This window comes from Elephas maximus, chromosome 2 (assembly GCF_024166365.1).
Source record: "Elephas maximus indicus isolate mEleMax1 chromosome 2, mEleMax1 primary haplotype, whole genome shotgun sequence".
Classification (NCBI taxonomy): domain Eukaryota; kingdom Metazoa; phylum Chordata; class Mammalia; order Proboscidea; family Elephantidae; genus Elephas; species Elephas maximus.
Window position 1 is genome coordinate 184,527,892 of NC_064820.1, and position 72,089 is coordinate 184,599,980.

A 72,089-nucleotide genomic window follows, 5' to 3' on the forward strand; every position below is an offset into this window, starting at 1 on the left:
AGAATTATGCATAGGAAAACCTATGCATTGCCTATTTTACAGCTCCATAAGATGTAGATAACTAGTAGCAATGCAAAATAATTCTTATCTGTAGACATATTCCTTCCCCTGTGGAAAAAAAAACAGTTTGACTTCCATTTGCACCTTCATTTCAACATTCTTGATTTACAAATATTTCTGTTATTTGGATTCTATTTAGAGGTTCTAACATCTCCCCAGTTTCTTATAAATGAGTTAAATAAAAGCTTTACCCCGTGTTCATATTTATATCTGTATGATAATCATTTTACCTATTTTTGAAAATAATCTTTTAACAGAAATTAGTTTTATTTTTAAATATGAATATTCACGATATCCTGAGAGTTATATCCTTTGAAACAAGTTAAACTTATGATAAAATGTTTTAGATTATCAGCTTATAAATATGCATGATCAACATTTTTCAAAATTTTTATGGTGTGCATACGTAAAAAAAAAAAGGTTTAAAGACCATTTGTGGAGGACCAAGAGGTTTTATCATTCACAAATGTATTTTCTCTCTGAAGAAAATGCTTTGATTTTATTCTAGGAATTACCTCCTTACCCAAGGTAAAAAAAAAAAAAAAAAATTGCCACGGACTCCAACTCATGGCGAACCCTTCTGTGTCAGAGTAAAACTATGCTTCACAGCATTGTCAATGGCTGATCTCTTGGAAGTAGATCACTAGGCCTTTCTTCTGAGGTGCCTCTGGGTGACCTGGAACCTCTAACCTTTAGGTTAACAGCAGAGCATGTTAACCGTTTGCACCAACCAGGGATTCCTCCCTAGGATGCAAAATATTATCGTCCACCAAGAGGGATGAGCAGCATAGCATATGCCCTATGCTGGGGCCAGTAGACTTTATCTCTGGGAACTTTTATCATGAATGGAATAATACAAGGCCTGAAAATATTTGGAGCCAGCACACTGTAACCAGGATATTTCTGCTTTTCATAGTTCTTGCTCTTTCTGAGGACCCGTTTTTGCTTTTCTCATCCTTAGATTACAACCAAGAACCCTCAACTGATTCAGCTGAGGCAAAGGAGAAAGACAAGTTGACTCCATGGCAGTCAGATCTCAGTGCGATTTTGTCAGTCCTCTGACACCACTTGCCCCATATATCCATATTGTTCTATGGTTTAGCAGCACAACAATAATAATTATATGTAAGAATTTCACTTGTCCTATCAGTGTGTTAGGAAACCCTGGTGGCATAGTGGTTAAGTGCTATGGCTGCTAACCAAAAAGGTGGGCAGTTCGAATCCACTAGATGCTCCTTGGGGACTATGGGGCAGTTCTACTCCGTCTTATAGGGTTGCTATGAGTCAGAATAGACTCGATGGCAATGGTTTAATGGGTATCAGTGTGTTAAAAGAGAAAATGATATCTTGAAAGGAAAGACCTAATAAAGCAAAATCAAATAAAAAAGCGTGAGATTTCTCCTTAAAAAAAGTGGATTAGAGTACTAACTGTATAAAATGGATAATTTTCCCACAACCTGTTGGAAGGGTGAAAAATTCTACAGAAGATTTTTCTCTCAATTTTTTATCATAAAAATTTTAAAACATACTGAGAAGTTGAAAGGATAATACAATGAAAATGCATATCTACTCTATAAAAAAAATAACATTTTACCTTGCTTTATCTTTATCTGATGTACTGATGCTTTTGCGCTGAATCATTTGAAAGTGAGTGGCTGACACCACAGCACTTCTAAAAATTTCAACATGTATCTCTGAAGAATTATAGTATCCTTCTTTGTAACTACAATAGTATTATCACAATGAAGAAATCTAATAATATTGCCTAATACTATGTAATACGTAGCTGTAGTAGCACTGTGGTTAAGTGCTCGGCTGTAAAATGAAAGGTTGGCGGTTTGAACCCACCAGCTGCTCTACAGAACAAAGATGTGGCAGTCTGCTTCGTTAAAGATTTCAGCCTTGGAAACCCTATAGGGTAGTTCTACTCTGTCCTGTAGGGTTGCTATGAGCTGGAATTGACTTGATGGCAATGGGTTTGGTTTTAATATTATGTAATATTTAATTCACATACAGATTTCTTTATTTGACCCTTCCCAATGACTTCTATGGACTTTCTGAGTAATGCAAATGGTTAACATGGTTAAAGGTGCTAGTTCACCCAGAGACACCTCAGAAGAAAGGCCTGGCAATCTACTTCCAAAAATCAGCCATTAGAAATCCTATGGAGTACGATTTTACTGTGACACAGATGGGGGTCACCATGAGTCGGAATCAGCCGGATAGCAACTGGTACTGGTACTAGTAATGTCTTCTATACTCTCCCCCCAACAATTAGCCAACGAGGATTTACACATCACATTTGTTTTTTTTTTATTTGAGACACCGGTGGTGCAGTAGTTCAAGCACTCAGCTGCTAACCAAAAAGTTGCCAGTTCCAACCCACCAGCCACTCTGGGGGAGAAAGATGTGACAGCCTGCTTCTGTAAAGATTTACAATCTTGGAAAACCTATGGGGCAGTTCTACCCTGTCTTACAGGATTGCTATGAGTTGCCACCACTCAATGGCAGTGGGTTTTAGTTTTATTTGGTTGTTTTGGTTTACTGCTCTTTTAAAAATCTATGATGGTTTCTTTTTTTTTTTTTTTTTTTGGTTCGGTTTTGTTTTTTCCTCATGTATTAACTCTTTGGAGGGATCTGATCGCTTATCTCATAAAATGTACCAATTTCTAGATTTTTTGACCGTCCCCTTAAGGGGTCATTAAACTTTCCCAGTTTCCTTTGCATTGTCCATTAACTCTGAGTAAGATCTAAAAAGCTTGTGTATATTTAGTTTAGCATTTAGGTAAGAATGCCAAGTAGATGATGACATCTTCAAAACATCACATCAGAAAGCACAAAATGTCAAGTTGTCATTCCCAATTAGGGATGCTAAATTGGATCATTTGGTAAAGGTTCCAGTTGATGTAAACTCCAATTCATAGCGGCCCCGTGTGCGTCAGAATAAAATTGTGATCCATACAGTTTTCAATGGCTGATTTTTTGGAAGTAGATCAATGAGCCTTTCTTCAGAGGTGCTTTTAGTAGACTAGAACTCCAACCTTTTGTATAGCAGCCAACCATGTTCACCATTTGCACCGCCCAGGGATTCCTGGGTAAAAGTAGGGACCACCATACACAGCCACTGCTAAGATGTGAATTTGTGTTCATGCACACATGTGTGGTTTCTCCTTAAGATCAGCAAATAATTTGTGGGACAATATATTGGCATCATGCATAAAGGATTACTAAAGACACAGATTTTTATTTATTCACATTTTATATTCAATTACAGTAATTTTTCTTTTAATGTACAAATTGTTTTGAATTTGATTCCTATGTTTTTTTGTTTCTGTTTTTTCTCTTAAGTTCCCATTAGTTTGTGAGTGCTTCTGGCCTGTGTTCACCTTTTCCTTATCCTGCTCTAGACCTGAAATCAGTCTTCCCAAGAAACTTTGTTTGCCTTTAATGTTGAAGGCTTTTTAGGAAGCAATCCTAGCTGTGCTCATTGCTACCAGGCAGTCATTGTTTCTAGACTGTTTCATTCAATCAAGTTGGCAATAGAGATAAAAATAAATATAGAGGTATAGATATATAAATGTATTTAGGGCAAATAGAAATAGATATACGTAGAACAGAGCCAAAGACAAACATATATTTATGATTGCCTATGATTTTTTTTATGATATTCCTAATGCAAATTGAATATTTTAGAGTTCCTTAACTTGTTTAATTTTATATTTGGTTCTTTTTTCTCTTATACTGAAACCCTTAGTTTCTAAAGCACTACCACACATACCTGCTTGGTTTATCCTACATTTTATAATTATATCAACAATGTTACTAAAAATAGAATTACTAAGGCAAATTTAAGGCATTTTTATAGTTCTTTTCGTCCTTAGAATATGTACTATCAGGGAGGGATATGTAGTCAGAACCATGTACTTACTATATCCAAGTTCTGTTTTATGATGATAACAAATTCAGTGTATAGTTTTGTTCATTTGTTTCACTCTGTTTTCAGTTTTAGGGTAATTTCATAATTTATTTATGCTTAGAATAAATCACTTATGTAGATTAAAAGATAAAAATATTTTTATAAGTTCTTCTTGGGGAAATTTTAGGTTCATTCCATTTCCTATCCCATTTAGTGGTAAACATTTTTTATCATTGCTTGTTTCCTTTCCAGTGCTACTTCTTTTTTTTTTTTTAGTAAAAATCATTAAATGCATGCATATATATGTTCTTATTTCCACTTCCTTAAACATCTTATGTAATATATCCTGGAGACAGTTGTGACCAGTACAGAAATACAGCTCTTCGTACTTTTTTACAGCTGTGTAATACATTCTTCTGGTGGAAGTGCTTCATTAAATCACTCTGCTAATGCTGAACATTTGAATTGTTTCCCACTTTTCCTTTCAAATAATGCTGCTATGAATAACCATTTACCTGGTGTCTTAGTCATCTAGTGCTGTTAACAGCAGAAATACTCCCAGTGGATGGCTTTAACAAAGAGAAATTTATTTTCTCATAGTCTAGGAGGCTGGAAGTCCAAAACCATGGTGCCAGCTCCAGGGGAATGCTTTATGTCTCTGTTGGCTCTAGAGAAAGATCCTTGTCATCAATCTTCCCCTAGTCAAGGAGCCCCTCAGCACAGGGACCCTGGGTCCAAAGGATGCATACTCCTGGCTCTTCTTGCTTGGTGGTAATGAGGTCCCCCTGTCTCTCTTCTCGCTTCTATATCTTGGCAGAGATTGACTCAAGATACAATCTATTCTTGTAGATTGAGTTCTGTCTCATTAATGTAACTGTCTCTAATCCTGCCTCATTAACATCATAAAGGCAGGGTTTATAACACATAGGAAAATCACATCAGATGACAAGATGGTAGACAATCACAAAATACTGGGAATCATGGCCTAGCCAAGTTGACACACATTTTGGGGGGACACAATTCAATCTATAACACCTGGGTTATTTCATAGCTGGGTCAGTTTTCTTTTTCTCCTATATGCAATCTTTGTCGTGGGGTTGCTGAATCAGAGCATTAATGCATGTGCAGTTTTGTTTGATATTGCCAAATTCCCCTCTATAGGAGTTATGCCATTTTGCAATCACTTCAGCAATGTGGTAGAGGGCCAGTTTCTCCATTGCATTGTCAATAAAGCATGTGTTAACACTTTTGGCTCTCTGTCTAGCTGATAGGTGAGAAAATGAATTTCTTAATAGTTTAATTTGTATGTCTCTGATTATGAGTAAGCCTGATCATTTTTTCATATGCTTAAGTATCATTTACTTATATTTTTCTGGAACTCTCTCCACATTTTTTGTCCAGTTTTATACTCCAGTTTTTAACCATTTTATTCTTAATTTTTAAGAGCTTTTTATATGTTAGAAAGATAAACCAGTTACCTGTAATATAATTTGCAAAATACGTATTTTTTTTAGTTTGAAATGTACTTTTTTTTTTTAAGATTTAAAATATCAATCTTGACTTTTGTTGCTTCTGGATATGAATAGCAAACACTGTATCTCTATTCCTTGATTATAATGTAATCCATCCATGCTTTCATCTAGTACTTGTTTCATTTCTTTTTCTTTTTTTTTTTTTTAACTCATATCGATTTGGAATTAGTCTAGTATAGCAGAAAGTGAGGATCTAGGTCTAGTTTTATCATTTTGTAAATGATTAATCGATTCTCCCAATAACATTGATTAAAAAGTCTTTTTCCTCACAGTGAATATTTCTTTATATACTTGGGTCAGTTCTGGAATTTTATATTTTAGACCATTGCTTTCTGACTATTCATGTACCAAAACCTAACCTTTAAAAAAAAAAAAAAGTATAGAGGAATTTTCATACATTTAAATTTCTTATAGGCCTCTCCTGTTCCCCACTGATCATCTTTTTTAAAATTTTAAATTTTTAAAATTAGACTTTTTGGGTGCAATTTTGAATAAAGATGCTACAAACATTCATGTTCCAATTTTTACACAGACATAAGTTTTTTTTTTTATTAACTTTTATTGAGCTTCAGTGAACGTTTACAAATCAAGTCAAACTGTCACATATAAGTTTATATACACCTTACTCCGTACTCCCACTTGCTCTCCCCCTAATGAGTGAGTCCTTCCAGTCTCTCGTGACAATTTTGCCAGCTTCCAACTCTCTCTATCCTCCCATCCCCCCTCCAGACAGGAGATGCCAACACAGTCTCAAGTGTCCACCTGATACAAGTAGCTCACTCTTCATCAGCATCTCTCTCCTACCCACAGTCCAGTCCCTTTCATGTCTGACGAGTTGTCTTCGGGAAAGGTTCCTGTCCTGGGCCAACAGAAGGTTTCGGGATCATGACCTCCGGGATTCCTCTAGTCTCAGTCAGACCATTAAGTATGGTCTTTTTGTGAGAATTTGGGGTCTACATCCCACTGATCTCCTGCTCCCTCAGGGGTTCTCTGTTGTGCTCCCTGTCAGGGCAGTCATCGGTTGTGGATGGGCACCATCTAGTTCTTCTGGTTTCAGGATGATGTAAGTCTCTGGTTCATGTGGCCCTTTCTGCCTCTTGGGCTCTTAGTTATCGTGTGACCTTGGTGTTCTTCATTCTCCTTTGCTCCAGGTGGGTTGAGACCAATTGCTGCATCTTAGATGGCCGCTTGTTAGCATTTAAGACCCAGATGCCACATTTCAAAGTGGGATACAGAATGTTTTCATAATAGAATTATTTTGCCAATTGACATAGAAGTCCCCTTAAACCAAGGTCCCCAAGCCCCCAACCTTGCTCCGCTGACCTTTGAAGCATTCAGTTTATCCCGGAAATTTCTTTGCTTTTGGTCCAGTCCAGTTGAGCTGACCTTCCATGTATTGAGTATTGTCTTTCCTTTCACCTAAAGCAGTTCTTACCTACTAACTAATCAGTAAAAAACCGTCTCCCACCCTCCCTCCCTCCCCTCCCCGTAACCACAAAAGTATGTGTTCTTCTCAGTTTATACTGTTTCTCAAGATCTTATAATAGTGGTCTTATACAATATTTGTCCTTTTGCCTCTGACTAATTTCGCTTAGCATAATGCCTTCCAGGTTCCTCCATGTTATGAAATGTTTCACAGATTCGTCACTGTTCTTTATCGATGCGTAGTATTCCATTGTGTGAATATACCACAATTTATTTAACCATTCATCTGTTGATGGACACCTTGGTTGCTTCCAGCTTTTTGCTATTGTAAACAGAGCTGCAATAAACATGGGTGTGCATATATCTGTTTGTGTGAAGGCTCTTGTTTCTCTAGGGTATATTGCGAGGAGTGGGATTTCTGGGTTGTATGTAGTTCTATTTCTGTTTAAGATAACGCCAGATAGATTTCCAAAGTGGTTGTACCATTTTACATTCCCACCAGCAGTGTATGAGAGTTCCAATCTCTCCCCAGCCTCTCCAACATTTATTATTTTGTGTTTTTTGGATTAATGCCAGCCTTGTGGGAGTGAGATGGAATCTCATCGTAGTTTTAATTTGCATTTCTCTAATGGCTAATGATCGGGAGCATTTTCTCATGTATCTGTTAGCTGCCTGAATATCTTCTTTAGTGAAGTGTGTGTTCATATCCTTTGCCCACTTCTTGATTGGGTTGTTTGTCTTTTTGTGGTTGAGTTTTGACAGAATCATATAGATTTTAGAGATCAGGCTCTGGTTGGAGATGTCACAGCTGAAAATTCTTTCCCAGTCTATAGGTGGTCTTTTTACTCTTTTGGTGAAGTCTTTAGATGAGCATAGGTGTTTTATTTTTAGGGGCTCCCAGTTATCTGGTTTCTCTTTGTCATTTTTGGTAATGTTTTGTATACTGTTTATGCCTTGTATTAGGGCTCCTAAGGTTGTCCCTATTTTTTCTTCCATGATCTTTATCGTTTTAGTCTTTATGTTTAGGGCTTTGATCCACTTGGAGTTAGTTTTTGTGCATGGTGTGAGGTACGGGTCCTGTTTCATTTTTTTGCAAATGGATATCCAGTTATGCCAGCACCATTTGTTAAAAAGACTCTTTTCCCCAATTAACTGACACTGGGCCTTTGTCAAATATCAGCTGCTCATACATGGATGGATTTATATCTGGGTTCTCAATTCTGTTCCATTGGTCTATGTATCTGTTGTTGTACCAGTACCAGGCTGTTTTGACTACTGTGGCTGTATAATAGCTTCTGAAATCAGGTAGAGTGAGGCCTCCCACTTTCTTCTTCTTTTTCAGTAATGCTTTGCTTATCCGAGGCTTCTTTCCCTTCCATATGAAGTTGGTGATTTGTTTCTCCATCACATTAAAAAATGACATTGGAATTTGGACCGGAAGTGCATTGTATGCATAGATGGCTTTTGGTAGAATAGACATTTTTACTATGTTAAGTGTCTTCCTATCCATGAGCAAGGTATGTTTTTCCACTTAAGTAGGTCCTTTTTAGTTTCTTGCAGTAGTACTTTGTAGTTTTCTTTGTATAGGTCTTTTACATCTTTGGTAAGATTTATTCCCAAGTATTTTATCTTCTTGGTGGCTACTGTGAATGGTATTGATTTGGTGATTTCCTCTTTGATGTTCTTTTTGTTGATGCAGAGGAATCCAAGTGATTTTTGTATGTTTATTTTTTAACCTGAGACTCTGCCAAACTCTTCTATTAGTTTCAGTAGTTTTCTGGAGGATTCCTTAGGGTTTTCTGTGTATAAGATCATGTCATCTGCAAGTACAGATAACTTTACTTCCTCCTTGCCAATCTGGATGCCCTTTATTTCTTTGTCTAGCCCAATTGCTCTGGCTAGGACCTCTAGCACAATGTTGAATAAGAGTGGTGATAAAGGGCATCCTTTGTCTGGTTCCCGTTCTCAAGGGAAATGCTTTAAGGCTCTCTCCATTTACAGTGATGTTGGCTGTTGGCTTTGTATAGATGCCCTTTATTATGTTGAGGAATTTTCCTTCAATTCCTATTTTGGTGAGAGTTTTTATCATGAATGGGTGTTGGACTTTGTCAAATGCCTTTTCTGCATCAATTGATAAGATCACATGGTTTTTGTCTTTTGTTCTATTTATATGGTGGATTACTTTAATGGTTTTTCTAATATTAAACCAGCCTTGCATAAAAAAAAAATTTTTTTGCATACCTGGTATAAATCCCACTTGGTCATGGTGGATTAATTTTTTGATATGTTGTTGAATTCTATTGGCTAGAATTTTGTTGAGGATTTTTGCATCTATGTTCTTGAGGGATATAGGTCTGTAGTTTTCTTTTTTTGTGATGTCTTTACCTGGTTTTGGTGTCAGGGAAATGGTGGTTTCATAGAATGTGTTAGGTAGTATTCCGTCATTTTCTATGCTTTGAAATACCTTTATTAGTAGTGATGTTAACTCTTCTCTGAAAGTTTGGTAGAACTCTGCAGTAAATCCATCCGGGCCAGGGCTTTTTTTTGTTGGGAGTTTTTTGACTACCGTTTCAATCTCTTTTTTTGTTATAGGTCTATTTAGTTGTTCTACTTCTGATTGTGTTAGTTTAGGTAGGTAGTGTTTTTCCAGGAATTCATCCATTTTTTCTAGGTTTGCAGATTTGTTAGAGTACAATTTTTCACAATAATATGATATGATTCTTTTAATTTCAGTTGGGTCTGTTGTGATGTGGTCCATCTTGTTTCTTATTCGGGTTATTTGTTTCCTTTCCTGTATTTCTTTAGTCAGTCTGGCCAATAGTTTATCAATTTTGTTAATTTTTTCGAAGAACCAGCTTTTGGCTTTGTTAATTCTTTCAATTGTTTTTCTGTTCTCTAATTCATTTAGTTCAGCCTAATTTTTATTTTTTGTTTTCTTCTGGTGCCTGATGGATTCTTTTGTTGCTCACTTTCTATTTGTTCAAGTTGTCGGGACAGTTCTCTGATTTTGGCTCTTCCTTCTTTTTGTATGTGTGCATTTATTGATATAAATTTGCCTCTGAGCACTGCTTTTGCTGTGTCCCAGAGGTTTTGATAGGAAGTATTTTCATTCTCGTTGCATTCTACGAATTTCCTTAGTCCCTCCTTAATGTCTTCTCTAACCCAGTCTTTTTTCAGGAGGGTATTGTTCAGTTTCCAAGTATTTGATTTCTTTTCCCTAGTTTTTCTGTTATTGATTTCTACTTTTATGGCCTTGTGGTCTGAGAAGATGCTTTGTAATATTTCGATGTTTAGGATTCTGCAAAGGTTTGTTTTATGACCTAATATGTGGTCTATTCTAGAGAATGTTCCATGTGCACTAGAAAAAAAAGTATACTTTTTTTTGCAGCAGTTGGGTGGAGAGTTCTGTATAAGTCAATGAGGTCAAGTTGGTTGATTGTTGTAATTAGGTCTTCCGTGTCTCTATTGAGCTTCTTACTGGATGTCCTGTCCTTCTCTGAAAGTGGTGTATTGAAGTCTCCTACTATAATTGTAGAGGTGTCTATCTCACTTTTCAGTTCTGCTAAAATTTGATTTATGTATCTTGCAGCCCTGTCATTGGGTGCATAAATATTTAATATGGTTATATCTTCCTGGTCTATCATCCCTTTAATCATTATGTAGTGTTGTTCTTTATCCTTTGTGATGGATTTAAGTTTAAAGTTGATTTTGTCAGAAATTAATATTGCTACTCCTGCTTTTTTTTGCTTATTGTTTGCTTGATATATTTTTTTCCATCCTTTGAGTTTTAGTTTGTTTGTGTCTCTAAGTCTAAGGTGTGTCTTTTGTAGGCAGCATATAGACGGATCGTATTTCTTTATCCAGCCTGAGACTCTCTGTCTCTTTATTGGTACATTTAGTCCATTTACATTCAGCATAATAATTATAGATAAGTTTGTGTTTAGTGTTGTCATTTTGATGCCTTTTTATGTGTGTTGCTGACAATTTCAATTTTTCACTTACTTTTTTGTGCTGAGACATTTTTCTTTGTAAATTGTGTGTTCCTGATTTTCATAGTATTTGACTTTATGTTTGCTGAGTCGTTACATTTTTCTTGGTTTTTATTTTGAATTATGGAGTTGTTATACCTCTTTGTGGTTACCTTAATATTTACCCCTATTTTTCTAAGTAAAAACCTATCTTGTATTGTCCTATATCGCCTTGTATCCCTCTCCATATGGCAGTTCCTTGCCACCTGTATTTAGTTCCTCTTTTTGATTATTGTGATCTTTTACATATTGACTTCACTGATTCCCTGTTTTGAGCATTTTTTTTTTAATTAATCTTAACTTGTTTTTGTGATTTCCCTATTTGAGTTGATAACAGGATGTTCTGTTCTGTGACCTTGTGTTGTGCTGACATCTGATATTATTGGTTTTCTGACCAATTTCCTTTAGTATTTCTTGTAACTTTGGTTTGGCTTTTGCAAATTCTCTAAGCTTGTGTTTATCTGTAAATATCTTAATTTCACCTTCATATTTCAGAGAGAGTTTTGCTGGATATATGATCCTTGGCTGGCAGTTTTTCTCCTTCAGTGCTCTGTATATGTCATCCCATTGCCTTCTTGCCTGCATAGTTTCTGCTGAGTAGTCTGAACTTATTGATTCTCCCTTGTAGGAGACCTTTCTTTTATCCTTGGCTGCTTGTAAAATTTTCTTTTTATCTTTGGTTTTGGCAAGTTTGATGATAATATGTCTTGGTGTTTTTCTTTTTGGATCAATCTTATATGGGGTTCGATGAGCATCTTGGATAGATATCCTTTCATACAGGCATAAGTTTTTAACTCATTTGGGTAAATACCTAGGAGCAGTTGCTGGATCGTGTGGTAAATCTATGATTAACTTTTTAAGAAATTCTCAGACTGCCTTCCAAAGTAGCAATACCATTTGGTATTCCCACCAGCAATGGCTGAGAGTTCCTGTTGATTCATATCCTTGCCAACATTTTCTGTTGTCAGTGCTTTGAATTTTAGGCATTCTAATGTGTAGTGGTATCTCATTGTTTTATTTTTAATTTTATTGTGGTAAAATATATATAACGCAAAAATTTCCATCGTAACCATATTTAACTTCTTCTTTTTTTTTTTTGCTGAAGTTTCTATTCAGATCTTGTGCCCATTTTGTAACTGAGTTGTTTGTTTTCTTACAGTTGAGTTTCAAGAGTTCTTTGTATGTTGTGGGTAAGAGTCCGTTATCAGATATATGTTTTGCAAATATTTTCTCCCAGTCTGTGGCTTATCTCTTCATTCTCTTGCCAGTGTCTTATGCAGAGTAGATGATTTAATTTTAATGAGGTCCAATTTACCATTTTTTTTTTCTCATGCTTTTAGTGTTGTATCTAAAATGTCATCACCAAACCCAAGGTCACATAGATTTTCTCCTATGTTATCTTCTAGAAGTTTTATAGTTTGCATCTTACAGTAGGTCCATGACTCATTTTGAGTTAGTTTTTGTGAAAAATATTAGCTCTGTGACTAGATTATTTTTTCTGTTTATTCGTTTGTAGAAATCTAGTTGTTCCAGTACCATGTGTTGGAAAGAGTATCTTTTTTTGCATTGTGTTCATCTTCTTCAAAATTTTCTCTATTCGTTTTTATTTGATATATTTTTTAACATAGACATTATAACCAACTTGTCTAACAACAGTTAATATAATTGTTATTTTTATTGTGATTATCTTAAGGTCACAAAATTGGAGAAAGTAACTGACATTTTTTATGATATTGAGAATATGTCGTGGCTTTCCATTTGTCCAGTTCCACTTTTGATCATTCATTAAATTTAAAAATGTTCTTTATACAGCTTTTGCTCATTTTTATCGAATTTATTTCTAGCCATATAATCTTTAAATCTGCACTTGAAGTTTTTTTTTTTTTCTTTTCCCTCTTGCATTAGCTCTTCTATCTGGTTATTGTTTGGAGATGTATAAAATGTGTTTATATTTTACGTTAATTACACCCACTTCTTACCGACAGGGTTAGGTTCCAAACACCAGTTCGTTATGCAAAAATCATTGTTAATTGAGAGTCGTGAGGCCCACACTCTGTCTTCAGTTCTCTTACTGCCCATCTGGCGCCCCCGGCACGTCTGTCTCTGTATGCACGTGGCATAATGGACACCCCTTCCCGCCAGCCTTTCCTGCCACTGCAGAGCCAGCAGGGGCTAGGGGCGTAGTGGTGGTGGTGGCTGAGAGCTGCTCACCACTTCCAGAGCAGCAAGGGTCCACCATCACCTGGAAGTACTCCAGTCCTCTGTGGACCCCTGCACCTCTCCTCTTCGCCTTCTCGCTCTGCTGGCCTGGAGATGGACTTTGGTGGTGGGCAGCTCCCGGGCCTGTGGGCAGGTGAAGCCCAGCCACCTGGGTCTGGAGGAGGCTGTGGAGGTGGCAGAGAGGTCTCTTTGGAGGAAGAGGCTTCCAAGCGCCCACCCCCATCCAATTCCTGTGGGCCTGACTTCTGCCCCCACCTCAGGGCCCACACAACCCTGCCTCCTGCGTGCCACCCATCTAGTTATCCATACAGATAGATAAATAATTGATTGTCATATTGAATAGATATAAATCAGTATACATAAATATGTTTTATTAATGAAGCATCCATAATTCCCTATTTTATTGAGTAAATTTGAGCATCTGTCTTTTCCCAGTATATGGAAATTACACAGGGTTTTTCTCCTCAGATACACTAACATATATATCTATATTTTAGATAATTTTCCCCCACTTACATGCTATCCGAATTGATTTGCTATATTCGTGGGCTCTGAGGGATTTCATTTATTCTCCTTGTTCATTCTTATGTTTTTTTTGAGGATTTGTGGAGAGTTAGAATTTACGCAGTCAACATTTTATTGTAGTTACTGGAATAATTAATAGATTAATATATTTCTTTTTGTTAAGTGTTGTATTTGTAATTTTTTTCCCAAGATATTTATTTTTTAATGGAAGAACTCTTTTAGTTCATTCTCTAGGGGTTAAACTAACAAAGAGATAAATCAGACAGGTCAGCTTATAAGAGTATTGTGATGTTATCTTAGGGGAAATTCTGAAATCATAGTCTTCTTCCCATGGTGAGTCTCAACTTACATTTGCCTTAGAGAAATCTCCTGCCTTGCAGTATCTTTCTAAAGGGTTTTCAACTCAAAGTCCCAGTAGGAGCAGGTTATCACCTCCAAGAAAAAGATTCTCTAAGTTTCCTTAGTGACTATCCCTTGAGTACTTACAGTATCTTAGTGCTTTTTTATGTATTTATTTTTAGTTCTAGTAGATAAATATCCTCTTGAAAAAAATGTATTGAAAACTTTAAAAAAGTCAGTCATAAGATTAATTTATTTTTTACCCAGTCTGTGTTTTAAAGCCTGCAATGTTCAAATACTTCTATATGTAATTATTAAACATACTTTTTTTTTTTAAATAAGAATGCTAAATCTGTCCTCATTTAAAGTGTTTTACAAACAAGCTTTTTGGTTAAATATACAAATAAAAGTTTCAAGAAATTCACGTACTTTATGCAAAGAATCATTGAAAATTACACAAGCATCTCTCTACTAAAATGATTGGTGCTTCAATCAATTATTACATAATTTTAAGCCAAAATAGTCCCATTTTCCCATAAAAAATCAAAATTTGGTTATACAGATAGTTCGAAAGTGTATTTAAATTTTAGAACCACTGAATTACACTCCTTATAAAAAAATGCATCACTGATGAGTGTTGAAAAATTGCTAGAGAACTATTCACTATTACTGGAATATTGCTTTATTTTCACTGACAGTCAGATATTTTTCTCTGTAAAAGGCAATGTATTTTTCATTTCTTGAAGAAGTTAACCTCTTGTGACCCAGCTTGCAAATAGCCATTGGAAAAATAAGAGTAGCTAATTCCCATCTTTCAGAAGAAACAAAACAGCTTAGAACAGATTTGAAAAAGATTTTGAAGTTTATGGGGTTTTTTTGTTTGTTTGCTTTTCCTTCATAATTTGACTCCAAAAAAATCTTCCAAGAATAAATCCTATTTTCAAGGACTAATAGAGGTCATCTGTGGGGGAAAAAAGGAAAGGCAGGAGTGAGGAGGAAAACATTTGTAGACCTGAACCCAGCCATAAACATCACATGCCATATTTACTATGCTATCAGGTGGATGTAGGGGGAAGAAAAGGAACTAAAATTTATTAGTCACCTATTACGGATCCCATTGAATAGTCAGTTAATTGAATCCTCGTAAGTGCACTTTGAGAAAGGCATTTCATCTTTTAGGACTAAGAAACTAAGGGGGGGCCACAGAAATTTAAGTACCTTTGTTCAAGGTGATCCAGCTGGGGAGTTATCTCACTCCAAAGTCTGAAAATGTTATATGTTTGTTTCCTGCTTTTAATGAGTTTCATGATTTTTGCAGACAATACTTTCCAGAATCTGGCCATCCAAATAATACCTTCGCATATTTTGCCATTGCTGTGTATCATCTTGTCTGTAACATTATTTAGTTTTTTTTTTTCTTTTTTTCATTTAAATTGACATCAAGTCTATTCTGTTAACTTTAACTGTTAACTTGTTAACGACTTTACTAACTAGTTATTGTCATAAGAAGTGATATCCATATAAACACAGGTGGAAAAAGTTTTGTTGCTATATAAAAATAGCAAGTTAATATTAATATAGCATGTCAATCACATTAGTATTGATATATCATATTAATATAGAGTATGTTATATATTAAATATTATAATAAACATGTACCTAAATTTTGGTTATGTTCACTCATGCATACCCTAAACTTTTCTCACTGATTGTATGCACACCACCTTTTAAGAAACGCCAAGCAGAAAATAATGTACTGTCACTAAGATGGATTTCTTCTTAGCCTGTTTTCAGGGGACCAATCTCTCTTTGGCACTGGGACACCAGTCTCGCTGGAATTCTTCTTTCTCAAAATAAACTATTAAGCAGGATAAAGCAAAAGCAGGAATATCAGTAATTTAGTATAGTTGCAAAGGTGAAATTTAAGAAGATAGCATAAAACAAGCCTAAGGCTGCAGCTAACTCAACTGGGGACAATTCTTGAGGTCTTGACAGGAGAAGAACTGACCTATGGCTCCCGTGAAGCAAGAGGAAATACACAGACCATGCACTTTTCTCTGTAATTTAAGTAAGCAAGATGGCGGAGAGAATTCAAGGCTTGATCTGGGTGTCCTTTCAAACCAGGGTTAGCATGATGTTGCGCATTCCACAGATTTTCGTGATCACATCTTCAAAGGAATAAAAATGTGCAAACATTTTTTCAAGTTTAGATGGGTTTAACTCTCTTCAAGCCAGTTTTGGCATTGGCCTATGCAGTCCTAGGAAATCAATTCAAGTAGTCCTTTAAATCAGTGATTTTTAGATATTTTTTAAGATTCTCATGAAAAAAATTCAGAAAAAGAAAATATTTGTTACTATTATGCTTCCCCATTCTGAGAATATTAACCACATCCTCACAATGCACTCTTGTATTTTTTGCTTTCAGATGCCAAGGAAGAAGCCTGGAGGGTTGGGACGGGGGCAGTGCTTAAGAGACGGTTGATTCAGAAACCAGAGCTCCCTCCAAGACTAGTGTCTAGGAAGAGAGATTGCTGGCTTTAAAAGAAAAGGGAATCTCTCTGAATGTTTGGGGATTGAGTGGCATGGCAAAAGGCCAAGGGCAGAGAAACCCTTACAGGGTTTAAGAGGAGGTAATTTCTGGGGTTACTATCAGTTTATGTGCAAATTTGATGTCTAAGGCAGTAGGGGGTGGGATATGGCTCAATGGTAAAGAACATGAGCTCTGGATTCAAACTGTCTGGTTTTGTATCTTGGATCCTTCACTCACTAGGTTTGTGACCTTGAAGAGTTTAGTTAATCTTCTTGCCCTCAATCTTCTCATCCTCAAAATGGGGAGAATTAGAGTCCTTCATTCATAAAGTTCTTTCCATCAAATGAGGCAATGTAGTCTTTGGTCGCCATGTTAGCTCTTTACAATCTATAAATTTCAGTTGAACCCATTGCCGTCAAGTCGATTCTAACTCATAGCAACCCTATAGGATGGAGTAGAGCTGCCCCATAGAGTTTCCAAGGAGTGGCTGGTAGATATGAACTGCTGACCTTTTGGTTAGCAGCTGTAGCACTTAACCACTACGCCAGCAGAATTTCCAAATTCAATTAGATAATGTAATTAACATGAAAATATTCTTACTACCATATTTGGAATGCAGAATCAAAAAGTGATGAATAGAAAATTGCCTGGAAGGAATAGATATTTATAACACATCATAAATGCTAGAAGACTACCAAATTTGTCTAGGGATATGTCGAGTTTATGGCTATTATAAATGGCAATAATTAATGGGAACTGAAGAAGAAAACAAATTGTTTAAAATGGTTTAAGTTCTCTGGAAGGGTTGCCAGTGTTTATGAAGACAACTTCATTCACCGATCAGTAGCAGAATATTGTTGGATTAATTTTTCACTTAGTGGTGAAATGATTCCTGGTGATCTCTCTTCGCACAGAGCTTAAGCGCTCAACTGCTAACACTGAAAGGTGGGTGGTTTAAACCAGCCAGCTGCTCTGAGGGAAAAAGATGTGGCAGTTGGCTTCTGTAAAGATCACAGCGTAGGAAATCCTGTGAGGCAGTTCTGCTCTGACCTACAGGGCCACTATGAATCAGAATCAACTTGAAGGCAATGGATTTTGGTTTTGGTGATGGGTGGGGATTTATTCATCTCCCACTATTTCCAAGGGCAGGCATTGTGTCTATGATGGGGTTTATGGTAGTATAAAAAAGACTGAAACCAGTTTGGGTCCTCCCAATAGCCTACTCTCTAACTACCTGGATCAGCTAAACCCAGATGTTGTAATAATAAAACCTCCTTGTTCATAGACAAACTCTCAGGTTACCACAGGACAAATGATACATTTTATATTTTTCTATCCTACATAAAGGCTTATGAAGAAGCAAAACACACTATTGCTCATTTGGCCAGATTTAATTAGTAAGGCAATTGTCATGCATTGAATTGTGCCCCCAAAAATGTGTGTATCAATTTGGCTGGGGCATGATTCCCAGTATTGTGTAATTGACCACCATTTTGTCATCCAACGTGATTTTCCTATGTGTTGTAAATCCTGCCTCTATGATGTTAATGAGGCGAAATGGGTGGCAGTTGTGTTGATGAGGTAGGACTCAATCTACAAGACTGGACTGTGTCTTGAGCCAATTGCTTTTGAGATATAAAAGAGAGAAGCAAGCAGAGAGATGAAGGACCTCATACTACCAAGAAACCAGTGCCAGAAGCAGAGTACGTCCTTTGGACCCAGGGTTCTTGCACGGAGAAGCTCCTAGTTCAGGGGAAGATTGGTGAGAAGGACCTTCCTTCAGAGCCCATAGACAGAGAAAGCCTTCCTTTGGAGCTGACACTCTGAATTTGGACTTTTAGCCAATTTTACTGTGAGGAAATAAATTTCTCTTTTTTAAAGCCATACACTTGTGGTGTTTCTGTTATAGCAGCACTAGATGACTAAGACAGTGGTAAAAGAATAAGGTGGCTTATTTTGTGATGACACTATTAGAAACTATTGTGGGCTAAATAAAAACCCATTGCCGTTCAGTCGATTCCGACTCATAGTGACCCTATAGGGCAGAGTAGAACTGCCCCACAGGGTTTCCAAGGAGCAGCTGGTAGATTCAAACTGCTGACCTTTTGATTAGCAGCTGAACACTTAACCACTGGCCCACCAGGACTCCAGTGGGCTAAATAATGTCCTCAAAAAATTCATGTCTGCCTGGAACCTCAGAATGTTACCATATTTGGAATTAGGGTCTTCGTAGATGTAATTAGTTAAGAAGAGATCATACTGGATTAGAATGAGCCCTAAGTCCAAAGTCTGGTGTCCTTATTAAAAGAGGGACAGAGACACAGAGAGAGATACAGACACAGAGGAGACAGAGATACAGAGAAGAAGATGTGAAGATGCATGCAGAGATAGGAGTGATGCGTCTTAAAACAAGGAATGCCCAGGATTGCCGGAAGCTATCAGGAGCTAGAAGGGGTCAAGGAGGGTCTCTTCCCTAGAGCCTTCAGAGAGGCAGTGGTCATGTCAACACCTTGATTTCAGACTTCTGGCCTCCAGAACTGAGAGAATAAATTTCTGTAGTTAGTGGTAATTTGTTATGGTAGTCCTAGATAATTAATATATAAACATTTTTCTTCCTTCCCACATTTTACAGCCAAGGAATTAAGAGTACAGAAAAGTAAAGTGACTTATCAACTAATAGTTCAAATAAGTTCAAAATATTTGTTGCAATCCAAGTCTCATGACTCCCTTTGTGACTTGCTGATTCACAGATATCTATTAAATGCACTTAACTCCCTTGAGAAATGCCGACGTTCCATTATTTTTTTAACATGTTTTCTTTCATTGTATTGAAATGTTTCTTGTATCCAAATTATTGCTCTAATTGCTGTGCACCTATTATGATTTTAAAACAATTTCTGTTCATTTTCCTTTATGCATATGCCATTAGAGTTGGTGAAAGGAAAACTTCAAAATGTTTGTTAACATTGAAATCTCGTCTGTTTCCCCCCGCTATCCTCTGTCAACCCTAATACTCTGCTATCTTGTCATTGTGCATCTTTCACAAGGGCAACTTCAGAAGATAAGGAATAGTCTGAAAAGAGAAGTGCTTCAATCTTAAAACACGACTCTGCTTAAAAATTCTGTTTGATGACAAAGAGATTCTTAGAACATTATCCTTAGTCATCTCATTTTTAAGGGACCAAGGTTGTTTGTTCCTGCCTTTGCAAATTAGGAATAAATTGTTTTTTGATTTGCTCCACAGTTTTATTTAAGGGACAGAACAATAAATCTTTAAGTAGTAAAAGATAAATGTAAGAAGTGCTGTCAGCGTAATTGAGTTATGCTGAACCATAAGTATGCATTTTGACAGTAATTTAGTGGTATCCTTTCAGAGAGGCCCCAGGAATGGAAGTTCCAGGAAACAGTAACATATGTTATTTGGGTGGTAGGAACTTGCCTTAGGTGAGTTACCAGACACTTTTTTTTTTTATGGTGACACTAATCAGGAAAATACAAAGGCAGGCTGATTTCATGTGTAAATGTACATTGTCTTTGGGGGACATGAATTGCATTCCATAATCAGAGTAAGCAATGGTGCTAACATAACCAAGGGAGAATGTTTGTAACTCAAAGTGTTTTCTGGTGTATATGAAATGCAGTGCTATCTTTACACTTGTATCATGCTGCCCAGAGATTCTCTAAGGGGCCCTGTTCAATGTGCGATAGTTCAATGCTAGGCAGCAAACAGAAAGGTTGGTGGTTGGAACCCATCCAGTGGCTCTGTGAGAGGAAGACCTGGTGATCTGGTTCTGTAAAGATTGCAGCCTAGGAAGCCCTATGAGGCAGTTCTGCTGTGTCACATAAGGTCTCTGTGAGTTGAGCATCAACAAGATGGCACCTATCAACAACAACAGAGACTCTCTGAAGGTTCTTCCAATATAACTCCCATGAATTTTCTGAAATCTTCCACTTCATCATGTTGTCTGAAATGTGGCCCTCAAAGGATAACTCTTTTGGTTTCCAAGCAATCTTTCTAGTCTATCTTGGCACAGGAAGAGAAGGAACTAATGAGTAAAACATATGAAATATAAGGGAGGAGAGAAAATTCATTTAGGTTTAACTACTTAATAGCCAGTGTCTTCTGACAGCAATTAATCTGTTTCTCCCAAGCTCACAGAGGTCCCCAGAAATTTTAAATTAATATTAAAATATCTCCTATATTTGAGTTCCCAGGTGGTACAAATGGTTAATGTGCTCAACTGCTAACCCAAAGGTTGGAGGTTCAAGTTCACCCACAGGTGCCTCGGAAGAAAGGTCTGGTAATCTACTTCCAAAAAATTAGTCACTGATAACCCTATGGAGCACACGTCTACTCTGATACAATTGGGGTCACCATAGGTTGGAATTGACTTGTTGGCAACTAGTTTTTTATCCCCTGGTAGCACAGTGGTTAAGTGCTATAGTTACTAACCAAAAATTCAAAAATTCAGCAGTTCAAGTCCACCAGGTGCTCCTCGAAAACTCTATGGGGCGTTCTACTGTGTCGTATAGGGTCACTATGAGTCGAAGTGGACTCGACGGCAACTGGTTTGGTTTGGGTTTTTTATTGTAAGGCAGAGCCCTGGTGGCACAGTGGTTAAGAGGTCAGCTGTTAACCAAAATGTTGGCAGTTTGAATCCACCAGCTGCTTCTTGAAAACTCTGTACGTCAGTTCTACTCTGTCCTTGAGGGTTGCAATGAGTTAGAATCGACTCGACGGCACCAGATTATATTGCAAGGCAGTCATGTTCATCTCTGGCCAGAGTTATAAGCATCACCTATTTATTCTAGGCTTCCACACAACTTAACTAACTTGGGCTGATGAACTCTGTAGTGTACAGTATTCACTAGGATACAACAGAGCAAATGAACTTTAAGATACATTGTTTAATTTAGGATATTCTAATACCCAAACCAGAATGCATACCTTTGTATGTATTTTATATTATATCTCCATCTCTTTATCTGTTGAGTATCTACGGTGCAACAAGACAAGCAGGCTCAAGAGTTGTTGACGTAGTGTCTAACCTTCAGAGGGCATCTGGGCACCCAGCTGAAAGTTTATCCTCCTCCTGCCTAAACAGAAACCTCTGGTTCTCTAATATTTCCTCCTATTTGGCTTGCATTTCAGGGTTGAAGAAGGAACCTCAGCTCTCCACTCTGCTAGTCATTAAAAATAAATGGCTGTGGTAAAGAATATTAATTATTATAAACTTTTTTTTTTATTTAATAAAACTCAAGCTTTCACAATGAGACTTTGAGTGAAACTGGAGAGCAGGGGTGAAGGACATCTCAGGCAGGCAGCCTGTGCCTCTGATGCTTCACTGCAAGCAGATGGCATTCCGAATCAGTCCACTTATGATCACTCCATAATAAAGATTAAAGTTGCATGTCCCCTTCCAGAGGTGTGCTCGGCAGGCTGCCAATATTCTAAACAAGTTCTTGGCCTGCCTTGTTCCATGTTAGATTTTTTTTCCCTCCATTCATCTAAATCATTTCCTAATTCTACTAATAAATCTGTCCATTAAAATCTTAAGATTTTTTTTGAAACCCACTAGTTTTATGTCATCATTATTTTCCTGTTATAAAAGCCCATTAACAGTGATGGGATTTTTTTTATTATTGTTCCAGGTCTTAATCTTACAATAATGTTTTGAATCATACACATGTTTGAGCCATAGTCTGTTTCCAAGGTATGTGAAGTTGATAATTAGACAATGAATACAAGGCTTTTTTTTTTTTTTTTCCTCTGAATCTGGCCTTGCGAGTGAAGAAATGTGGGTGTTATAACAAGGTAGCAGCTGTAACTGAAATTCTAACGCACAGCAGGGAGTTTGATACTAGGCTATTTCATTCTTGTCATGAGTTGGCTGGAAGCCATTATTTCCAGAGAATAAAGTGGTGCATTGTTCCAATCCATGACCACTTGTGAGTTCCCATGGACAGCCCCCACAAGACCGTGGAATTATTATACACACACAAAAAGTAACCAGTAGACAATTTTTTTTTTGGTGCCGTTTGTGTAAGTATAAACCCCTGAAAGCACACAGGTGACCACATAGAGTGTATTTGTGGGGCATCACCTAAAACCAGGGATGCAGTCAGCCCTAATGGAGTCTTACTTGTTTCTCTGTGCTAGCATGTATATTGTTACATGCAGTTAGATGTAAGGATGGGCTTCTCTGAGAGGTTCGTGTGCATTTGCTCCGCAACCACGCCATGTCCTCGTGACTATTTCTTCTCATTTTCATTGAGTACTACTTTTAAAACTTTTAAAATTGAAATATATAAAGACAGAAAAGTGAACTGCATAAGTATATCATAAGGAGACAGCTATCTAAATTTTCTTAAATCGATCGCAGTTGTTGAGCGCACATAACGCTACCAGAATCCCACAATTCTTTCTCACGTCTCTTTCTAGTTAGTCATTGTATTCCCAAACGACAACAACTATGCTGATTTCTAGCATTATAAAGTTGTGTCCACTTTATATGACAAGGATCACACCATAAGTCCCTGGATTCTTCCATTCGGTATGATGTGTATGTTTATCTATACCTTCCTGTGGAATTACAATTTGTTTATTCTCATTGATACACAGTATTCCATTGTTACCAAATACTACATTTTATTTAACCCTCTATGAATGATAGATTTTGGATAGTTTCTATTTGGAGGCTAATACGATTAGAGTTTTCGAGAACATTCTAGCACATGTGTTCGGATTAATACATGTACACATTTCTGTTGGGAGTGTATAACTAAGAATGGAATTTCAGGAGTGGAAGGAAGGAATGCTCAGTTCAAACTTTGTAGAAACTAGCTCTCATTTTAATATGGCTTTTCTCTCCTGCCTGTATGTCTACGAACATACAATTTTTAGTTCTTGTTCATTTTTGTACTTCCTTGATGATGGTGCCACAGTGGGACTTACAAATATCATTCACATGGATGACTACCTCAAGAGTTATTGTATAGATAAATTTTGATCTTTTATTGGATATGGATTATTACAGTTATGATTACTAGTTTTACCTCCTTAATTTCTCTCAAATCCATTCTTTCTCTATTATCCGTGGCCACATTTTTTAGTTCGGGTTCATCTCTTAGCTGTCCTATACATTAGCCAAGGACACCCACAACAAGCCCTATGGGCTTGATGGTTAACCTTGAATAATTTTCCTGCTTCTGTAAGAGTTAACAAACCCATTGCAGCTGAGTTGATTCCAACTCATAGCGACCCTATAGGACAGAGTAGAACTGTGCCATAGGGTTTCCAGGGAGCGGCTGGTGGATTTGAACTGCTGACATTTTGGTTAGCAGCCGAACTCTTAACCACTGCACCACCTGGGCTCCATATAAGAGTTAGGCTTATTAACATTGTATCACAATTTTATTGTTTCAGAGTATTTCATTTAAGATCACGTATACAACTTTCTTTCCCCACCAAGCTCCTGCCTTCATATGTAGTCCTATATCTATTGATCTGTCCTTGTCTCAACAGTCATACTTTCTAGGTTCCAGCTTACTCCTTCATACATTTTTGTCTTTAACTTTGTTTCTTCTTCCATAGGTTGGGTATAAGAGATTTTAATCATTCTGGTCTCTATGATGCATTTTTAGGTTTATGCATTTTTATGTTACTATTTATGATACGATATGTCTTAGGTAACTAGGGCTGCTGTAACAGAAATGCCACAAGTGGATGTCTTTAAAAAACAGAAATTTATTCACTCACAGTCTAGCAGGCTAGAAGTCCAAATTCAGGGCACCAGCTCCTGAGGAATGCTTTCTCTCTCTATCCTGGTCTCAGAACTTCTCATTGCGGGGACCTCGTGTCTAAAGGATGTACTCTGCTCCCGCCACTCCTTTCTTGGTGGTATGAGGTCTGTCTCCTCTCTGCTCACTTCTCTATTTTATATCTCAAAAGAGATTGATTCAAGCTACAGCCTCGTCCTGTAGACTGAGTCCTGCCTGATTGACATAACTGTCTCTAATCCTGTCTCATTAATATTATAGAGGGTAGGATTTACAACACGTAGGATAATTGCATCAGATTACAAAATGGTGGACAACCATACAATAGTGGGAATCATGGCCTAGCCAAGTTGACACATATTTTGGGGAGACACAATTGAATCTATAACACCATAAAATTATTATTTTTTTCCTATTAGAATAAAAAAATACATTGAAGTAGGAACTATCTCCGTTTTGGATGGCAAGAGTCTTGCAGTCTCTGACACATGGTACATATCCCTGAGAGAGCTGAAAAACTATATTGAGTAAAGCTTTTTATATATATACAGCTATTTCCAAACATTTGAAGATAGGAGTTTTTTCTTTTTAAATTTTCACTATTATAAATATCACGTACACTCAACTCTGCAGATAATGTCCAAAATATAATTCTTAACCGGGATTAATTGGCAATGATTTCTCTTGCTATCTGGCATTAAGTCTGGTGTGCTTTTGCACTTAAAACCAACTAAGCTGCAGACACTGTCCTCACCAGGAGAAAAAGGAGTTAGCCAGTTTTTTTGGAGTCCATACAGTTATGTTTACATAATATCCAGATTCTCAAAATGTCAGAATTTAGTCAAGGTAGGAATCACCAGTTCTACACTACTGATCAAAATCTTTATTAAAATGCAAGGTCTCCCTTCTACAAGCTGGTCAGCAACCTCGCCTCCCTCCAAGCTGATTGCCAATGCAGGGCACTCTGCTGAGTCTGCAGAGAGGCCTCTAGAAAGCTTGTGTAACTGCAAGATAAATTATGTTTCCACTCTAGCTGTGCATTTTCAAAATACTTAGCATTGAGTCATATGCCATGTTCATTTCCTTCAGCTTTCTTTTTACTTTCCAAAAACTGAACAGCGCATGTATCAAATGTGTTAAATTGATGATTTCACTTGCAGTTATAAAGTACCTGTGGTGCGTAGCCCATCAAGCCCCGGGGCCTGAATTTACTTCAGAGGCTTGTAAGCGCTAGAGGTTTAACTGGTGCACGTGCAAAGTGTTTGTCTGCGACTTGAAAAATCCTGAACTCCTGTTCTTTTCTGTAGCTATCAATCCTAAATTACAACTTCAGTTTTATGACACTGAAAAGAGGCCGTTGTAAACTACAATTGTTGTACAGGTTTTATTCTTTCAACAATGAAAAGAAAAAAAAAATGTGTGCTCTCACCTTCAATAAACATTTAGAAGATTATATTGAAGGCTCTCCAGGATCTGGTAGAAATCTGTCAGAAGTATTGTTGAGTCCACAACCTACAGGAGAGAACGAATATGACTGCGGTACTTTTGTCTCTTAGATTCTAAAACCAGGTAAAGTTTGCTTGCAAAAGACAAACACACTGCGGCAAATATAAAGAAGGCCCAAAGAGATTTCTGGCTCACGGTGCAACGATGCCAAAAGTAAAATGAGAGTTGTTATCTCCACACTATGATTCAGAAAAGATATATCATCGCTCCTCACGTGTTTCAAATCCAGGCTTCGTGAAGGGCATTTGACTCTAGTCTAGGATGCTATGAGATATGTGCTGGCCAAGACTGTGACTCATATTTACTTTGAGGATCACAGATGAAAATGTTTTGTCATTCACTTGAAAGTCTTAATCTCTTTCTTAGGATTGTATAAAGAACTTCCACCCACAAATAAAAAAGGAATATGATTCAGTGAGAATTGACAGACTATTGATTGTGAGTACGAATCCCACAAAATCTTATTGGTGGGCTTAGAAACATAAACAAACTTTGCCATGCCCAGGTGGGTCCTCTATGTTACTGAACCATCATCCTTAAAGCATAGGTGGTTGTTAGCTGCCATGGAATTGGCTAAAACTTATGGCAACCTTATGCCTAACAAAACCAAACATTACCCAGTCCTGCAACATCCTCACATTTGCCAGCATATTCAAGTCCATTATTGTGACTATTGTGCCAATCCATCTCACTGAGGGTCTCCTAAACCTCCTTGACCCCCCACTTCACCAAACATGATGTCCTCCTCCAGCAATTAATCCCTCCTGATGATGAGTCCAAAGCAAGCTAGCCACACAGTGTTCTGATGTAATCAGCAAGATTTTCATTGGCTGATTTTGGGAATGAAGTTTCCAGGCCTTTCTTCCTAGTCTGTCTTGGTCTGGAAGCTCTGCTGGAACCTGTCCATCATGGGTGACCCTATATATAAAATATCAGTGACATGACTTATAGGATTTCAGCAATGTGCAAGACACCTCAGCACAACAAACTGACAGACCAGTGATGATAAAACTTTGGGCAGTTTTTATTTGCTAACTTTGGTCCATGAGGGTTGTCTGCCAAACATCTCTAAAATTCTGACCAAAGTAATAAATAAGCGTTTGTTGTTATTGTTTTGCGTGCCGTAGAACCAATTCCAGCTCATAGTGACCATATGTGACAGAGTAGAACTGCCCCATAGAGTTTCCCAAGCTGCAGTCTTTACAGGAGCAGATTGCTAGGTCTTTTTTCCTGCAGAGCTGCCGGTAGGTTCAAACTGCCAACCTTTTGGTTAGCATCCAAGTGCTTAACCGTTCATTCGGCTAACAAGGCTCTTTAAAGGAGTGGTGGGTTTAGAGGTGTAAAATGGAGGAAGCTGGAAAAAATGCAAATGCTTGAGGCCATTAAAGAAGACTTTTGAAAATAATTAAAGAAAAAAAAATGGTTTCTTTTAAAATGATTTTCAAGCATTCAATTTCAGAGAAACAAAGTACAATTGACCGTGGTTGAAGAAGGGCAAGAAAAAAGTACAGCAACTAATACCACTAAAAAAAAAAAAGAAAGTGTCAGAAGGAAAGAAAGTTCTAAAGTGCAAACAGGGGCCATTTTCTCTAGGCATAAAGATTGTATTATTAAAGTGCCAGTTAAATACTGTTTCTTTTTTCTTTGATATATTGAAAATATATTTTCAATTGTCATACTATAATAAAAAATGATTTATATCCCAAAATAGGAACAGTTAATTTCATATACCTTTTAACATTTTATCATACTTGTGATTGTTACAAGTGTTTTTCTCCCTCTGGTAATTTTAATCACCATGCCCCTCTCTATTGACAAGCTGCTTATGTTTGTGGCCATATAAACCTAATATTCAGAATTACCATTCCAACCCAAAGTGGGACTGGGTGAATATATTTCTTTCGGCTCTATGCTTTGCAAAAGGAATGTAGAGAAGTAAGAATAAAAATGTTCATAATTGCAAATCTCTGGAGATTTTAGATGATATAAGATACGGTTTGGAAAACCAGAGGATTATTTCACATGAATTTCTTATTTATGAAGAGTCATTTTGTCTTTTTTTTTTCTCTTCTAAAACTAGTCCCTTCAGGCCCATATGGAGCACAATGTATGTTGTAGAGTTTTGGAAAAGGTAGAAGTAACTCATTGCTTGAAGCAGCTGTTCTGAAGTACCTTTGCCTTACTATAGGGCCACCATGAGTCCAAGTTGACTCAAGGGCAACAGGTCTGGTTTTTGGTTTTGGTTTACTATGTCGAATGGGAGCTCTAGTAATATATATGCACTTAGTGTTACCCTTTTCATTTTTAAATGTTCCCACTGATATTTCATGCACATGATTATCTCACTTAGTCCTCCTTACCAGATTGTAAATTAACTAATTTGCTTACTGTTTAACAGATATATAAAAAAAAAAAAACAGAATCCAGAAAGTTCAAGTGACTTGCTTAGGGCTATTTAGCTAATCCTTCGCATATCTGAAATTAGAAGTTAGCTGAACTAATTCTTGGTCCAATGTCTGCGTACAAGTCCTGAAGAACCAGTCTTTTTCTATTTTTCTACATCAGATTGTGTGTAAGTAGGCTGGACTTGCATGCCATACTTCTTGGATAGTAACTATCCATTTTAGGACTATCAAAAACTCCTTTACAATTACCATATTTTCTTACATGGTAGTTCTAAAAAGTAGCCTCCTCAATTGTTCTGGTCAGCACCCCTATTTCTGATAATTTTCAGGAAAGAAGCGTATTTTTTAAAAAAATGATCTTATCTTCTGTTTCCGATTTTTATTTTGTTCTTTATTTCCACAAAAGATCAATAACAATACCCTTTATATCGGGCAGTATTTTTACATATCTAAAAATATTTTTATATTTAGCCTCACATCTACTTTTGGACACTTTCATTATTATATGAAATAAGTGAAGTGGTCATCATTTTCTCCGTTTTATAGATAAGGGCTTTGAAACTAAGGTAGGGCCAAGAAAAAACGAGAGAAGCAGATATATAGTCTCGATGTCTTGAGTCTTGGACCTGAGTTTATCCCCTTCCTTCTGAAGAACAACATTTATCAAAGTGGGAGAGGAAGGCAGGCATTTTCCCTCCTCAGGGGATAGCTGGTAGTGACTGGAGACGTATGTGGTTGTCCAAACTAGGGACAGGGTGCCACTGGCGTCTAGATAGTAGAGGCCAGGGATGCAGCCAAACATCCTACAACACACAGGACAGCCCCCACAGCAATGATAATCCAGTCCAAAAAGTCAGAAGTGCTGAAGTTGAGAAATCCTGCCTTAGAAAACAACAAAGTGACATTCCCTTTCTTTCCTGTTTTTCTACACATACTAAAGACTAAATGCTAATTTATGGACCACCCATTGAATATTGAAACTCAATAATCTACAAACAGAAATTTACCAGACAGGAAAATGAAAAGTACCCAGACTTTGGAGGTTGATTAAACTGCTTTGGAACTCTGGTTTTTCTACTTAATAATAAGTTTCCTTTGGATAAACCGCTTAACCTTTCTGTGCCTTAATTTCCTCTAGTGTGAAATCAGAATAATAATCCCCACTTGGCAGGATTTTTAACAGAATTAGACATACAGTAGATTATTAGCACAGAGAAACTATTATTTTTTATTTTTCTCTCCCCCCTTTTCAAGTGGCCATCTCACCTTTTGTGCCCATAGGGTGTTTTCTGTATGCCCAAGGTTCCTCAGTTTGGTGGCCCACGGATTAGGCTTACTCTGGGAACATTGGGAGCACCTGTCTAGTAAATCACCTTTATAGTAAGTACGCATACTAGTAGCCTATCTCTTGGAGACAGTGCCTGGTTTTCAGAGCTGTACAAGGATCGCCTTGGATAAGCAGCATAATTGACAGAAATTATGATTTATTGATTCACTTCACCCTGTTTTGTCTCCCTCAGAATTAGAATGAGCTCAGGGTGTGGTATACAGTCTCCACTAAAGTCCCAAAAGGAGGGAACAAGACTATACAAGGAAGAGAATAGATATTGCAGTGAGCTAAACTTGGGTTCGGTCTTATGGGCATCTCTTATAGCTGCTTATTTTTAAGCAAATCCCTTAGTGTTTCTATGTCTCAGTTATCTTTTCCATAAAATAGGACTTTCCTAGGAATAAACTAGATGATACTTGTAACACAGTCCTAGGTACATGCTTAACGAATAGCAACAAATATATATAGGACATTTGGGAATCTGAGTACAAGGGTGATTTAAATAAAAATATGGTTCCTGTAAATGTAAAGTTTAAAATCTAGTGAGGAAGTCATAAAAAACAAGTAACGCATGAAATAAATTATAAATGGATGCCTTGTAAAACTCTATGGAACAGTTTACTGTATAAGACATGGGGTCACAATGAGTCAAAATCGATTCAATTGCAACTAACAACAACAAAACTGGTATGAAGAAAACAGTGTAACAGGAACAAACTTTACATAAACAGGTCAGGGGAAGGCCTACAGAGGAGGTAACAATTATACTGGGACTTAATTTTGTGTGTGTGTGATTGTGTGCGTGTGTACATGTGTGTGTATGTTAGAGTGGTATGTGAGAAAAAAAGGGGAAGAGTATTTCAAATTGAGTGAAAGCATCAGAAAAGGGCAAGCTCCCTCCAAAACAGTACTTACTACACGTCCTTTTGAAGTTGCCTTAGGAGTTAATAGGATAACTTGAGAAGTACACTACTGTTTCATTATGTAACACATTGATGGTTCCATTAATGTACCTAACAAAGTCCTGTCTTCTAATGTTATCACCTGATACAAGGATTCATGGGTAAATTGTAGACCCTTTTAACAAACTGGCGGGTAGCATAGCTTGGACCAAGTTCATTATTTAAATAATACTTCTCAGTTTCTTTCAAATAACTGTCCAGAGACAGCTGCCAACTGTGTTTACAAGAGTCTAAATATCTGGTGTATTTATTATTGTACGTTATGGAATAACAACTTGTTTTAAAAGTCAGATGTAAATATGTGTCCTTTATTTGACATATCATCCTCTACTTAAGCAGTTGCCATCAGGTCAGTTTTGACTCATGGTGACCGCACACGTGTCAGAGTAGAACTGCACTCCTCAGGGTTTTCAATGGCTGATGTTTTGGAAGTAGATCACCAGGCCTGTCTTCCAAGGTGCGACTGGGTGAACTCAAACCTCCAACCTTTTGGTTAACAACTGAGTGTGTTAACTGCACCATACAGGGACTTTGTCCTTTGCTTAAAGAAGAATAAAGAGACATCTTTGGAATCTTCCTTGATCTTGCCAGGGACAGTTATGTTCTTCATCCACCTCAACCTCTATTTCTACCCCTCTACCCACTCCTTTGGAAACCCTGGTGGCATAGTGGTTAAGAGCTACAGCTGCTAACGAAAAGGTCGGCAGTTTGAATCCACCAGGCACTCCTTTGAAACCCTATGGGGCAGTTCTGCTCTGTCTTATGGGGTCTCTATGAGTTGGAATCGATTCGATGGCAACGGGTTTGGTTTTTGGTTTTTACCCATTCCTACTTAGTTACACCCTGTCCCATGCACACACACTCTGTACATGTTTCTTGTAAAAGGGCTTGATAATCACAGTGCTATTTGTTTGTGTGTTCACCTCCACATTGTGAGCTGCTTACAGCAGTTGCTGTGGCAACTATGTATCTCCAAAATCCAGTACGGTGTCTGCTTTAGAATGGGGACTCAGTAAATGTTTGCTTAATAAATGAATACATCAGTAAATGAGTGAAAGTTGAACTAGTAGACTTCAGCAGTGAATATCTATATTCACCAAAAAAACATAACGTATATAAATAGAAGAACTTAAACATTCGCCTTACTTTGCTAACAAAAAATAGTTTAGTCAGAAACTTTCAAACTTGAAAGCATTGCCCTATAACTACACTCTCACTTATTCTAAAATAAAGATTATTTCTCTCTTTCCTTTTCTGTTTCTTCTCTGTGATCTTGCATCCAACGATGGAAAAAAATCCTCTTGTTTTTTCATCTGAAAATGGACAATGGAAGGAAGTAAGACTTGGTTTAGGAGTACTCATCAATCTATTTCTTGAAATGCCCCTATAGGCTGTGAGGAATGGGTGAAGGAAGGAAAGACGGAGTGGCCGAGGGTGGGCAAAGAGAGAGAGAGATGACCTGCCACAAGTCCACAATTTATTTTGGAGTCTCCTTTTTCATGCATGGAAATGCTTGTATACTCCACAGTGCACCAATGTTTCTTTTAATAAAAATAATTTTCCCATATCTTCAAGTATAACTAAGAATATGTGACATTTTTTATTCCTTGGCTTCACATGCTCTCTGGCACCCAACTGATCATACCTCCTACCTACTGTGCTGAATAACATGTGTATAAGCATACAGGCACATGTGTACATTTTCGCTAGAGGGAGGGTCTATCAGAACTTCAAGGGGGTCTGTTCCCCCAATTTTTTTTTTTTTTTTTTAGGATTTATATAGCAAGGGTATGAACCAGTAAGAGTGTAAATATGGGGACCTGCGATGCTGGAAATAGCCATATTGTGTTTTGTAAGCTTTCTTTTCTGTCCAGAAGCTTCCAGATATTTCCAGGTATTTGCATTTGGATGGGATATTTTCTCCAAGTGCTGAAATGAAGGCATTTAAGTGTATTATCAATGAAGGCTATTTTTCATTGTTTTTGATTGCTATAGGAGACCACGTAAGCCTACAGCTGAGATTCATTGAACCACCCTTCTCTTCCTCAGGGAGCTGTTATTTCAATAAAAACAATAGAATCAGTTAGCATAGGTAATAAAATAATTATAGTAATTTATTTTGGCTATTAAATGTTGCATCCCCTTAGCTAATCATCCACTTCAAGCTATTATTCAAATTGTTCTGCTTTTTTTTGCCTTTAAGTTAAACATCATGAATTTCTATGCACTGATAAATCCAAAACTAATAAATTCCTGATGTGTTTCTCTGCACTGCAACTACCGACAACTCTATCTTGTTAATTCAATGTTACCCAACACCAGTGAAAGATGTTTTCTAATACACTATAAAAGCAATGAATTACATGTCACCTAACTATATACCAAGTTACAAGTATATGTAGCCTTCATTACTGTATGGTTACAGAGCACTCTTTGTTTATAAACAAAGGAAGTATCTGAGAAGATTTTAATGATGAGCCCTCAGAGAGCCATCCTTTTAAAAACAACCTCAAACATCTCCTGCCAACATTTGGTCCCTGAAAGAATGTCTTTTAGAATTCAAAAGATCCTAATATACGTTTCACTATATGACAGAATTAGGTTTTTAATTAATTTCAGTTCTCTTCAGTTTCATATCTGCTTCATTTTGATAAACTGTAAACCAGGCATATCAAATAATCTGAAAGGTACAGAGTGGTTTTCCTGTTTTGCAGGCATGTTGTGGGAATTGTTCAGAGAGAAACCAAACTGGCACTCGTGATTTTCAGATTCCAGATCGTTAAACAAAAGAAACAGTGGAAATAACTTCAAATGGGTTCCTGAGGAGATAGCATATTCAGGGTTTAACGCTCAGTGTATCTTCATACTGCTATCTGTGCAATTTAAAGGAAACATTTCATTCTTTAACCTTCCCCATCCTTCTCATGCTTTTGAATTCCCCAAATAAAGTAAATGCAAGTTTTATTTTAATTAAAAAGATCCAATTTCTGGAAAACCTTGTCCTTTATTCTAAGAATAATTTCTAAACCTAAAACCTAACACACCTGGGAACTTTTTAGTTAACCGTGTTTAGACTTCAAATATATATGTGTATGTGTGTGTGTGTGTGTGTATGTATTTGAGTTTGTGATGAGTATCAGGCAATTGAAAACATAAAAAAAATCTAATGATATTTTGGTGCTAGTATTGTCAAATCAGAATTTCAAGACACGTATATCCAAATGGATAGTTTTTCACTGATATTCTTATTTTAAAAAATTCTAATAAAAGGGAGAAAAATCTTCCTGCTAAAAAAATAGAATCTTATGAGTTGCAATTGAAAACATGCTAATGTTTTGTTTTTTATTCCAGTAAAGATCTCAGTTATACACCATCCACTTGTCAATATCTGACACTTCAATTAGGGTAAAACAGAAACCTCCATGAGACACGATGCTTTTGAATTAATGGAACTTTTCAATAAAGTAACACGTACACATTTTCATACTTTTTCCCCCTCCCTCTAAATACGCATTCAAATGGATTGATTCCACCTCCTGAGTTGTCTTGGTATTTACAAGGCATTAGAATACATCGCACATGGCATTATCTGCAATTCATTACAGCAGGAAGAAAGTGTCCTGCAAGTGTTGGATAATCGTACGTACTCAGTCAAACTGACTGCAGAGCCCCAGTGTGCGGGATCTCTCTGAACTCTCTTTTCCTAGCAATGGTATCAATTGTTCATGGCGATGGAGACCAGAACTTGCAGAATGTCTTTTGTTTTTGAAGGGCCTTCGGAAAGTCAGGCTCCTTATGGTTTTATTTTCAATCATATTTAATCAAAGTCTTTCTTAAAAATAGATGAACTTTGTAGGGTAACCATAACTATCCTTATTGAAATATAATTTGAGGATGATATTTATCAACCCTAAACTGCTGCAAGGGAACCAAATAAATACCCATTCACAAAGGCAGGTCAAGTGAGAAAGGGGTAGGAGATGAAGGAAGTCATTATGTCCACGAGGTGGGGGGAGATTTACACTTTCATTGGTCCATAAGAGTCCCTTTTCCAAATCAACACCCAGATTAAGGGTGAGAATTTTCTCTAGGTGCTACAAATGTACATTTCTTCCCCTTCCACTTATTATGTTTTTAAATTGCATTTACAACTATAGAAGTTATCTCTCTTTGATTTCTTTCAGGCCCCTCACCCCTTTATAAATGGCTTTGGCAGTTTAACTATGCCAGACAATATTATTTACTATGTTGATCGTCTCGAATGAATGAATTTTCCCAATCTGAGAATATATTTTACTAGAAAGGAATATCTTTTTTTATGATTTTATGGACCCAGTTGCTCAATCAGAATTGATTTATTGGAAAAATCATTTAAATTAGTTTCTTTTGTTTAAAAAGCTATGTGTTGAATAGCTAGAGCCAGGAAGTGACTTCAAGAAGGAAATATAAACGTGTTTTGATGAATTTGAGTAGTACAAAGAATACAAACGGCTTTGCATGTAAATTGACTTTAGAAATTAGACACCATCAGCTGGCAATAGAACACAGTAATACCCATGGATAAATTCCAGTCAACGTAAAATCTGAGCTCTTTGAAGATACAGCCGAATCTGTTCTCTTAGAAGTAATAGAAAATTTCTGCCAGTGACGGGCTTAACACAGTGGATAACCTTTTCATTAGACAATTATGTGTTTCAGTCCACAGGATATTCAGTATATATTTTTGTTGTATTTTTTCAGATGTCAGTGACCCTATTTCATAAATTTTAAGTCACACTGAGGTTTTAAACATCAGAAGAAAGTCAATAGATGAAACATTGAGACTATTATATATCCACTGAAAAAAATATTTTTATACTCTCTTTAGAAAAAAAAAAAAAGTTATTGCTCAAAGCTCCACCTAACCATCAAAAAAATCATTGAAAAACCTGGGTGATAATTACCCATATCTTGGATTTTACAGTAAAGAGCTTTTGTATCTTTGCGGCATTTGAAGCTCTAATCCACCTGGTACAATACCCTAGGAAAGGAGGTAAGGAACGTAAAACCGCATTAATCCATTGAGCAGTGTTAAAAAATAAATAAATAAAAGGGAGGAAAAAAAAGTATTACTCTAAGTCGAGCTTTATTACCATCACAATCAATACAAACAAATTTGTAGTCACAGCTCATCTTCAGTGACACTAATTAAAAAGAAAATGGTGTGTAATTAATGTGTAATTAAATTGCAATTCCTAATGAGTTTATTTGGGCTATTAGGAACTTACCGTTTAAGCTTGCAAGAGAATCTAGTAAATTTGGTCTGAGTCTGACTTAAAATATATGCCTAAACAGTACAGAGTTCTGTGTTGCTACAGAACATGCATAGATTCAAAACTGTTGAATAAAAATTAAAAAGGGATGGATTATAACTTAAATTAAAACCATAAAAAATAGACCTATCTAAAAGTGAAATGAGCTGCCTGTTGTAGATGGATGAGTCCCACCATTGGCAAAAAGCAAGAAGGGGTGAGGTGCCCGATTTACTGACCATTTAATAGGCAGGCTATAGAATGCAAATTTGTACCAAGAGACTTACGGCTGCTTAAATCATAAACTGCTATGATTGTATGCTTCTAATAACTGTTTGAGGGACACGAGTATTAGACCGAGAGCTTCTAGATATGTTCTATATTACCTTGCCACTCCTGATACATGCAAGAGTTAGAAATAAAAATGTTTTTGCCTCGACTTCTAACTCCAAGCAACCCACGTATCTTTCCCACTATCTTCCCTGAGAAGGTAAAGAAAAAAAGAAAAAGGAGATGAGTTTAAGGCTAACCATTGGTGCTTCATTTGGTGAATGGATTCACAGCTCATTTCCCTGCTTGGGAAACTTCGAAGAACAGATAGGAACAAGGCCTTGTCACATTAAAAGTGGTGCTTAAGCAATTGTCTCTTACTTGGCCCTGGGTCTTAGGAACAAAAAAATCTTCCTAATATCATCCTGTAACACTCTAGTCAGAGAAAGCTATGCAGTGTTTAAACAAATTAAAGAAATTATGTATAATATTATTAATAAAATTAAATAATTAAATAAATTAAGTATCAGAATTCTATTCCAATTAGTTAACTGGAGATATCTGTGCTGAAGATACAACGTGAGCACTCAGTCAGAAACCCAGACCAGGGGGATGTACCCCTCAGATCTGTCAAGAACTGTCCTGCAGTTTTGAGCAGAATAAGAGAAGCAGAGTTAAGAAATCCAAAGTAATGGAAGTGTAAAACCCTAGCTTCAATGATAAGCCATGACTGTGGCAGATTGTCACCATCTCCAAATATTCCAGATGACCCTTCTACAGAGGTTTGTCCGTTAGGCTTCTTTGTCGCAAGAAAATAATAAAATTGCAAATTAAAAAAAAAAAATGAGTTTTTTTTTGTTTTTTTTTTTTTGGTTGTTGTGTTGTTTTGTGCTTGTATGGTAATATTGGTGGGTGTGGTGTAGAATTAAAAGAAGGACTGGAAGATGCCAAGCAATTGAACACTGGGAGTGAACACTGGGAAGCAGAGAAACTGGGACCACTCTGAGGTTTCTAGAAACTAGGATTTGATGGGTTGTGGCAACATAGCAACACCACGTAAATGAATCAAATCCAACAATTTCCCTCTTTTGTCTTATTCCACTCAGAATTCACACTTCCAGGAAACACATCATGACTGGCCCTGGGTCACCTATTTCTCCTCTGGTCTGGAAAGGGCAGGGCGCATTCAGTGTCATGATCAACAACACTGCCTGCAAGAGCCTTTGTTCTGGGGTAGTTCCCTATAGAAAATCTGTGTACTCTTATTACAGTAAAAGGAATGGGATGTTGGGCAAGAAAAACAAACAGCTTAGTAGATGAACAGAAAATAAAATAAAAACAAAAACACTTGTCTCCCAGAAGGAGCAGAAAAAAAGGCTTTCAACATTCATTCCACAATTATTGATTGTCTGCAGCATGAGGCACTCTGCTTTCATGAAAACCAGCTTTTCCTTCACAGAGCTGCCCGTCAAGGAGGCTACATTACGAAACGCCATCCCTAAGCTTTTAATGGTCATGCTGCTTTAAGATTAAACAAATGTATTTGTGTTTACAGTGTTATTTTTTCCTCCAGTTGAAGATATTTCCCCTCTCTTTTGAATTTTATTTTTTTAAATGAAGTTCTCATGGTTAGGAGACTTAGATGAAGCCTTCAGTCTCAGCCCGACTTTGTTTAGTGATAGTGTAGGACGTGCGATATATTTGCACACACGTAAAGTAATGATAGCGTCACACCAACTATGAGAATATCAACAATCACAAAAGTGTTCCAGTCTTGGTCATGGTTCTTTATTTGCAGGCAATAAAAGGAGAGACGAGGTTACAGTGCCAGAAACAAAAACTCATTCAAATTAGATCAAGCACAAAAAGGGAAATTATTGGAAGGCTACAAAGGTGTCTCGTGACAACGAAGGTCAAGAACTCAGCTGAGCCATATGATGGACAAATCGGGGACTGGGAAGAGAAGCCAAAATCACCACCATCTAATATCTAAACACATTTGTTCCCTAGCCTTCTTTAGGTCTTAAATCAAAAGACAACAATGTGAGGGCACCCCTGATTGTTCTATTAACCATCAAAATAACACTGCCCCCCCCCACCATAATACTCCTGATTTATTTCCCTACTTTCTTTTTCTTCCAAAGCACTCTTAACATCTGCATCAGTCAGGATAAGAAAAGACCTCAAATATCTTAATGGCTTGTAACAACAAAAGTTTGTTTCTCACTCACACCACATGCCCATCACAGGCTAGTTCCTTCTCTGTTCCATGTGGTATATATATATATATACACATACATACATACATATATATCTATGGAAACCCCAGTGGTGTAGTGGTTAAGTGCTACAGCTGCTAACCAAGAGGTCAGCAGTTCGAATCCACCAGGCATTCCTTGGAAATTCTGTGGAACAGTTCTACTCTGTCCTATAGGATTAAAAATAAAGTGATCAACAGCAGTGGGTTTTATATATATACATATATATATATATAATTGTAGAGTGTTGAATAGGACTACCTCAGTTTTCCAGAGTTGTGGTTGAGACTGAAAACTAAGTTGAAACTCAAAGCGTTATGTACTTTGCGTCCTAAAATGAGCTGCTAAAGAGCCTCCAACATTTGGATCCAGAAACTCCCAGGCTAATCAAGAATAAACACACCTTTAACTTCTCTCATCACCCACTCCCTTCTCTAGTCCCTTTCCTATCTGCAATTTATATAGAAATTAGATAGGAGAAAGGAAGATGAGCATCAGGGTCACAGGATTTTGGGAGAGTGCAGTATTGGTGATGAGATGTTTTCCTCCCCTCTCCACAGAATTTCTTTTCCATAAAAAGTCAAGGAGCTCTGTGCTTAGGGGAGGGGGAGGGATAACTTCGGGTGAATACTGCATAAAGATCAGGGGTGTCAGTAAGAAGGAGAAACTAGCATTTCTTCTGTTTCCCATTTGGCTCTCCGATTAGGCAACATGCTTGCTACTCTGGTCCCATGCCAATCTGAGTGGAGGAAGAGAATTGCTAAAATATGCCATCTGAGGTACACTTGAGCAGGCTGCATTCCTACTATCTTAGCAAAGATGTGAATTTCCAGTGGGCCAGGTAGGTCCTAGGGAAGTAGCTGGTTTAAACCATGATGTTGGTTTCCTACCAAGAAGGGCCACACCAACCTGAGTTTTGGTGGAAGATGGAGAAATGCAGGAACGTACTTGGAGTTGGACCATCCATGTCAAGGAACCAGACAAATGAGGAGGCTCCATGCGGATCCTATGGAGAACCTCCGCTCATGTTCCTAAGAGAGCCAGGTTAGAAATGCCCGCCACGCAGGAGCATTCATGGTTGGTATTAGTCAACAGGAGTGTTTAGGTGGTACAACAGTAACACGCTCAGCTGCTAACAGAAAGGTTGGAGGTCCAAGTCTATCTATCTCTGGAAGAAAAGTCTGGCTACCTACTTCCAGAAAATCAGCCATTAATAACCCTATGGAACACAGTTCTACTCTAAACACACACAGGTTCACCATGAGTCAGAATCAACTCAATGGCAACTTTTTATTCAAATATATAACAAGCCAACAAGGATGACGTTGCAACCTCAAGGAATTAAGAAAAGAGTCAGTGGACCTTACCTCTTTTTTTCCCATCCTAACATACTGAAAGCATTTGAATTCACAGGAAGGAGGAGAAAACATAGAACTTGAAATCACATAAGAAATTAGAATTTTAAATAGGACTGCCCAGAGTTATAATACCCAAACTTATTCAGAATATTACAGAATCTGCCTAAATTATTTTTAAATAGCCAGAAAGGAAGGCTTGGTAAACCAGGGTTGAAATCAATAATTGGAGAAAAATAAAGTCATTTCATTTTTACACACCAATGAGTTGTGATTCCTCAGTAAGTGTGTTACGCATGAAACCAAATAAATACCATTAAGGGCTCAAAATCTCTTCAAGTTTTTCCTTGTCTGTAGAAGAGTATTTTCCAAATTACGTTTTGTAAATGGGCATGCCAGAGAGAATGATTGTTCCGTGGTATGTTAAAACAAGTCATTGCACACTACATCCCCACTCCAGTGTGCTTTGACTTGTTAAAAGGTATGAAAAATCCTGTAGCTAAGAAATCTGTTAATGTGTTTAACCCAGCCTTTCCCAAACTGACAACAGATCCTATTTTTGCAGTACTGCTGTTACTTTCCCGCAAAAAGAGTACTTCACGAGTACCAACTACCTTAAGAAAATAATTCAGTGTTTATGTGAAAAGAATGCAGTGTCTTATATACGGGCCTCCAGAGTTCCTGGGTGGTGCGAATGGTTATCATACTTGGTTGTTAACTGAAATGTTGGAGGTTTGCGTCCACCCAGAGGCACCTCAGAAGAAAGGCCTATAGATGTACTTCTGAAAAATCAACCACTGAAAACACTGTGGAGCACAGTTCTACTCTGACACACATGGAGTCACCATGAGTCGAAATCAACTTGACAGCAACTGGTACATGGTCCTCCGCTCTCTAGCCACTACCTAAATTCACAGCTTTACTCATATCCTTGTGCCTTGCTCCAACCAGACAACTTATATAAATGCATCCTTCATTTCCACTTCCATGATTTTGGTTGATCAACACACTCACCTTGGTATTTTCATTGCTGGCTTTATTTATTTCTATTCAAATTTTCCTCACTTTTTTAATTCTGTTCCAAGTTCCACCTTCTAATCCATAAAGATTTCTCTAGTCTAATTAAGAACCACTCCTTATTTCTCTCTACACTCACAACATCTTACAATGCCTTCATTTAAACTCCTCAACACAGGCTACCTTTTTTTGCTATTACTTATGATACTTCTAACAATATTAGTACAAATTTACCAAGTGAGTACTATCAACCAGACACTGCATTCAGTTCTTGTCAAAGCAACCCTGTAAGTGATATTATTACATCTGTTTTACTGATAAACTGAACCGTAGATAGGAAAAATAACTTGACGAAAGTCTGGTAACTAATAAATGGCAGAGCTCAGACACTACTCCAAGTCCATCTGAATCCAAACCCATGCTCTTAACCACTGTGCAGTAATTACTCTTCCTCTTTGTCTGCAAGGATTATGTCAAGCTCATCTTTATACACACTCTCTGAAAACAAAGTGCCTTCCAGATACCTAGTAAGCATTTTAGGATTAAATCAAAGCTACATGGCCTCAGCATCATGAGGTAATGAGAAAGTACCTCCATGAAAATCACTTGTCTGAGATTTCAAGGCATGAAGTTCTTTGCAATTCACCTGTCATTTGCTCCTTTGGAATTTTCTTCCTAGGGTATCTCATTATAATGCATCACCTAAGTGCCTCTTAGTTATAACATCTAATGCAACATGACTAGCGCAACCTGAGCACATAAGCCCTGGAGAACTGAAGAGCAGGATGGTTGTTTTCTGCACACTGTGGATTTAAAGGAAGTTATAAAAATATATGTTAAAGGTCAGCAATGAACCTCTGAGTTAAGAGCCCTGCAGTGGAAGGGTCCTATCTTTCTTCATAGTGCACCAAACTTCTGTATTCCCATGAAAATTGAGTTGAATAAGCCATGCAAGCAGCCCACTTTATTTTTTCTAAGAAAATTGCCTTATTAATGTGCATTATGGAAATATTGCTCCATGTCCGACCTAACAAGAAGAATTTGGACTGTGTGTGCTCATAGAAAATTGCCTCCTGTGCTTTTCATCCTACTGGATCCCAGGGAATTTTCTGAAACTGATTTTTGGCCTCTGCGTGCTTCTTTAACAATTGCCTCCTCTGAAAACAATCCCCTCTGAAATGACCTCCTTCCCAAACACCCCAGTGCCACCCAGACATGGCAACCAGCTCAGCAGTTCAGTGACCCCCAAATAAATGTTTCATGGGGGACTGCATCTCCAGGCCAGGAAGAAATCAACCTAAAATAATAGCACAGTCAGTAAAGTGTAGTGGTTAGCTTAACCATGTGGACTGTTGAGTCCTGCAGACTTGGGCTCAGATGCTGGCTTTGTCCCTTAGTAACTGTGTGACCATGGAGGATTTATTCATGATCTCTAAGCATCAATTTCCTCACCTTGTAAATAAGAGAAAAGTTAATAGTAAAATGCTTCCCCTTCTTAAGGTTATTGTGAAGTGAAATGTGGTAAGTTTGGAATGTGGCTGGCACAATATCTAACACAAAATAAGCCTCAATAAACAGTAGATAATAAATTCAGTAATTATAGTAAATGTTATAAAAAAGTTTGTGATGGTTAATTTATTATCCACTGAATGGTTCCTTTTGAAAAAGATCATGGAGGGGTTAGCATAAAGGAGAAGGCAAACAAATCAACCTATAAGGGTAAAATTTCCTACATGGAGGGTACCACTACAAGACAAGTGTGTTTCAAGTTCAGAGAAGACATGAATTTTCAAGTTACAGGAAGCAGGGAATGAACCTCCTCTGCACCTACCTTATTTACCTACCTTGTGAGTTTCTAAGTCTACAGTGGATCAGAATTAACGGTTACTTCGATGTTGCAAAAGAAATCTTTTTTCCAACACAAAGCTCTATCATTTTTGGTCTCTTTAGAGCAAGCAGCACGGAAGAAACCTTGTAAGTTTCAAATTCCAGTGGCTATATAGATTTTTTACTCTATTTCTTGACAAATCTTCTCTGCTTTCCCACCATATGAAAGCAAGAAGGTCATAAATCACACTTTTATTTTTAAAAGACACTATCATAAGTACCTTTTAAATAGCCCAGTAGCTCTCGACTTTATACATCTGGAAGCATAGACTTCCTCCCAGATAGTATAGATTCTGTGTGCCTTTTTTTTATGCTTTTAATGATGAGCCCTGAAATTACAGACCTGTGATAATTGCCATAAATGAGGAAATATATTTTTCCAGGTTACCCACCTTATATTTAAAATTCAAAGATAAATCTTAGGAAAGACATCATGTAGGATTATTTCAAAATTTCTCATACTATCTTCTACCAGACCTTCTTTAGTCTTCCTACCTTGCAATCAGTTTATTGAAGAAAACTGAAGGACTAGACAGACTAGTATAGCTAAGAACATCAGGATGGGTATCAGAAGGGTGCTATTGTTACTCTTGTTAGGTGTCGTCGAGTTGGTTCTGACCCATAGTGACCCTATGTACAACAGAAGGAAACACTGCCCAGGCTTGTGTCACCCTCACTACTACTATGCTTGCACTCATTGTTGCAGCCACTGTGACAGTTCATCTCTTTTTCCCTGATGCTCTACGTTACCAAGCACGATGTCCTTCTCCAGGGACTGGTCCCTCCTGATAACATGTCCAAAATATGTAAGACATAGTCTTGCCATTCTTGTTTCTAAGGAGCATTCTGGTTGTACTTCTTCCAAGACGGATTTGTTTGTTGTTTTGGCAGTCCATGGTATATTCAATATCCTTCACCAACAACTTAACTCATAGGCGTCAATTCTTCTTCAGTCTTCCTTATTCATTGTCTAGCTTTCATATGCATATGAGGTGATTGAAAACACCATGGCTTGGGTCAGGAGCACCTCAGTCTTCAAGGTGATATCAAATATCAGGGTGAAGGGAGGAGAGAAAGAGAAAAGAAAGAAGAGATTAAAAAAAAATGAAACAAATTAATTTGAATAGTATGGAAAATAAAAGGGATAAAGATGTCAAGAAAAATGAGAAAAAAAATGGGAAAAGTTAATTGTACTAAACAAATTTGCCACTCAGGTTTCTGATGATTGGTAGTCAAAAGCCTTTAAAAGGACCTGTGGACAACAGTCAATTCCAACTCATACTGACCCTATAGAACAGGGTTGAACTGCCCCATGGGGTTTCCAAGGACAGGCTAATAGATTTGAACCGCTGCCCTTTTGGTTAGCAGCTGAGCTCTTAACCCCTGCACCACCAGGCCTCTTCCAATATCATACCTGTGCTTATTCAGTGGATCTAATAAAATAAGGATGCTTTTGAGCTATTGATTGGTACAAATGTGGCTCGATAGCAGAATCATTACTTTTTTAATCTTGGAACTGCCAGCCCCTACAATTTTCAACTGAACTTCAAGTTGTTCGATTACAGGCTGCCATTACTAATTGTTTTTAAATGTTTTGGGTTTAGGACATATCTAGTTCAGGAAGTTTTGTTCTTCATCAATAGATTTTTTTTTTTTTTAAGGTCCCAGTTTTTAAAGCTTTATCTGCTTAGACTTAGGGGCATCACAATTTGGATGACTTAAATAACCTTGAAAGAGGAAAGTCAGAATTTGGTTGATCAGTTTGAAAAATGTGGTTTCATTGATTCCTAAATAAAATATAATTTGCGTCACTATGCCCATTTTCCCAATGGCTTTAAAATGATGCACTCCTGTAGGTTTACACGGGCTGGTCCCCCATCTGTCCTACAGTTCTTTACTGGAATTGTGCAGAAAAGGTCAAATGGAGGATAATATGTCAAAAGGCTGTAATTAAGATTTAGAAAGATTAATACTGATGGTATTTAATGAAATTGGCTTTTAGAGGAATGCTCATCTATTACTTTGATATTTAACTTTTTTTCTTATTAGAATGTTAGTGCTAAAAAGACACACACAATCAGTGTCAGAAATTTGAGTTTATACAGATTCCGATGAAGGGGTCACCACTAATAAAACGATTGGGGATGTTTTGTGATGCTGATGGTAAAAATTGTTAGCTGTTCCACTTGAAATATAATTTTGTATTTTTTTCACTGCTTGGAAAAAAATTTTTTTAATTGCAGTAAGCAGAAAACTCACATAGCTATAGCTGTATCAATTCACTGCACTGATACAGCTTTTATTTATTTATTTTATTAGTAGTTTCAGATGTTTAAAACAACCTCAAATACACATAGAAAAAAAAAAAACTCATTTTTTTTTCTTTTTTTTAAACAGAGAGTAAATTTCCCCTCCACTCCTAAGGGTAAAATCCAGCATATCACACTGAAAAACTACTCTGTAATCTAAAATAAAGACCGATGCCTTTTGGTGTTTTGAAGAAGGAGCTGTTTCAAATTGTAAGGAAATTTCCATTTCAAAAATAGCTACTGAACTCTCACAATGACTGCTTTGCATATATTTTTGGTCACAAAAATACCATTGTTATTTTTTACTATGGATATGCAAATGAGATGTTGATAGGATTAAGTTCTGTCACCTTCTGAGACAGTCTCATGCTTGCACTATTGAAGTTTTCGTTTTCCCCCCGCGATTTCCTGTACATTTAATTAAACCCATCAAGCTCATTTTACTTTCCATTCTGCATGAGGCTTCTCTCTCTCTTCTCTTTTTGGCTTCTTCCCTAGAGATTTTCCCCTGAATCCTATTCTTCTCTCTTGGTATTTGTTCTAGGTTGTGACTGTTTCATCACATGATATCATCTTCCATTTGTAGTTAAGAAGACTTCATTTTTCTACCTTATATTTAAAATATGAGAAAATCTCAATAAATAGTTTATGATCATAGGCTCATTCTGACTGATTTTTATTTTCATTAAATTTTTCAGCTGTTTGGATATCATGTAGACTGTTTGCTGTATTTGTTTATGAAAGAAAACTAAATTATTTATTTTGGGCTAGCCTATATCAGGAGCCCTGGTGGCATAGTGATTAACAGTTGCAGCTGCTAATCAGAAGGGTGGCAGTTCAAAGCCACCAACCGTTCCTTGGAGACCCTATGGGGCAGTTCTACTCTGTCCTATAGGGTTGCAATGAGTTGGAATCTATAGCTACGGGGTTTTTTTTTTTTTTTTCCTTCTTCTTGTTTTTGTTTTCATAGTGTCAAGTGTGAGTTTGTGTGTTTTAAAATTTGAATGGTTGATAGCATTTAGAAACATAGAGGCAGATATTACAACTTTTAGGAATTATTTGTTTTTGATGTTTTTTAAGAAAACCAATTTCAGTGTGAATGCAAGAATGTAAACTCACTGAATTAGGTGGAATAAGGAATACCTCCCTTACAGTAGGAAGGACTTTTACAAATGCAGCATTTGAAAAAGGATTTCTGCTGGGACAGAGAAATACCATCACATCTCTTGTGCTGTTTATGCCCAGGTCATAAACTGAATGATAATCAAATGAGTGGTTAGAATGCATATTTTTATACACCTGCATACATAAACAAATGCATTACTATAATCTACTCACTGTGAAAATTTTTTTATTAGTAGCCATTTCATATATATTTTATAACTATAGCTTAAATATGCGTGTCCTTAAAATTCTTTTTTCTTAATCCAAATCAATATCAAAATTATCTTAAAACAATTCTTTATCTTCAAAGGTAACATGAATATGTACTTTGATTAAATCACTAATTGTTGAAGTTTCACCACCCTTGGCAAAGTGTTTTGTACACATTGAAGTTTCCATATTCTTTCTTTGGAAGTACAATTTGAAGGATGACCCTAAAATTAATTTGCTTTTGAAATTTGTATTCTGCTTCCAAATCTAGGAATTATCTGTATATTATTTTTAAAGTTAAAACATATATATATATACAATATTTAAATATGTATTTAATTAGGAGACTGTGCCAGTGGAAAAAAATGTTCTTAAACCAAAGAATGAATAAGAATGCCTGTAAAAGCTGTTGGATACAATTAAATATATAGTCTGGAAATTAAGAAATTGTGAACACTAATCACCAATTAGCATTTTTTGCCAACTTTAAATACACTGGGGCTATCAAATAATCTACTTAAATTGCAAAGTTGAAGTTCAGGTAGATTGACAAAGTTATTCTAAATACTCAATATTTTTAACTTCAAGTTACAAAAGAAGCAATTTATCATGAGATCTACAATGTTCTTGAAATTTTCTACATGATGGCTTAATATCCACATCAATTCAATTTTTTGTTGTACTTGTGGGAAAAACAAAAGGAAGCTCCTCTTTTTTGATTTAATTCCCTTTGGAGGTTGATTAACCATATTATAGAAAAGGTATACTTTCAAAGCATTGCTACACAATGTTAAAAAAAAATGGTTTATTGTTTTAGCTTTTATTTTGAAAATTATTGAATTGTAGTGAAATCTTTATCATTTACGTGGAACATTTTTCTTTTCTTTCTTTCTTACAAGTCTTTGTATGCGGTCAGATTTGGAGCAAAGACAAGAGCCGATATAAGCTGATGAAGGAATGGTGTTCATTTGAAATTTGTCTCAAAAACTAGTTTCTATATGATTTATATATTGTTATGTGAAAAATCAAATCACAAAACAGTATGTATGGCATGTTGTTGTTGTTGCTGTCACTTAAATTTTGACTCATGTCGACTCCATGTGTGCAGAGTAAAACTGCTCCACAGGCTTTTCAAGGCTATGACCTTCTTAGAAGTAGATTGCCAGGTTTCCGTGGTACCTCTGGGTGGGTTTGAACCTACAACCTTCTGGCTAGTAGTTGAGTGCTTAACCATCTGTGCTACCTAGGGATTCCTAAGTATGGCATAAATATATTTAACTATGTACATAATTGTATATATATATAGTTATAGTTATTACCTGTTGTCAGGTTGATTCCAACTTATGATGACCCAATGTGTTACAGAGTAGAACCGCTCCATTGGATTTTCTTGGCTGTAATCTTTACCGAAACAGATCACCACACCTTTCTTTCCTGGTGCCACTGGGTGGGTTCAAGTTGCCCACCTTTAGGTTAGTAGTCAATTGCAAACAGTTTGCACCACCCAGGTACTTTAATTATAGCTATAGAGTATGTCTAAATGTTGAAAAAAGATTAAAGGAGATAAAGCAAAGATGTTTGTATAAATTATCTATGACCGGTGGCATTATTGATGATTTTTTTCTTCTTTATGCTTTTCTATATTTTCCAAAAATTTTACAATGAATGTATACATTTTTTTTTTATTAAAAGGAAAATACATTTTTAAATGAAAAAGAAAAGATGTAAGGGAGAGGGAGGGAGGAAAAAAAAGGAAGTAAGGAAGGAAAGATGTCTTTAGCATCTAAACAGCAATGCCTTTGTGAAGCTGAACTGGTCACTCTTCACTTACATGTTTATCAACTGCTCTCTCTCGTCTGTACCTGCATTTTGTAAATAACCAGAAAATTGCCATGTATGGAATTATATGTGTTAAAATAAAGGAAACAATTGCAAAGATCTACCAAAGAGAGAATAACTAATGCATAGGGTATATATGTGTGAGTATGTGCTTTCAGATGTGGCTTAATGACACATTTTTTTCTTAATTTGGCCACTGGATCGTATCCCCAGTTCAATTTGGACTAGCTTAATATTAACTGTAGTTTATCTCCTTGAATTTTCTGAGTAACCCAGACTGCCATTAAGGAACATAGATTTGAGTGCATGGAAAGATGACATGTGATTGACTGTTAGCTCAAGACTACCCAGGTCTCAGCAAGTACATAGGATCTACCTACATAGTCATATCTCAGATGAAAAGCTGTGAAAGAGATTTCCTTGAACATTCACAGAGCAGGGACCATGTATTACACATGATGTATGCCTTCCATTTAAAAAGAGTGCTTCGCACGTTGGAGGTTTATGAATATTTGTAAATCTTTCAATGGTTAATAAAATTGTACAATGTTTTCATCTAAACTAATTCTTCCTAATGTATTAGACTCTCACCATCTTCTATGCCATGTTTTTAGAAGTATAAGCCACATAAAAATTACTCTCATACACTGGAGAAAAACACAGGATCCCATTTACTCTGAGGCGTCCACTTGCAATATCAGGATTTTGGGGATGCTTGATAAAACGCTTCTCTTCTCACAGTGTGACCTTGGCATCTGGGCCACAGTACCTAGAGTGCCTACATTGAAGATTCATTTCTTTCTATATAGTCAGTTTTTTTCTCCCTGAAAGTATGACGTATAGATAAATGATCTGCATCAGAATTGCCTTAAATGTTTGAAAATATGCAGATTTTGGGAGTTCACCTAAACCTATTATTTACACAGAAGTTTGAGAAATTTGGTACTGGTATATTATCCCTAAATCCAAATTCCCAACTAAAACCTTAGCAAAATCTCAAAATAAAGGATTATATTCAATTTTTTTTCCCCTCACTAACATTCTAGGAAAATTGGAAATCGTCAAAAATGAAATGGAACACAAAAACATCGATATCCTAGGCATTAGTAAGCTGAAATGGACTGGCACTGGCCGTTTGGAATCAGACAATCATATAGTCTACTATGCCAGGAATGACAACTTGAAGAGGAATGGCGTTGCATTCATCATCAAAAAGAACATTTCAAGATCTACCCTGAACTACAACGCTGTCAGTGATAGGATAATATCCATACGCCTACAAGGAAGACCAGTTAATACAACTATTATTCAAATTTACGCACCAACCACTAAGGCCAAAGATGAAGAAAATGAACATTTTTTATAAGCTTCTGCAGTCTGAAATTGCTCAAACATGCAGACAGGATGCATTGATAATTGCTGGCGATTGGAATGTGAAAGTTAGAAACAAAGGAGGATCAGTAGTTGGAAAATATGGCCTTGGTGATAGAAATTATGCTGGAGATTGAACGATAGAATTTTGCAAGACCAATGACTTCCTCATTGCAAACATCTTTTTTTACCAACATAAATGGCGACTATACACATGGATCTTGCCAGATAGAATACACATGAATCAAATCGACTATATCTGTGGAAAGAGATGATGGAAGAGCTCAGTATCATCAGTAAGAGCAAGGCCAGGGGCCTACTGTGGAACAAACCATCAATTGCTCCTATCCAAGTTCAAGTTGAAAATTAAGAAAATCAAAGCAAGTCCACAAGTGCCAAAATATGACCTTAAGTGTATCTCACCTGAATTTAGAGCCCATCTCAGGGACAGATTTGACGCATTGAACATTAGTGACCGAAGAGCAGATGAGTTGTGGAATGACATCAAGGAGATCATACTTGAAGAAAGCAAGAGGTCATTAAAAAGACAAGAAAAAAAGAAAAGACCAAGGTGGATGTTAGAGGAGACTCTGAAACTTGCTCTAGAACATTGAGCAGCTAAAGCAAAAGAAAGAAATGATGAAGTAAAAGAACTGAACAGATGATTTTAAAGGGCGCTCAAGAAGACAAAGTATAATATTATAATGACATGTGCAAAGAGCTGAAGATAGAAAACCGAAAAAGAAGAACGTGCTCAGCGTTTCTCAAGCTGAAAGAACTGAAGAAAAAAATTCAAGCCTTGAATTGCAATAGTGAAGGATTCTATGGGGAAAATATTAAATAAAGCAGGAAGCATCAAAAGAAGGTGGAAGGAATAAGCGGAGTCATACCAAAAAGAATTAGTCGATGTCCCACCATTTCAAGAGGTAGCATATGGTCAGGAACCAATGATGCTGAGGGAGGAAGTCCAAGCTGCACTGAAGGCAGTGGCAAAAAACAAGGCCCCAGGAATTGACAGAATATCAACTGAGATGTTTCAACAAACAGATGCAGCGCTGGAAGTGCTCATTCATCTATGGCAAGAAACTTGGAAGACAGCTAGCTGGTCAACTGACTGGAAGAGATCCATATTTATGCCTATTCCCAAGAAAGGTGATCCAACCAAATGCAGAAATTATCGAACAATATCATTAATATCACACGCAAGCAAAATTTTGCTGAAGATCATTCAAAAGTGGCTGCAGCAGTATATCTGCAGGGAACTGCCAGAAATTCAGGCTGGATTCAGAAGAAGATGTGGAACTAGGGTTATCATTGCTTGTGTCAGATGGATCCTGGCTGAAAGCAGAGAATACCAGAAGGATGTTTACCTGTGTTTTATCGACTATGCAAAGGCATTCAACTGTGTGGATCCTAGCAAATTACGGATAAAATTGCAAAGAATAGGAATTCCAGAACACTTAATTGTGCTTATGAGGAACCTGTACATAGATCAAGATGCATTTGTTCGGACAGAACAAGAGGATACTGAGTGGTTTAAAGACAGGAAATGTGTGCATCAGGATAGTATCTTTTCACCAAACCTATTCAATCTGTAAACTGAGCAAATAATCCAAGAAGCTGGACTATATGAAGAAGAACGGGGCATCAGGATTGGAGGAAAACTCATTAACAACCTGCGTTATGCAGATGACACAACCTTGCTTGCTGAAAGTGAAAAGGTACTTGAAGCATTTACTGATGACAGAGGTGGACTGACACAGCAGCTGCGACAATAGGCTCAAGCATAACAATGATTTTAAGGATGGTGTAGGATTGGGCAGTGTTTTGTTCCGGTACGTAGGGTCGCTATGAGTCGGAATCGACTCAACAACATCTAAAAACAACAAAGTTCCAGTCTGGGTAGGTTTTTTGAAGTGGCAGAAAAGAGTTGCACTCTATAGAAGACATGTGTACAGAAATAGTTGGGATTTAACTGGAAAAAATGTTTAAAGTTAAACAAGTACATTGGTTGATTCAGAGCCACATGGGAAATTATTTAAACTTTTTTTCTTCTCTTAATTTCTTATTGAAGTTTAACATATGTAATGAAAAGTACACAAATCACGCAGGTACAACATGGGGAATTTTTGCAAATCCAACACATTGTACAATAAACAACCAGATCTAGAATCAGAGAACTCCCAGCATCCCAGAAGCCTCCATACCCTTTCCATTTATATGCTCATCCAATGGTAAACATTATCTTGACCTCTAACACTATAGATTATTTTGCCTGTTTGAACTTCATATAAATGAAATCATACAAAATGATCTGTTTTATATTAGCCTTATATCATTCATCACTATGTTCAATTCATCCATATTGTTAATGTTGTAGTAACCTCTTAATTCTTCTTCAAGTATGCTTTTTTGGGTGAAATATACCATAAATTATTTGTCCATTCTACTATGGACGGGTATTTGAGTAGTTTCCCTTTTTGGCGTATTGCAAATAGTCCTTCTGTAAACATTTTAGTACATGTCTTTTAGTGAAGATATGTACACATTATGACTAGATATATATGCATGGATAGAATTACTGGGCCACAGAGTATACACGTAGGATCAACTTGGTTCTTGTTATTAGGTGCCATTGACTTTGTTGGAACTCATAGTGACCCTATGTACAACAGAACAAAACACTGTCTGGTCCTGTGCCACCCTCACAATCCTTGCTATGTTTGAGCCCATTGTTGTAGCCACTGTGTTAGTCCATCTCGTTGAGGACTCCTCTTTTCCACTGACCCTGTACTTTACCAAGCATGATGTCCTTCTCCAGGGACTGGTCCCTCCTGATGACATGTCCAAAGTACATGAGATGAAAGTCTTGCCAACCTTGCTTCTAAGGAGCATTCTGGTTGCACTGCTTCCAAGACAGATTTGTTCATTCTGCTGGCAGTCCATGCCATATTCAATATTCTTTGCCAACACCATAGTTCAAAGGCATCAATTCTTCTCTCTTCCTTATTCATTATCCATCTTTCATGTGTATGCAGGCTATTGGAAATACCATGGCTTGAGTCAGGCGCAGCTTAGTCTTCAAAGTGTCATATTTGCTTTTCAACACTTTAAAGAGGTCTTTTGCAGCGGACTTACTCAATGCAATGTGTCGTTTGATTTCTTAACTGCTGCTTCCTTGAGTGCTGATTATGAATCCAAGTAAAATAAAATCCTTGAGACCGTCATTTTTTCTGTTTATCATGATGTTGCATACTGGTCGGGATGTGAGGATTTTTGTTTTCTTTATGTTGAGGAACATTGTTTGATATAGTGCCGGAAGATCAGCCCCAAGTTTGGAAGGCAAGAAAAATACACTGTGGATTGACATAGTGCCTGCAACAATGGGCTTAAACATAGCAATGATTGTGAGGATGCCACAGGACTGGCCAGTGTTTTGTTCTGTTGTACATAAGGTCACTATGAGTCACAACTGACTCAAAAGCACCTAACAACAAAAACAACATGTTGAGTTGTAATCCATACTGAAGTCTGTAGTCTTTGATCTTCATCAGTAAGTGCTTCAAGTCCTCTACACTTCCAGCAAACAAGGTTTTGTCATCTGTATATCATACGTTGTTACTGAGTCTTCCTCCAATCCTGATACTGTGTTCTTCTTTATATGTCCAGCTTCTCGGATTATTTGCTCAGCATACAGGTTGAATAAGTACGGTGAAAGGATAGAACCTTGATGCACACTATTCCTGATTTTAAACCATGCAGTTTCTCCTTGTTCTGTTCAAATGACTGCCCCTTGGTCTATGGACAGGTTCTGCTGAGCATAGTTAGGTGTTCTGGAGTCCCATTCTTCCCAATGTTTTCCATAATCTGTTATGATCTACACAGAGAAATGGAAACCCTGGTGGCATAGTGGTTAAGAGCTATGGCTGTGAACCAAAAGGTTGGCTGTTCAAGTGCACCAGACACTCCTTGGAAACTCTATGGGGCACTTCTACTCTGTCCTATAGGGCCACTGTAAGTCAGAATTGACTCAACAGCAATGGGTTTGCTTTACACAGTGAAATGCCTTTGTATAGTCAATAAAACACGGGAAAACATCTTTCTAGTATTTTTTGCTTTTAGCCAAGATCCGTCTGACAGCAGCAATGATATCCTTTTTTCCATATCTGCTGAACCTGGCTTGAATTTATGACAGCTCCCTGTTGATATGCTGCTGCAACCATCTTTGAGTTAGCTTCAGCAAAATCTTACTTGCATGTGTTCTTAATGATATTGTTAGATAATTTTTGCACTCTGCTGGATCACTTTTCTTTGGAATAGGCACAAATATGGATCTCTTCCAGTCAGTTGGCCAGGTAGCTGTCTTCCAAATTTCTTGTCATAGGTGAGTGATCGCTTGCAGTGTTGCATTCATTTGTTGAAACATCTTAATTCCATCAATTCCTGGTGCCTTGTTTTTCACCAATGCCTTCAGTGCACCTTGAACTTCTCCCTTCAGTACCGTCAATTCTTGATCATAAGTTACCACCCGAAATGGTTGAACATTGACCAATTATTTTTGGTACAGTGACTCTGTATTCCTTCCACCTTCTTTTGATGCTTCCTGCGTCATTCAATATTTTGCCCATAGAATCTTTTGGTGTCACAACTAGAAGCTTAAATTTTCTCTTCAATTCTTTCATCTTGAGAAATGCCAAGCCTGTTATTACTTTTTGGTTTTTGAACTCCAGGACTTTGCACATATGTTTATAATACTTTACTTTGTCTTCTCAAGTCACCCTTTGAAATCTTCTGCTAAGCTTTTTTGCTTCATCATCTCTTCCAGTCTCTTTAGCCACTCTGTGTTCAAGAGCAAGTTTCAAAGTCTCTTCTGACATCCATTTTAGTTTTTTCTTTCTTGCCTTTTTAATGACCTCTTGCTTTCTTCATGCATTATATCCTTGATGTCATCCCACAACTTGTCTGGCCTTCGGTCATTAGTGTTCAATGTGTGAAACTTATTCTTAAGACGGTCTCTAAATTTAGGTGGGATATACTCAAGGTTGTAATTTGGTTCTCGTCCACTTGTTCTAATTTTCTTCAGCTTTAACGTGAACATACATACCAGCAATTGATGGTGTGTTCTGCAGTCAGCCCATTGCCTTGTTCTGACTGAAGATATTGAGCTTCTCTGTTGTCTCTTGTACAGATGTAGTCAATCTGAATCTTGTGTATTCCATCTGGTGAGGTCCTGTGGATAGTCACTGATTATGTTGTTGAAAAAGGCATTTACAATGAATAGGTCATTGGTCTTGCAAAATTCTATCATGTAATCTCCAGTGTCATTTCTGTCACCCAGGCCATATTTTCCAACTACCGATCCTCCCTCTTTCTTTCCACCTATCCCATTCCAATCACTAGTAATTATCAATGTGTCTTGATTGCATGTTTGATTCATTCCAGATTGCATAAGCTGGTAAAACTCTTCAATTTCTTCATATTTGGCATTGAAAAAATTGTCATAGTAACTGGCCTTCCTCTTAGGAGTATGAATATTATCCTATCACTGACAGTGTTGTACTTCAGAACAGATCTTGAAATGTTTGTTTTGACAATGCGTGTGACGCTATTGCTCTTCAATTTGTCATTCCTGGCATAGTAGACCACCACTTGTCTGTCATTTTGAAGTACTGTGGTGGTTTGTGTGTTGCTGTGATGTGGGAAACTATGCCACTACTATTTTTCAAATATCAGCAGGGTCTACTTGGTGAACAGGTTTCAGCAGAGCTTCTAGACAAAGACAGACTAGGAAGAAGGACCTGGTGATCTACTTCTAAAAAGTATTGGCTCATAAAAACTCTATGAATAGCAGCAGAACATTGTCTGATATATTGCTAGAAGATGAGGTGCTCAGGTTGGAAGACACGTAAAAGACAACTGGAAGAGCTGCCTCCTTAAATTAGAGTTGAACTTAATGACACAGATGGGGTCAAGCTTTTGGGACCTTCATTTGCTAACGCGGCATAACTCAAAATGAGAAGAAACAGCTGCAAACAACCATTAATAATTGGACTGTGGAATGTACGAAGTATAATCTTGGAAAATTGGAAATCAGCAAAGATGAAACAGAACGCTTGGTGATAGATACCCTAGGCATTAGTGAGCTGAAATGGACTGGTGCTGGCCATTTTGAATCAATCATATAGTCTAAGGATCAGCTTTAGCAGATGCAATTTTCCAAAGGTGTATCAGATTCCCCTCTAGTAGTTGTGAGTGTTCTGTTAATTCCATATCCTCAGCAGCACTTGCTGTGTTTCTATTTTTTCATTGTAGTCACCTGGTAGGTGTGTAAGCATCATTTAGCAGTTTTCATTTGTATTTCACACAAAGTTATTTTGTTGTTGTTGTTGGCTTATTTTAAATATTGATTTTAAGGTTTTAAAGTGATATGATGCCCATCCAAGTATTTGAGCCACTAGCCTAAGATACTGCATTTTAAAGGCAGGGGAGAAAACAGGTTACCTAATGGTCTAATTTCAAACATTTTCACTTGGACTTGTACATTAAGAACTAGTAGATAATTGCATTAATAAGGGAAGTTTGTTTATAAATTTGTATCAACCATTTTAATGGTCAAAGCTTTCAGATATCTTAACAAGATATCCATTAAGGCAGGTTGGTGCCCAAAATGTGTATTTCAGTGTCTTGAAGTTAAAATCTGCATATGACACTGAGTATAACATTAAATTTTACTGTTGCAAACTTGTGGAAATAATCCTATAGATTATTACAGGTACCATACATCTAATGAGTTTGTCAGGCTTTACAGGATCCACCAAGACTAAGTTGACAAAGGAAAGGAAATAACCATATCTACGAGTTCTTTAGAGTCCACCTGATATTTGCATATTGATAACAAATAAAAGGGTTTGAGTTAAGCGATAAGAATCTAAGCTTAAATACCAGAAACCACCGCTGAAACCCTGAGTGAGCCATGAATTATTTTAACTCTTTGGTCTTAGAACTCTGGGGAGCAGTGTCACTGATAACAAATTACCTTTATGTATGTCATCAGATCACGGTGCTTTCTCTGACAAAGAATCAATTTTAAATCTCATCCAGAGGGTGAATGAGAGAGGATTGAAGTTGCTTTAAGTTCTTTCTTTGTATCATTCTTTGACACATGCTGAATGACATCAGTGGGCTTTATTGTGGATATTTATTTTAGCTTTGGTTTAAGGCATTAAATGTATATATTTCTTCTATTAAAGCCCACCACGCTTACACGAGTATAATAAAACAGCAGAGTTTGGCGCCATCCATCTTCTGTTATGGATTGCTGAAATGATGCTGGAGAGTGTATTTATAAGTACAGCATGCGAGTACTGCCAAATATTGACTTTTCTTGCTAACTCTATCACATAAAACTTCTGACGACAACCTAAGTAAAGTTCAGTTGAAGATAAAATATTGCAAAATAAATGCCAAAAATGGAAACCATTTTTCAAAACACTAAATTAGGAAGTTAAGAAATCGGGGCAATTAATCAATATTTCAAAATGATGAATATATTTTACAAAACACCAGTTAAAATGGAAAGCTCAAAAGGGAGGTTTTTTTGCATGTTTAAAATACAATGTTTATTTTAGGCTTCTGTGGCAGATCAGATGAGGGTTTTGAAAAATATGTTACTTAAAATGTTTGCTAAGAGGATATTCTTCATCAAAATGATCTGAAAAAAATACACATAAATCGTTTAGCATTTGATGATAATAATAATTCATTGAGCACCTATGTTCTAGGTGTTTTGCATATATTTATTCATTTCTCTTCACCAGCTTATATTATTATTCTGGTTTTAGGGAAGAATAAAACAGAAGCGAAAGTTGTTGCTGTGAGTCAATTCCAACTCACAGTAACGGCCGTGTGTGTCTGAGTACAATTGTGCTTCGTAGGGTTTCCAGTGGCTGATTTTTCAAGAAGTAGATTGCCAGACTCTTCTTCCAAGTCACCTTTGGTCGAATTCAAACACCCAAACTTTTGGTTAGCAGCTGAGCATGGTAACCATTTGTTCCACCCAGGACCTCCTTGGAGAAAAAAACACTTTTGTTAACATGACATTTGTTCAGTTGTTCCACAAAATTTCTGCTTCCAGAATTTAACTAGTCAAAGTCCTCTAGTTCATAGAGCTGACATTCTAACAGGATAGATGAGATGGGGAGAAATCAGTAAACAAATAAGGAACTAAATAAAGGAGAAAACATGTTATGATGAAGAAAGGAATTGGGTGGGAAATGCTCGACTGGCAGGTGGTAGGAGGCAGAGACATGGGCAAGCAAAAGAAGGTACTATTGTTACAAGTAGAGGTCCAAAGGCAAGCAATCTCGGCATTTCTAAAAAAAAGAAAACACACGAGCAAAGAGCTAGCGTGGCTGGAGCTTAATTTAAAATTTAGTTGGCGACATAGATTAATATGAAATAGTTAGAAACTAGACTTACGTATCAAGTATCTATTTGATGTTTTAACTTAGGTACCTTCTACCACCTCGACCTTTGACATGCTAGTTTACACATCTGTATCTTGTCATTTTATTATCATGAGCCATTTCTCCTGGATCCTGCTTAAATTACGTACCCATGAAGAAGCCTGAATATCTGGATTCGCAAAGGACAAGGACTGATCTCGTAATATTATGACCGTAAATAATCGCTATCAATAACTGTTTGGACAGTTTCCAGGACATTCCAAGATTTCCTCAATCGTGTAAGAAATCATTGAGAACTTTTAAAGCCAGTACTGGTACTGTTGTTATTGTTGAGTGCCATCAAGTCTATTTGGACTCATGGTGACTTCAGGTCTTACAGAGTAGAACTGTTCCATAGGGTTTTCTTGGCTATAATCTTTACGAATCAAATCACCAGTCTTTCTTCCTCAGAGCCAATGGGTGGATTAAAACCACCAACCTTTCAGTTAGCAGCCAAGAGGTTAACTATTATGCCACCAGGGCCCCTTAGTACTGATAATACAGTGGTGGAAAAGAAACTAAATACCTGTCTTGGAAGAGCTTATATTGTAGTGTGGAGGATAGTGGAGCACAAACAATGAACAAATAGCTACTTGCATATCTAACATAATGCCAGGTAGTGGTAAGTGCTATAAAAGCGTGTTAGGGGAGCAAAAAAAAAAAAAAAAAAAAAAGTGTGTACTTATTGCCGCATAAAAAACCAAACCAACCCCATTACCACTGAGTAGATTCCGACTCATAGCGACCCTATAGGACAGAGTAGAGCTGCCCCATAGAGTTTCTAAGGAGCGCCTGGTGGATTCAAACTGCAGACCTTTTGGTTAGCAGCCATAGCACTTAACCCCTATGCCACATAGGGGAAGGTAACTGGGAGTTCCCCTGGTGGCACAGTGGTTAAGAGCTTCGGCTGCTAACCAGAATCGCAGCAGTTCAATCTACCAGCCACTCCTTGGAAACCCCCTACGGGGTGGTTCTGCTCTGTCCAATAGAGTCACTATGAGTCAGAATCAACTCAACGGCTATGGATTTGGGTTTGTTTGGGGTTTTTTTTTTTGGTAATCAGAAAGGACTTCATGAAGAAGGAGGCCTGAAAGTAAGGAAAAAAAAAAAAAGTTGGTATTAACTCTATCTGATAGATGGGGAGCTAAAATGTGTTGTTTCAGAAGACCAAAACAGCACAAACATCACAAACTAAGTTTAACATGTACCACTATATACCACTATATGTCAAAGCATTATGCTATAGAAAGCTTTTTTTTTTTATCACCTCTGCCGAATGGAATTTTGTGTTTTTTCGGACAAACGTATAGCAAAGCTCCAGTACGTTTTCTTTAAAATTTCATTTATCTCCTTAACTGGCTGGCCATAAAGTAATTAAGCTGATTACTAATTTAGGCACTAAATCCATCAGTGTCATCTCATTCTTCTCTTTCCAGTAATCATCCACGGACTTTTTTAATGGTAATTAGCCAACTTTTATTATTTAGTTCTTCGTAATTACAAGATAGCTCGCAGCTGCTGTGTAGTTATACCCAACATCATTCCGTAAAGTTACTGGAAATCTGGGCCTTGTGTGCTGCCTGGAAAGGTGTTAAATTCCTCCTATACTGGGAAAGTGTTAAATTTCTTCTGTACTAAAGAATTCCTTTGACTGTATCTCCGTTCATTTGCTTTATACCAAACGTCTCCTTATTTGAATGTACAAATCTTCTTGCTGCAAAAAATACCAGTTTGTAGCATAATCTCTGATTAGAGAAATAGAATTTTTTAAAAGTATTAAAGAATTCATTTTGGTGGCATTCAACATTTAGAATCTAATGTAATTACACATGCTGATTTTATGACACAAGATTCTGGGGAAATAAATAGCAGTTTCCTTTGCCTAATTTTTGTTTTTACTTCTAGTTACTCTACTTCATAATACATGGCTTATCATGATTTAATTGAAACCGGGAAAGGCAGCTGTGTAGTGAATCTACTGATGTACTTGAAGTCCAGGGAAAATGATTCTAATTAAGAAATGGACAAAGGATAAGTTTGATATAAGTGGAATTATTAGAGTCTTATTTTGTGTTACTTTGGAAGTATTTTTGATTAAGTTCTTGTGATTTAGAATGAGCTTGTTTGAATCCCACTTCTACCAAGTACCCACCAACTCACTGCCTGTGGCCTCTTTAAACCTCAGTGTTGTCATCTGCACAATGGGATTAATTATAGTAGTTAATGCAAAGGATTGTCATGAGGATGTTCATACATGCTCAATATGTGTTTCCTTTATGCATGCAGAAGTTAAATTCGCAAGTAAAAGGGGAAGAAATTAAGGAAATAATTTTTTTAATAATATTAAATTTGCAGAATGTAAGTGGTAGCTCATGATGAGCTAGTTCTTCTGAGATGTAGGCAGGTGATAAAGAGATGCTCTGAGACTAGCAACCTGATGAAGCCAGTGCTCTGCCCTTACACAAGTCACAAAATTTTCAATTCAGTAACCTTAAAGGCCAACACACGTTTCTATGGGGCTATTATTTTAGAGCCAAAGGATTTAAAAAGCAGAATCCACCAGTTCATTGAATCAGTTAAGTCTTTATTGAATTCAAAGACTCTTAAAGCCCTCTTCGTAATCAACCACTTCTATCGTTCAGCAGCCTTGTTCGTATTTTGGCAGCAGACCCCAAGTGAATGGGCCTATCTGGGAAAGAGAAGAAAAGAAGCCACCCAAAGGCCCTTTTTTGCCTTTGTAAACTGATGGTTTCCAAGCAGTTTTCTGGTGTTTGGAAACACTGCGTAGTAACTGGGGGAAGAGGCAGCTGTGCTTTGGCCCACATGAGGTAATTTGCAGACACATTTTAATTGCCTTTTAGGGAGCATGAAGGAGTTCCAAATAGTCTAATGAGTTCCAGCAAACACCTGTGAAATGTTTTTAGACGGCCATGTAATACTGAAATTAAGAATGTAATGCAGCAATTGGAGGCATGTTTCTTTTTCCCCCCCTGCACTAAAAACAATAGAGAGAGATGTTTTAAAGACTCCTTGCCTATAGTAAGTTTTCCACTTTCCAATGACGCTTACAACAGTGCTTTCTCTTTAACATCTGGGGCTGATATAATGGGTTCTGTAATGTCTGATGAACTTTTCAAACCTAAATTTATATAAAAAATACGGACAATCTTGGTCAGACAGTAAAATTACAGTGAGTGGATGTACAACAGTTATAAACCGAAAACTATAACCTTTGTTAGTCGGTCAGTTATATTAAGTGGGTAGATCTGAAATGTAAAGACAATATCATAATATTTTGCTTATAGATGGAGATTGCTGATGATAGTATATCATTTTTCTCCCTCTCTTTCATTCCTCCCTCCTTTCCTTCCTCCCTCTCTCCTTCCCTCCCTCCCTTCCTTTTCTTCCTTCCTTTCTCTCTCCTTTCCTTCCTTCCCGCCTTTCTCCTTTCTTTCAACTTTTAATGGCTCATTATCAATTTCAATAAAGGCATTCTTGAGAAAAGAATGACATTCTAACCTTCTTGGTACTTAGGAACAAATTTAACTGCTACAGGGAAGATTAATATAATTTGGAGATAGAAAACAGACGAAAAGAGAGAAATTAAAACTTCATTCTAATGTTAGACTCATTATTTTGTGTATGACCACCCTTCTTCTGAAAAGTAACAACTATCATGAAATGTATGTTCACCATTCCAAAATATCTATTTATATTTTGAATCCATATGATATGTATTATACACACATGTATATATACATGGATATGTACCTAATACACATGGATATGTACCTAATATATATATATGTATACACACACGCCAATAAAATAAAGTTGTTCTATAAGTAAAATCATACTGTATATGGTCTTGTGCAGGGCTCTTTTTTGTCAGCCAGTTTGTAGGATGCATCAATATTAATACATGTAATTATAATTGGTGTATTTTCACGGCTATACAATGTTCCATTGTAAGAATATCCAGATTTTATTCTTCTGCTGTTCACATTTGGGATTGTTTTTGCTTTTTCACTACTACAAGCAATGCTTGTCTCATCTAAACTTAAAAGCATTTCTCTAGACTACTTAAGAGTAGAATGTGTTAGGTGACAAGTAGTTACATACGTTTTCGGTGTGACTAGAATTTGCTGTGTTTTTCTCCAAAGTGGTTATCCCAATTTATATTCCTACTAGCAGTACGTAAATTCCTACTACAGAGAGTTCTTATCTCTTCTTTGGGATTGTCAGTCATTTCAAGTTTGTTTATTTGAGGCATGGGAAGTGGTATCTCAGTTTGGTTTATTTTCTATTTCCCTGATGACTAGTGAAATTCTGCATTCATAGGCATATTGACTATCCAAGTAGTATTTTATGTGAATTGCCTGTTAATATCCTTTCTTCCATATCGTTGGTTCTTTGATTTTTTGAATGTATTTTTAGGAGTCTGCATTTATTTTGAGCACAAAAATGTTGGCTATATACATTGGAAATATCATCTTCCTGTCCATAGTTCATATTTTTGCTTTGCTCTGGGTGCTTTTGATACCCACAAGATTTAAGGTTTCATTCTTTATGATTTGTCTTTTTATGTCTTATTTAAGAAAATCTTTCCTACTCCAGAAAAAAAATAAAGTTACTCTCTTATAATTTCTTTTAAAAATAATAAAGTTGTGCTTTTCTCATTTACTTATTTAATACATGTGATTTGGGGTATGTATCTTGTGAGGTAGGGATCTATTTCTTTCTCATATGGTTAACCCATGATGTTAGTTAGCACCTATCCCATTTATTTGCAGTGTCATTTCTGACATATGTTAAGTTTCCATATTGGGATGCCTCTCGAGCTGCATGATCCAAGAGTCACAGGCTATTTACATTTAAATTAATTAATAGTAAGTAAAATTTAAAAAGTCAGTTTTTCAGTTGCACTTAGCCATAGTTCATATACTCAGCAGTCATATGCGGCTAGCGGCTACTTTCTGGACTTTGCAGATATGGAATATTTTCATGATCACAGAAAGCTCTACTGAACAGTACTGTTTTAGAGAATTGGGATCTCTATTTCCATTAATCCATCTCTTTATCTGGCCCAGGCCCTATCCCAGTAGCACAGTATCTTAATTAGTATGGTATTTCTATAATCTTAATATCTACTAGAGCAAGTCATTCTTCCTTATTCTTATTTTTCTTAAGTGTATTCTCTAGTCTTGGCTCTTTGATCCTCCATATGAATTGTAGTATCAGCCTTAGAGAATTTGATTAAATACCACTAAGTTAATGCAGAAATATGAGGATAATTTGTATCTTCATATTATTGAATTTTCTATCCATGGACCATGTGTACTTCATTTTTTTAGGATTTCCTTTTTAAAGTGTTGTAGATTTCTCCTCAAATATCATGTAGTTTTTTAACAGCTTTGTATTAGTTTCCTATGGATACTGATCCGGTATCTGTAACAAGGTATCACAAGGAAGTTGTCTTCAAACTACAGAAATTTATTCTCTCACAGTCCTGGAGGTTAGAAGTCCAAAATCAAGGTTTTGGCAGGGTCCCTCTCTCTCTGAAGACACTAATGGAGAATCTGTGTGTACCTCTCTCCTAGCTTCTGGAGGCTGCTGACAGTCCTTGACGTTCACTGGCTTGTAGGCATACCACTCCAGTCTCTGCCTCCGCTTTCACATGGTGCTCTCCTTATGTGTGTCTCCGTGTTCTAATTTCCCACTTCTTATAAAGACGCCAATCATAGGATTAGGGTCCAACCTGGGCATCACTATCTATCCTTTATTTAGCTTCTATAACCTCAGAAATTACAAATTACTTTTCATAAAATATGCCCTCAATCTCTATCGTAGGAAGGATGTGAAGGTTAATGCAATCATACCAATAATTATGATGAATCATTTGAAAAGCAGATATTCAATAATTTGACTGTAAAAAAAAAAACAAATGGGAATTTGGTATGAGTCAACCTAATTCAAGGCCCCATAATACATCTGTCATATTTAGATCTCTCATTGTAATTGGAGCCCTGCTGGTACAGTGGTTAAAGCTCAATTGCTAACCAAAAGGTCAGCAGTTTGAACCTACCAGCCACTCCTCAGAAACCCTATGAGGCAGTTCTACAGTGTGATTATTCTATACAATGACATGAGTAAAAAAAAAAAAGAAGAAGAAGGACTTAGCTTGCTTTTTAAAAAGTGGTAATGCCAAATATATTTAAATTGTGTTTTTTCCTTTATTTGTACAATGTGACATCTTTCCTTCAAACCTAAAGCAGCATTGCTTGTTGGTAGGTTAGAAAAAATAAATATATGCATTAAGCATACAGTGAATGCTATCATTTTGACAGACAAAACTATAAGTTTGACATTTTATATTTTGTTATTTGATCTTGCCAGATTGATTTATGACAGACAATAAAGTTGTCTACAGCCTTTTGTTTTTAGAAATGTTTAGGTTTTCAAATGATGAGAACACTGGGAGCTTTGCTGTACAGGGAGAGGAAAGTGGCTTCTTGACTGATGTGAATGAAGTGACAGTTTATTCTGAGAGTGAAGACTGGTGCTATGAACCTAGAGTGTTACTACTTCCTTAGCAATGAAAAATGCCATTAAAATGTCACCTCTATTACACATTTGGCTATAATGTGTAGTCAGCTTGGCTACCAGACACAAAGATGTTTAGTAAATGGGGAATGAGGGAAAGATTAGTACAATACATGTTTCACAATAAAAAAAAAGAAATGCCAATGTAAGGGGAAGATTTCAAATATTTTGTTTCTTTGATTTAAATAATATTTTAGGAACATTCCTTTATTTTATTTTCAGGTGTCTTCAGCAGACTTAGAAACTTAGTTATTTTACTTTCTCCCCCTGAAATTGCTAAATTTTTCAAGCAGGGTAGACATTTTATCCCTGCCACATTTACCAATAAATTAATAAGTAATTAATTAAATAAAGCCATGTTAAATACTTCTTTGTCAATGACCTTTCACCAAAATCAGAAAGATATCCCATTATAAGAATTAAGGATCTCAACACAGGTATCTAGAAAAGTCAGAACATGTTTATAGCCCACAGAATTACCAGACTGATACCAATTTAGTAGAAGCTGCCAGATTCCATAGCACATGTAACATAAATGCTAAAGCATAAAAATGACATTTTGAATAGTATGAAAAAGATTCTTTGATTCTTCAGGGTGGAGAAAAAGGAGGCTCTGAGGCCATCATGGTGGGTAATCTAGATAAAATCAGACTTTTCTTACTACGAAGGTTAATAGTTTGCCAATTTTTTCCCTGTATCTTACTATACTGAAAGCATCTGCTCCACTTCCAGGCTGGAATCACATAGAAAATCCCTCTCCTCTTACCCTCAAAAAAGGGGGGTTGTTAGTATTCAGCAAAGTGGCTAAGTTTCTTTGTTTTTGTGTATAAGGATTACAGTGAGACAGGAAAGTGGTAATGAAGGAAAATAATTTATTTATTTAACTAACCCTAGTAGAAATTGGATCTTGACAACCTTGCAAGAGTCCCATGACACTTCCTGAAATAATCAAAAGCAAAGAGTATAAATTCTTACTTCCTGGCCAAATTTTTTTTTTTTTTTTTCAGTCAATACATTCTGCCCTCATAAATTTCTTCTGGTTTTCAAAAAATGTCATTTTCTTCATTTAAGTGAGGTATCCTTCTATAATTTTTCATCCAGAGTTTGCTGAATTTTGGTGAAGTCTCAGGTACCATTTATTTCTTCTCACAATTGGTTTATACAGCACATGTGGTGGCATGCTGCATTCTAAGTGTTTCAACATTATCACCCTGAGAGTATAAAAAAGTCCTATAGTCCTGTGTAGCATATCTATTGTTGCCAAAAGAGGTTAATATTATCCCACAACTGAGAACATATTAGATGGAGTTAGTAACATTAGTTCCTTTCTTGTTGACACGTTGTGTGCAACTACTCCCACTGCAGTTCAATGTATATTTAGGTGGGAGTGTCTAGGCCATTACCTTATTTATTCTACAAACATTTATTGGATATATCATATACCCCAAACTAATTAGCCGTATTTTATTTTTCATTTGTCTGATAATCTTGGTTTTAACTAGCATAATTTGCTCATTTATATTTAGTGTAATTACTGATATGTTTTCATTGAAATCTAATACCTTACTATTTGTTTTCTGTTTGTCTCATTTTCTCTTTTATCATCTTCTTTGGAAAAATCAAACATTTTTATTACTTTATTTTGTTTAAAAGTATTTTAGTGATTTACTTAGAGATTATAACATGCATTAATGAATTATTAGAGTCTACTTTAAATTAGTATATTTTTAACTCCCTGGACTTTTAGAACTTTATAATGCTTTAACTCCATTCACACCCCCTGTCTTTTGTACTATTTTTTGTCATGCATTTTAATTCTACTTATGTTTTAACACATAAGGCTTTATTGTTGTTTTTAAGTCAACGTTAATATTTAGACTTGACCACATATTTGTCCTTTTCAGTGTTCTTCATTTCTTCCTGAATGAATATTTCCATCTGGAATCATTTTCCTACCACCAGAAAAAATAACTGTAGTATCTTTTGCATATGAGTTCTTTGGTGAAAAATTCTCTCATTTTTGTTTGTATGAAAATGTTTTCATTTTACCATAAATGTTGAAGAATATTTTTCTTTAGTATAAAATACAAACATGGCAGTCATTTTTCTTTAACACTTGAAAGTTATTTCTTTATCTTTTAGCTTTCATAGTTCCTACTGAATAAAAAAAAAAAGTCACCCATAAATCTTATTCCTTCTTTGAAAGCAATGGATCCCCACTTCCACCCACCCACCCCACCCCGGGCTGCTTTAAACATTTTTTCTTTTGTGTGTACTTTTCAGATTTTTAAAATCCTTCTTGCGGTTTATTGAGCTTCTTCAAACTGTGGCTTTATAGATTTCTTCAATTTTGGAGAATTTTTGAGCGGTATCTATGTTTGTTCAGTTCTTCTGAGAAGCAGACACCAAGAGAGGAATGTGTGAAAGAAATGCATTAGGTGACATATCTGTGAGAGAAAATAGGGAGGTTCTAGAGAAGGGTGGGAAGGCTATCACACCACATTTCATGTCTGACCTTGGATGAAGGAAAAGATAAGGAAGTAAGTTTGGGCGGAAGCATCTTAGTGCAGTTCTAAAAATAGCTTGGAAAAATTATTGGGTAGTCCTTGAGACAAAGTCACATAGAGGATTTCTGTGCCTTTTGAGAGTATTCCTGTCCTGTCTTTGAATCCCTGCTGCCCATAGTCATTGGCTCGGAGCAGCCTATTGGAGTTGTGGCCTTGGCATTGGCACGGCGATATGTTTCAGCTGAGTTGTAGGTCAGTTATGCTCCATCCAGTCAGAGATCTGAGAGACATATCTCATGGCCATCATGATATCTCTTCAAATATTATTTATGCCTCATTCTCTCTGTAGCAGGCAGCTTCTTAGACAGCTCCCAATGATGCCTATCTCTTGGTATTTATGTCCTAGCGTATGTCCTAGTAATGAAAACCTAGTAATAGTATTTATGTCCTTTGAGCGTGAGCAGGACCTCCTGACTTGCTTCTAATGAATAGAATATGGCAAAAGTAATTATCAGGCCACTTCCCAAATTAGGTTACAGAACTGTACTGTCACTTTGGTCTTAGACTCTCTCTTTGTCTTATACTAAGGGAAGCCAGTTTCCATAGTATGAGTTGCTCCATGGAGAGGCTATTATGGCAAGGAACTTAGAAATGTCTTTAGCCAATAGCCAAAAAAGAACTGAATCTTTCAGTCCAAAAGCCCACAGAAAACAGAATCCTGCCAACAACAGGAGAGCAGATCTCCCAGTTTAGCCTTCAGATGAGACCACGGACCTTACTGTCTGTATGACTGCAATCTCATTAGAGACCTTAAGACAAAGGCATCCAGCTAATCCTTGCCTATATTTCTGACCCACAGAAACTGTGAGATAATAAATACTTATTGTATTAAGCTACTAAGTGTTGGAATAATTTGTTACACAGAAATAGATAACTAAGACAGTCCCTTCTCTTTTTTGGGACTCCACCTATACATAAGATAGGCTTTTCAAGTATATATTATGTGTTTCTTGATCCATTTTTTTCTATAATTTCCTTATTTTTACTCATATATTTCAATATAAATATTTTCTGTGGATACAGCTTCCAGTTTACTAATCCTGTTTTCTGCTATGTCTAATCTAATAACAGGTATTTTATGCTTGGATTTTACAACTGCCATTTGACTATTTGCTGTTGATTCTACTCCTCAAGTAACAATCTTCATTTTCATCTGTTTTTTAGACATATTAATTATAATAATTTTAAACACCATGTCTGATAACTCCAATATCTGGATTGCTTGTGGTTCATTATTATGTATGCCCCTCACACCCCTTGGTCATTTGGTTCTATATTCTGTTATGCCTGGAACATTTTTGCTGAATGTTGGTCTGTCATGAGCAGAGTACTTCTTCATATTGTCATTATACACATGTTTAAATATAGCATAAGAAATGAGTCCGTTTAACTTTGATAATACACACTAATTTGTAAAAGCTTATCTTATTGTTTTGGATTACCAAAAATGTAATATGTATAGATTGGTATAAGTATATCAATAATTGTCTGGGTAAATTAAATCAAATTTATAATCATACTGCAAAAGAGATGGAGCATAGTTGAAGCTTATTTTAACTGCAAAGGGCAACACTGTAAGTTTAGGAGTAGTTGTAATAATAAAATGTATAGCATTTTAAAAGTTACACATTATTTTACCAATTAGCCCAGTGTGGTAGAAAGAATGCCACTCAAAAGATCTGTGTCCTTATAATATCTCTAACACTAATTGGTTTGTGCCTTTAAACAAAATATATAACTTGTTCATTTACTTAAAAAAAAAAAACAAAACCTATAACATTGTACATTCTCTAGTGTGGGAAACTGATTTACAAGAGAAAATGAGATAAGAGTAGTGCAGTAGTTGACTTGGGTCATACTAAGGAAGTAATAAAGCATGGTGGGTATAAATATGGTTTTTTGAGTGATGCAGTCAGTTTTGAGTATCAATTTTGCCATTTACTACATTGTGATCATGATAAGTTACTAGACTAATGTTTGGAATTAGTTTCCAAATCTTTAAAAAAGGAATGGTAATAATAATATCTATCTACTCAGATTGTCTTAGGAGCCCTGGTGATGCAATGGTTACGAGCTCAGCTGTTAACCAAAAGGTTGGCAGTTTGAATCTACCAGCTGCTCCTTGGAAACCCTATGGAGCAGTTCTACTCTGTCCTGTAGGGTCACTATGAGTTGGAATCAACTCAATGGGAACCGGCTTGGTATGGCAGGGTTGTTTCGAAGAATAGAGATAATTCATGTAAAATTATTTGAAAATGTCTGAAACTTCATAAGAACTCAATAATTTTAAATAGTATTACTGTTATTATGGACATTGTTATTATTGTTGCTGCTGTTATTATTATCTGCTTAAGTATTCCTTAGGCCTGCTAAACTCTTGAATATATTTAATTAGAAAAGAAAAGGAGATATTTTTAAGGGGATGATCTGGGAATAAGATTGTTTATATATTTCTGCATTGACTAATGAAATTCCCAAGGAAATAAAAAGAACCCTAACCAGGCTATGATGAAAAGGTGATACAAAAGCTGTGCTACACATCCTTATTATAACACCACTAGGCTAATCATGTGGATATCTATCTTATTGTTTCTGTCCTGAGACATTTGCACTATAATGGTCAAAAATATCTGTAGGCTCAATCCCAAGCAAAGCCTGGTCTTTCTAAACTATGCTCAATAAATGGTGACTTTTCCACTCACATACTCTTCCCATTTTCAGAGTGAGTTGCCCACAAACAGTGCAGTACCCACCATTGATTACCTAATTACACAATCACTCCATCAGTAAATCAGTGCAACATCTGTGACCCTATATGTCACCACCACAACCCCCTCTGTCTATTCCCTTGGAGCTTCACTGAGGCGGTTCTACTGACATAATATATTCATTATCCATTAGATCTGGCACATGCTCTGCGCTGCTCAATTACGATACAATCGAGCGAAGGGTCTGGTGTCAGCCAATGTAATGACTTTCTGATTATCTGTCTTTAAATGATGAATGAAATGAAAATGCATTGCTCAAACCAAATATAAGATTGTTAGGATGCCAAATGAGAATTGTACATAGCCTTCTTTATGGGAGAATGACAGAAGCCTGCTTCATTGAGCAATAGCTTTCTTAAGATAGTTTTCCAAGTCATTCCCATCTTTCAGTTATAATGTTACTATGAATCTACTGAACCTCAGACCTAAATTGATATTTTGGGGTCATTGAAATGCCCTTTGACTAGGGGTTTAATTCAGAAGACTGTTCAAATACTTTTACATATAGCTAGTTTTTTGGTTCTAGTTGCTTAAACTGACCTTCCAGTAATATCTTATTGCTTTTAGTTTGTCACCTAGATCATTTTTGAGCTGTTTTTATCTCATGGAAAGCTGTAAAATTATTAAGCAGATTGATACATAGACAGGCATTAAAAAAAAAAATGCCAGGATTATAAATAAGTGGGAGACTCAAAAACATTTTGTTGTTCAAATAATTATGAAGCAGGTGTTTGATAGTACAGTCATCTCTGTTTCTGTTTACATCTTTAGTTATTATTCTGTTAATTATAATTGAAAATCCAATAAAGCTTCATATTTGAGCACTCACAAATCTGACTTAAATTACAGCTCCTCAATTTATTCCTTTAAATAGACACATTGGACTTTTGATTACAAAATAAATTTTTTTTAATCCAATTTTCTTAACAACTCTAATATAATAATATATTAAAATCCTTTATAATAATTGAGACTTTGGAAAGACACAGACAAGTATGAAACTTAAAATGTACTAGTTTTTAATGTCACAATAAATCTAATAGAATATTTTCTGGATACTTGGATGTGTCCCATAGTAGTTCCCGCATTGGATGGAGGAAAATCCCTACCACCCTCTGCATTTCGATAATGTACAGCAGTTAGAGAAAATAACCTTTAAAAAGCTCTCTGGATTAACATTTCTGTGGCATTTTCTTACTGTAACTTTCCTATTTGAGAAGCAAATCTGAAATTCAGCCTCTAGATCACAATGGAGTTCATCTCATTTAATGGGGGCAAAGAGAGTCTTTGTGCTTGTGGGGGACTCATAACTCCAGGCATAAGGGATTGATAATCCAAGGGCCATTGAGAATAATTTAAGAGTTGATGTCCTCCATATTTGTTTTTATTTGCAACATAATTAAATTTACTCTCAGGAGCAGAAGGTTCATGTGTCTGCTAGATGTTCCCATTCCTAGGATTATAACTGCCTTCTTATCTTTTACTATAAAGAATGACTACACCAGGTATTGGTTAAATGTCTTGAGACTTTTTCGGTAAAATAAAAAACAAGGAAAAATTGTCTCTAAAGGCACTGTTTAAATGAGTCATACTAATTAATTAAGTACCTCTCAACATTCTTGATTTGGGAACTCTAATAAGAATCTTATGAGCTTGTAGTTTGCAAAACTAGACAGGGTAGATAAAGTTTTTTTTTTTTTTTTTTTTCCTGTTATTTCCAGGCAGAATGGAAAATATTTAAGTGAAGGCATATTGGATCCTCTAGAGAAATGTGAATTAATTTTAAGGTCATTGACTTCTTTATTTTTATTTCATATTTGTTTATTTAAAAATAAATCCTAATTTGAAGGATACACTGATTTTTATTTACATAACTTATGTAGGTAGCAAGAAGGTCAAATTTTCTCTTACTTCATAAAGAATATGTTTTTAAGAGAATACTCATCTAAATATAGCATCCTTTTCATTGCCTCTAACTCAATCTGTTGCTGGCTAGAAAATAAACACAAAACATACCAAAATCATTATCTTGAATATTCTTTCATTTAATCACAAGACTTCAAGGAGCACCTGGTGGATTCGAACTGCTGACCTCTTGGTTAGCAGCAATATATTCAAT